Raw genomic sequence first — 72,089 nt, 5'->3', positions numbered from 1 at the left:
GCATTTCTCATTTTGAAATTCATTGTGTGCATTCAGAGATCTGTGATAATCATCCACACTAGAGAGAAAATGAGAAACCAACAGAGCACTATATAGTACCCTTCCCAAGTTTGTGACTAAAACTCACAATACAGAAGAGCTCTTCTGTATGACAGAAGTGTCCCAGCCTATTGTTCTATTTTGCAGGCGTTTAAAACAGAGTGATTCAAGATTACATTTTATTTTTAATAGAATGTTTGGACACCAGATTGTTGATACTTAGGTGGCACGAGCATTCCAGAAAGGACTCTCAAAAATCATTAATTGTTTTACAAATTCTGGAAAAAGTTGTATTCTTTGGCATTTCAAGAAGAGAACTAATTTTCTAACTCCAACTCCCATGTGTGAAGTGCAATACCCTTCTTGCGTTCTGCAGTCATAAAAATAAAAAATATATTTTTCTAAATTCTAGGTATATGTTTACAAATCAATTGTCAGTGACGTTATTTACAGTGGAAGAGACTATATGCATTCTATTATTACCTCTTTGCTAATGTCAGTTACACATTTGGAAAATATTTCAGTGAAAATTAGAAAATAATGGCAAAAAAAGCAGGCTGTTGTTCATTTTTAATACTGTTTTCCTGAATTAGCTACACAGACTGTGTAACATGAGCATGTATTGCCAAAGCTCTTCCAGACTTGCCAGGCTTTTGAAAATACCCTTTGCTTTTCAGACAAGTATGCACTGAATTAGGACATAGCAAAGATTAAATTAAGAAATTCTATCTGGAGAATTCTTTCCTAAGGTTGAGTATGTTGCGAAGTGGTGCAATGCAGTATAGTGCAATGGTAAGCATTAGCTATGCATATTACATTATGCCAAGCAAGCAGAAAAATTGATACCTGTATGCTATTACATGATGCTTTGTTGTAAAGTTGTATTAGTATAGGATAAAATATATATAAACAATGCATCAAAAGAGCTGTTTACATACTTAAAATACCCACCTTCTACTGTAGTATTACAGAATACATTACCTCAAAAAGAAGAATGCCCAGGAGATGCCTCTAGAGAGTGCTAGGAGAACTACCAATACTGGGAACTGTCACAGACTCAAGCATCTCAGTGTAGAGACCAATCAAGAAAAGCTATTAGGTAGGTTAGCTAACATGGCTTGCCTTACCCACTATGAAGCTACAATTTCCAAAGATTTAAATCACATAGCCTAAGTCCCTTTATCATGCAGGTTCCCAAATTTCACTCTGTTAGGGTGATGTTGAGCCCTAAAGTATGGTATAACCAAAGAAGCCAGTTCTCAAAAGACTGAATACCTGCACGCCAAAAAGCCAAAACAGAGGAAGTTCTTACTAGTAGTACATAGAAGTGCTTCATAAGTAAGGTGTTTTAAAAATATCCAGTCAGAATATCTATTTTCCATAACACAGAATAAACTGAAAAAGCAATATGAAAATGCAAGATTAAACGTGTCTTTATTTTTAATTGAGGCAAACAGGCAGCAGCTACATTGCCATCTACTGCCAAACACATATCCCGAACTGGCCAGTACAGAGGCAAAAATAATTCTAACATTTATTTGATTTTGTCTTCACATACACAATCAGTCATGCTAGTGGTCTGTTAAAAAAAAAAAAAAAAAAAAAAAAAAAAAAAAAGATGTTAAGTTGAGACTTATTTTCACCAAATCCATCTCCAGTGTTACTCAAGATGGTAGGTGCGACCACACTGCAGATTCCAGCGTACTCTGCCTCAGACGTGCTCACTCAGGCACAGGCAGCAATCTAGGTTGTTCCAGCTCTTGGCAGGGCAGATCAGGACTATCACACATCCTCACATGCAGACAGGTGACCTCTACGGCAAAAGTTAACACCTTCTTTTGGTAGAATAATGGACACCCCAAAATAGTAAGTATTACTGAAAGGCAGGGTACAACATCACCACATCTGCAATGCATCTGTCTGGACTTCAGACTGAAGCTGGCTTACAGCCCACTGGTTTGGGCCACAGGTAAAGCAAATGTGCAAGGCTGCTCCCCCTACCTAGACACAAGGCAAGAATCTTGAGCCTAAATTATCCAAGTTGGCTGATCTAAAAGTACTTTAACAGCTTTAAACCACCATCCTTTGATACAAATGTTAAACTTTCTACTCCTTGCACAGCATCAGGTAAGTGGATTCGTTTTTTCTGCTTCATTCCAAATACAGACACATTTACTGAATATTTTGCCTTTCATTGAATTGCCATTTATGATCTGTCTATGACAAATAAAGACTCTGTTCCTTACGGTGGCATCTTGTTCACTTTGCCTCATTTGTAATAGCTTTTTTCTAATGTTGGCTTGCTGCCTTTAAGCCTTATTGACCACTGGCATTGCAGCAGCTGCCCTATCAGTCACTTGCATTTCACACGGGCAGCTGCTCTTCCTTGCCATCCCCTTGCCCTTGCAATGTGGTCTCTGGCTGTTTTACTGCACCTCCCACAGTTCTTTTTGCTCTCATGGACTTCTGCCTAGAATAGTTTGCTTTGCAGTACTGGAATTGCGACTTCGTACCACTAGGAAAATATCTCCCAACAACTGCACTCTTCATTAACGTTCCCCCCTATAAGTTTCATGTTCTTAGTTTATTAAGCGAGCAGATGATTCAAGCTTTAAATGGTTAATTTTCCAAAGTTTCAAGTACTTGTTGGTGCTATTCTCTATTTGCACAAAATCACAATCTCCAGCACCTAGTTGAATGTTAAAGCTTAACTGGACATTTTTTTAAACTTCAAGAGAAGGTCCAAAACTGCATTTTAAAATACTACCAGTGAAGAAATAAAAACTCTTTTTATACACTTCTAGGAGTTCTTACTTCTACTATAGGATATGACCAGAATGATTGGTAAATTGAATGTATTCAATTACATTCACTTAATTATAACATATTTCTTCCCACAGAGAATATTCTTTTTATACTATTTCCTACCTGCATCCCTCAGGTAAGAGAAAAGCAAAAATGTCTGATTTCCTGACCTGTGCCATATACTCATCAGTGATCCAATAACTTCAGTTTAAGTATGCAGTAATTTAATTTCTAAGCATTTGATACGTTCTGTTTCTGAATCATCCATTTCTCAAGAGTGTATATGTCAAAGATACAATTCATCCATTAATTTTACAGTTAAATTAAGATTTTTTCTTCAGTAACTTGATGCATATTTCTTTTAGTATCCAGTTTTCCTGATTCAAAAAAGCCCTACCAAATGGACTAAATTGTAGAAATCTCATCATACATGCATTTACTATGTATATTCTTTAGAAAGAGTATATGAATTGGTAGGTAGCTGAAACTACAACTAGATATGCAGTATCTACGCTGTAGATTAATGGCCAAGTTCAGTCTTAAGGGAATTCAATCCAATATATTATTTATTTATTTATTTTCCCCCTAAAGACTCTGTATATACTGACAGTTAGCTTTTTGGCTACCACAGTGATATTTTCTCATTTTATCTTTCACATAGATATCTGTAATGGTCAGGTTGTATTTTTTAATACTAAAAAAAATCCTTATGGAAAAAATGCACATACTTCACTTTTCCGTTAAAAATGCAGCCTGTGAGGCTAACATTAAGGACTTGAAGCCCTAAGGGACACGTGGCATTACTAATGACTAAATCAATTAACTGCCTCATGAAAACAACATTTATTTCATCTAATTAAATAACATCTGTAATTAAGAAGAGAACTCTTTCAGTCTTATTAGTACCCAAAATAACAGCAAACACAAAGAATGTTAGAAGTGCTTATTGTGCAGAAATTCTCCTAAAGATCCTCTGTCAGGCAAGACCTTTGTCTTGCTAAAGTGAAGATGTCTGCATCCTCCATTCAGTTAGGGTAATGCCCTCCTTGCCTTGTGAAAAAAAAAAAAATCTCTGCAAAAAAGACATAATAAACTGCTTTGAAAAAACCCAAGGAACACAAAATCCGGAGTCCTATTAATCACATCACAGCCATGTTCCACACTAGACAGACTGTAGCGCCATCTAGACCAAGATAAAGATTCAGATCACTCAGAGCCAGACCACAATACTGTTCTGCGGGCACTAACTTGGGAAGGGGGACAGTGCTATTCTGTGACTACTCTTACTGGCACACGAGCAGGCTCAAAAGCACTTCTAGGGCCCCATTTTTAAGTTTACTTATTAAATAGACCCACTTTTCAGTGTAAATACCAAGACTTATTAAAATGGAAATGATATTAAAATGGATGATATTTGTTGCACAAAGTGAAGGCTGGTCATAGATCCAGTAAAACTTGAGCCTTGTGTAGCAGCATTTAGCACCATAGCTACCTCTCAGTGCTCCTAAAGGCTTGTGGATAACATACAGAAATGGATTTTAAAGACTTCAGGTCTGAGCTTATACACAATGCCAAATACACAAAGACGAACCAAGAGTTGCACAATGAAAGTTGATAGAAGAATCAATGACTTGTAGCATTCTGAACAACAGAAAACTGTCCTTAATCCCAGATGCCAGTTTGTCCCTAATAAAGTGAATTTTAGCTTTTGTTCTCACACATTTGTTTGCACACATTAAAACAGAGATGCAATATTGTTGCTTATAGGCTGTATACAAATGACCAACATGCAATGAATATGCATTTAATTCTGCAATTAGTCTTTTCCTGAGAATTAATCCTGCAGTTCTAGGTAATGCTGCAGAACTAAGCAACTTTTCCTTTACCAACTGCCATGCAGCTCCCTGCTAACTTGCAGTGACTGATGAGATCCAGCATGTGACAAAGACTTCTTAGAGCAAGATACAATGAAAAGCCTGTTAATTAGACGGTTTTCTTTAGCCTCCTTTAGCAACCTTTGTACCAATCTCAAGTCACCTGCCTGAACATTAGGCCCACGTAGACAGCTAAGTGTGTCTTGAGACATGCTGTGGGTGTATAGAGCTATTTTAAAAATCTATAATTTTATAATTTTCCTAAATTACAGGGGAAAAAGTTGAGATCATTACTAAAGCACTTAAAAACTCTAAAGGTTAACTATCTGAAAAAAATTCCACTGCTCTTTCAAAATCTGTGATTTAAAGAGAAAATGATATCCTTTCAGGAAACATAATTAAGCACACTGTACAGAACTATCCAAGAGTCATCCATATTCATCTTTGCAACTGACTTGGATTTCAGTATTACTGTGAAAAGATATTTTCTTTCTTGAATAAAGTCTTATAACATATTAAGAATAGTATCTTTTATTAGTGTTTTTAATTTATGAACTAACAGAACTGCCCATGCAGAATATAATTTTTATTTCTCAATAAAAAACACAAATGCATTCACATACTATGCATTTTTTGTCACTTCTCATAATCACCCACTGCACTTTTTTATCATAGAAGGTTGGAACATTCTTCCAACAAGTGTTATTTCCTCAGTGTCTGTGGTTAAAAAAAAAAAAAAATTTTTGCAACAGGGTCAACAGAGGCTGCAGAACACACACCTTAGCAGAAAAAAGAGAAATTAGATCTGGAAATGAAAGGCATTTCTCGAAAATTTCCTTCCACTACATACACACACACATTCAGAGTATAAAGATAGAATCAATCTTGATAGACAGACCCTCTCACCTCATGTACAAAGCAATTGCTCCAGGGGTCAATGGAATCTACACTCCTAAAGGTCTCAGGGAGACATCACTGGTAAAGCTCTGTGGAAAACCTGAATATCTGAACTCCCAGATGATTCCTAAAAATTTCGCATATTAAGCTGGTAACAGAAATATTTATAGTTGCCAAACAATACAGATTTGGAGATTTTTCTCAGAAAAGACTAAAAATGAACATTTAGTCTAACCTCTTGCTTTGCACAGGTCATAACCTTTTACCCACATTAATTTGCCTCCTTATTCCTCATGTACATCCAGCTATTCAACAGCTGCAAGAATGAATGTCACTTTAATAGCACTTGAAAAAATATTCTATTGTACAAAAGCTTTTCGGTCATTCAGGTGCCATTTATAATGTTACTGCTATGACATCATTTTCCCTTTAAAAGGAAATTAAAGGTGCTTCCATGGGTACTCATAGATGCTATCACTTGGGAGAATAACATGCCTAGATTAAGAGATAAATAAACTCACTGCAACTTTACTAATCAATGACATTTTCCCCTGCAAGTGCAAAAGTACACATGCAGTCAATAATGTCTGTAACACACTGTATGACTGTCTTGAAGTCTAAGGGTGGCAATCACTATGGTCCACAGGGAGGAGCATCTGTGTCCCTGTATGTGCTATTGCCATGAACTCAGCTACGACAGATAGGATAACTGAAGAAGTTTCAAAAGTAATGTTTTCTACAATTAGTAGGCTAAAGAGGATGTACTTCATAGACTTTGTATTACAAAAAAATAAAACTGTGGCCACTGAAATGTATACATTTAAACTTAGGGTATAGTTTCTTGTATCAAATATGATGTTTAAATAAGGAATCATCTCACCATCTAACTTAAAAGACATGGAGAACATTCTCTTTTTTTTTATTTGAAGGTAAAAAATACAATAAGACTAATCACAAATATATATTTTTTAAGTAGATTGCAGGACCCCACAAGAATCATTAACAGAGGTTCTGTTTAATCATCTCTTTAATACAGAATCATACAGCAACTAGACATAAGAACATTCAAAATTTATCTCAGAATTTTTTTCAAAATGTGGTCTTTTTAGCTTCCTGAATAAAATAATTTACTATTTCTTTCAACTTGGTGACAGCCTTCTTTTATCTCAACATACAGCAATTCAATATAAGAAAAAAAATCAAATTTTCCTTTTATCATCAAATTCTATCTGTGAAAAACTGAAGAAAAAAATGAAGATGTAAGGTCTCATGAAAATCTCATGACTTTTTCCATATTACTCTTGCGGTTTGTTTGTTTGTTTTTTTAATAACTTTTATTATAACTGTCTCATTTAGCTCTAGCATGCACTTTGAGAGATGGAGACTGTGGCATTTTCCACTATAAGTGACAACTTCAAGCTTGATAAAACTTACTAAATATAAACAATGAAGTATAGCGTTACCACTCTCAGTGAAAAGAAATACTCAAATTCTTTTCCTTTTCTTTTTCAAATACACCTAGGGACATAGGGTGAGGCAGTTAGAAGCTCAGAGGATCAGATAAAGGACAGGTCAAAACAAGCAATACTGTGTTGAGTGTCTGCTTCAGTCTGCTTGAGTAAGAAGTAGTAGAAGATGAGGCCTTCTTCATACAGGTGGAAGAAGTGTCACATTCACACGCCCTACTCTACATGAGAGACTTAACCACCCAATACCTGCTGGAAGGTTAACACAGCAGGCCACAAGCAATCCAGGAGGTTTCTTGAAGCTCATTGATAACAACTTCCTAACACAGGTGATCAAGCTGCTGAAGAAGGGATGTGCTCTTCTGGACCTTAAAGTTACAAGCAAGGGAGAGCTGGCTGAGAATGTGTCAAATGGGGCAGCCTTGGCTGCAGTGAGCATGGGATGGTGGAGCTGAGGACCCTCAGAGGAAGGGAAAGCAGCAAAGCAGCAAATAGCAGGATTACAACCCTGAAGGGCAGGAGAACAGACTTTGGCTTTTTCAGGGATCGCTTGGAAGAATCCCATGGGAGACCATCCTGGAGAAAAGGAAGAGGTCCAGGATGACATCATAAAAAATTAGTTACCTTGGATGAAGGTCATGGAGCCATCCTTTGTCAAAAATACTTTAACAAAACCTTATGGAAAACATTAAATTAATGTCCTGGCAAAAAATGTATATATAATCAACTATAGGCTTAGAATTACAAACAACAGACAGAATAAGGTTCACTTGAAAGATAATCTTCCTGGACAAGTCAAAGTATTTTTCTTTTGGTATGCAGCAACATAGAAATGGAACCTCTTGCATGAGGAAGAGGGAGTTTTATATTCTAAAAAAAATATGTAGAGAAGATTTCTCCGCAGAAGAACACCACCCAAATTTAAGAATCTTTGTTGAAAATTCTGCAATGTCTCTGATAACTGAAAATGTCAGACAAGCAAGAAACTCCTTTTATAAACAAATTAAAAAAAATCTTAATCTATTTAAAAATTTCTTTGACACATATTCCCAGAACTTATATTTCAAACTATATCCACAAATTTTGCCAAGAGTGTGAGGAAATTTGAGACAACAATCCATTTTTTTCTATTTATGTGCTCTAACAAAAAAGTGCTATAAATTAATAGAAAAAAATCCTCTCACATTTAAAATAGTAACAATAGTTTTCTAAATGTAAGTGGAATATAATTGTCTGGGACGTAGTGAATGTTCAGAATGGTGAAGGAAAAGAGTCAAATACTTAATGACAGTTTGATGGTTTACATTGTAAAGGATAAAGAGTTTCAATTAACTTACACTGCTTGAATAGTTTAATTTATACTGCATGAATAGTAGAAGGCAAAGGAAATCTTTATCATAATTTTAATAGTGTGTACATCTCTTCTTTTATGTGGCAACTAATTAAAAATTGGTCAGCAATTGGTTTTAAGGAATTATGTTTTTATGCCCAACACGTTTATGTGAGTTTTCCTTGTCTAACAGATAACAAAGATAAAAGAGGGGAAAAAAGATGCTATTACGGATGGAAAAAGAGCAGAGAGGTGTAGGAAGAATAAATCCTATGCATTGTTTTAAAATGCGTTTTAGTGGTCAAATGCCATAAACCACAGAAAAATCTATTTCTTAAAAAAAAAGCTTGTTGTGAGTTCATTCAGTAGAAACATTCCTGTGATATAGTAAAATTTCTGTAAAACTTCTGTGTTTGTCATTGGCTGTGACTCAAAGTTCTGCATGTGCACTCACTTTTCTGCTTTTATATTCCTTCAGGTAAAATAGGAAAAGAAATAAGAATACATTCTAGATCAGAATGTGAAATCTCAACATTATTCTCTGTCATATTTTTTCCTCACTGAACATTAGAGCAATTGTTTTGCCTTATTATATGAAATTTGACCAGTGCTTACAATAGTCAAAATGACTTCCAAAGAGAACTACATTTCCACTTCCATCATAAGAAAATCCCAAGCTTCCCAAATGCACCAACTTCACCAAATGAATTTTCAGTCCTGCTAGTGAATTAAAATGATAATGCTATATTTGATCAACTAATTAGTTTCCATTTGAGATAAATGTCAAAAATAATCTTACTTGGTATTGTCAGGGAAGCCAAAAGACTATTCCAACTGTCTATCTCAGAATCTTACAGCCTTTGATATTCCAAATGATGTGTCCAGAGACTAACAGAATCATATTCTGCTGATGGAAAATCTTTGCATATTATCATTAGAAACACTTTCTCAGTACAGCTGTTTGTTTTGATTACATTCTTGCTGGACTAAATACTGAAGCACAAATAAATACCAATGACAATGGAAATAAAAATATATTTACCCAAAAAATAAAAAGGAATATTTTGTTAAAAAAAAGAAAATCAGCTACTTCCTTATAAGATTCCTACAAAATTCTATTGAAGTAGATGCAAAAGAACTGCTTTTTCTGTCCTAATCTCTGATGATGTCATACAGAACAAGCTACTGCTTAATAGTATGGAAATATATATGAAATATGAGCTACATGAACAGCTACCGTGAAATCCAGCTACCCTAAAAAACATAATGGTTCAACTGATTGAAAGTTTACTTTTTTCTGACAAACCTGAAAAATGAGAATTATTTTTTGTCTGAAATGGAAACATTTTGAAAGAATCCTTGGATTTTTAAATTTAGAGAAAAAGAACTTCTAAAATGAAAACTTTAGAAAAAAATCTCATTAAAAGTAATATAGAAAACATACATGTTTCAACATACTTCGAAGGAAAAATACCACAAAACTGAAAATGTTAAACTTTGTATATTCCAGGCAAGACAGTCAATTTAGGCCAGTGTAATTCTTATTTCAAAAAGAAAATCTGAATATTTTATGCAGCAAAATAACTAGACAAATCGAAATATCTGCAGCCATTTTTACATTAAGTTTTTTTTGAAGCTGAATTTAGAACCTTGCATTTCTAAACTCTTTCAAATTAGATGCTAACAGATATTATAACAAAAATAAGAATTACATCAATAAAATCAAGGTACAAGAACAGAATTTTAATTTCCTCCTGATTGCCCACTCAAAAGAAACTCTATAGAATGTCTCTGCTAGTCTAAAGTTTAAACTTCTTTGGAGCTTATTCTTTTCGCTAGAAAGCGATGGTTGAATTAAAAACTGTTTGCAATCCCTTCTATTTTGATATTATCAGAGACTGTGAGAAGTAATGCCAGAAAAGGTCACATTAAAAAATTTTTCTTCTTCTTCTAGAGCCTTCCAGTGCTGTGTAAAGGACTGAATTGTCACTGAACTCAGATTACTAAACTAACTTCTGAATGCTCATTAAATGGAACTTCAAATTGAATGTAAAATATTTCTCGGTTCTTTCTTGAATCTTATAACAATAGCTATTACTTCAGTGATTTGAAAAGTTACTTCATACATTAAATGCTGGATTTATTCCACAAATTGAGTCAAGCAAAGGCATCTTAAAAATTCTGATATGACTGAAAAATAAACATGATCTCACATTGATCTTTAGAATTAAAATTCTCTTTAACATTCAGTGATGCCAAACATTTTACTGAATAAGCTATTCAGAGTCAGTACTAACATTATTCAGCAAAAGCAATTTGTGTGCAAAATTTTCTTTCAAACACAACTGATAAAAGGATAATTATAATTCTGGATTTAGCTAGGAATTTTTAAAGGTGTGTCTTGTAGACACTAGTGGAATGGTTTACTTGTACTGTAAACCTTTTAACCCTTTAATTTATTAAATAATTAAAAAAAAATCTATCAAGATCAGTAAAAAGGGCTTCGCAAAAAATAAGGTCAGATTTGCCTGGAAAATAGTAGCACGTAATATTGCCTTGCAGCTAAAGACATCTATATCCTGCTGACGTGCTCACCAACGTAAGCAGGAAAGGTCACAAATACGTATTTTGTATCTCTCAAGACTCATCAGCTGCTATCGTTAGAAGAGATGACGACTTCTCTTCAGTGCACTCAGTTGCCTTCAATAATTTATAAAGCTTTACCTGTAGAATCTGTGTACTTCCATATTTCAGTCTAGGAGAGGGGATCACTTGCCATAAGAATTCAGTTTAAGTACTCAAATTATGGTAAGAGTCAGCAAATTGTTAGAGCTAAACTGATGGGAAGTCTCTGATTAGTGTGATAAAAAAATGAAGGGGTGGTTTGGCATTTGGATAGGGAGAGAGGTTTTTTTTTTTTTTCTTTTTTAGTGCTGGGGTACATTAATTGACTACATTTTTCATGCCAACTTTTGAAGCCCTTTTAATTCAGTATAGTGGGTTAAAAATAAAAATAGCAGAGTTCACTTATAGTTGGTGACTTGCCCTTCCATGGGTCATCAATGCCTGTGAGGACTCCTTACTATATACAGAACTACAAATTAGAAGCCATTCAGTATCTGTAGCTTGGAAATCAAAATCTTCTGTATGATCCTTTTAAAATACTTTACAAGCTTCCTGCTTCTTAAAACAAATGTTAGCCACCCCAGTGGCCAAATCATTCTTGTCAAATGATACAGCTATATATAATTATTTTGAATAGCTCCATTTTTTGGCTCTTTCTGTTGATCAAAGACTTAGTACTGGCAATGGATACCAGCTATAACTGTTGCCAGCACACCTGTCAAAATCTTGCAGACAAATCATTTCATCTCATTTGTTCTTAAGATGGCTCATATGGCAAATCTCCTCTATGTGCTTTGGGAATTCTTACCAGCTTATACAAATGCCATGATTAGAGAGTCCTATGTGCAATGCCATTCTGCTCATTTAACAAGTTTTTTTTGGCTTTTTCATCCCTCCTTCCAACTATGCTCAATGTTTATGACTAATTTACTATAACCTTTTTCCAAAGAATACTGTATCTCCTGATCCTACTGGTTCTCATTGTAATAAACGTATCTAAATTGGCTTTTTGGATAGGAGATCTGTCTTAAAAGAAAGTAAATTCAGAAGGTCCTGAAGTAGGGCCTTATGAAGAGAAGAACAATTAAGTAATAGCTTGAAGGCTTTGTGGCTGCTTGTTTTGACATTTTTTATAGAATCTGGCTCAGCAGTAAAGCTGAGATCTCTGGTTTATAATGCTGTTTGGGATCCATCTATCAATGGTAAGGAAACTATCTACTTTCTAGTAAGGAACCATCTCCAGTCTGATAATCATGGCACTATGAAGAAATTAGAATTGTTATAGCCACAGTGGTGCTGCTTCTTCAGTTGCTTCATATCACAATTTTGACAGTTTTCTTTAAATCTGAAGCTTCTGTAGTTAGTAAATTGGAGTTAGTAAACTCCAAAAGCTTTTCCTTAGGGGGAGGGGGGCGGAACTTGCACAAAAAGTTAAACACACACAGTAACTACAGCAGAGTGAATACAAAAGATTTCTTTTTATTTAAAGTAGAATTGATGAAGGTTCAAAATATGGTAACATAAGGGGCAATGGGAAGTCAAAAGATTTGGATTAAGAACATTCTGATTTTTGTAGACTAATAGAGAGATGAAAAAATATGAAAATCAAAAGAGGTAAAGTAGTACAGATGTCTTTTGCCGTTATTACATTTACTTTTAAAGAGTTTCCTGAAAGGAACTTAACTTCACTAGTCAGACCTCCAGTAAATTCAAGGCAGTTGTGACTGAAAGTTACACCTACATAAAGCTTTATTCTCTGTAAGGTCAATACTGCAACATCATATAGCAGGTGATCCCACTGAATTATATCTTATCTTCTTATCTTCACAAGATTTGTTAGATTTTATTATTCAAGTATCTCAATGTAGATAGTGAGTGTTTGTGAGTATTTAGGCACATTTATTTTAAATGTAAGTATGCAATTATTTCCATGTGATAGTTCAGGGATAGTTTCTTATGTGAAAGTACCCCCTCAAATGGTAAAGGCTTTGTAAAGCTGAAGAAATGGAAATCTTATATTCTTCCACTCTAATCTCAAGATCTAAGTGATCAACTGAAGAACCCTGTGCAAAAACCATCTGCAAACTTCAGATGTACTTGTTTACCAAGGAAGAAAGACAACACTAAACTTCAAACTGTGGGCTTCCCACTATTACAGACATTACAAATACTATTTGTGGACTGTTGAGTTCACAACACATTCATTTAGCACATATAACCATAAAAATGTAAAACAGCTCTATTCTGTAGAGAGTTATCACAGATTTTCTGGTACAGCCCTCAAGATCACACTTTTTCCTAAGTTGAAACACACACACAAACTCATCCTCAGCATTATTTCATCAAAGATTTCTAAAGCAGATCTGCATTAGAGATGTTCAAGGTGGAGAAAATGGGAGAGAGAAGATCATGGATCAATAATTTCTTGATTAAAATAACTTATCATCAGTTTTAGCATTTTATTAAAAATGTTATTGTCCTACTATCACAAGTAATGTGTTTTCCTGCATTGGGAAAAGTTATTTCTACAGATATAACTAGCAGGATTCATCTCTCTTTCTAAGTATAGGTTCTTGGATGGAAACTAACAATATTTGTCTCTGCTCCTATAATATAATGTAATAAAATACCTTTTAGAGATGCCCACATTGTTAGATTATTAAAGAAAAAATAGTCAGTATCTTCAGATTGTTTTGGCCAATATTAATGAATTATTTTTAACTTGGGGTTAGGCTTTTACTTATTTACCTTTTCTTGTGAAAAATGAAAATTAAGAAGTGTATAGTATAGTATATATACACTAAGAGAAAAATAATAATAATTTCCTCTTCGTTCTCAGATTTTTGTGAAGTGTTTCTCTCCTACTTTAGGAATGCAATAATTACAATATTACATTTATTACAATTACAATAAAACCTAAAGCCATCCCTATTCATCAAGACTTCATGGAAATTCAGAGATAACTGAAGTCAAACACGTTTAACTTCTCTGGGTTCAGTAGTTTTGTATCTTATACCAATAAGTGCTACGCCATTGTAAAACTTAGACAAAGAACAGGCAATCCACCACCAGTACCCTAGAGCTATTCTGTGCTGTGGATAGATGCTTGCGCACTTCACATCAGACAAATTAGTTTGATTCACTTCTTCACACACTAGGACCACATAAACAGTTATGATTTTATTAGGATCTGGGATGCCTGTTCTTCTGAGGGAAAGAAAAAGTGAAGTCTCATTAGCAACACGTAATGAACTGTCCGTCCACGTACATCTAGAAGATCACCTGCCCTGTAACATTCAATATCATTTGTGAGAAAGCTTGCAATAGTAATGCAGATTTGCATCTGCTTTCTGAATAGCTTTAATAAACATTTTTAAAAATTACAAAGCTAATAACTTCAGAAATATTATGGAGCATAAAATATCTTTAGTCAATAGTTCTATCAATTGATAAGCTAGAAATTTTTAAAGATGACTACAACACAAATATTTAGCAAGCACAAAACAAAATTTTAACAGAATCAGTGACAAAAACTGTATGTTTACAAAAGAGAGATTATTACAAAGAAAAAGGAACCCATGAAATGGAAGGAGAAACAGCATGAGGGAGAAAGCACAGAAACAAAACCACAAAATACGCTCTTTCTAATAAGCAGGAATAATAATAATACGACATTATCACCTAAAACCCAAAATGAGTAAAATGAGAGAAGTAGCCACAAAATGTGTTAAATAAATATTGTTCCCCTCCCTTCTAATCCTCCCCTGCCATTCCCTAAAAATAATGAATTTCAAATGAAATGAGGAAAAAAAGAACAGCAAAACTAATGAAGCTAAAAGAGCCTAAAGTAAACTAAAAAGCCTGAAGGCTAGAAACCCCCTAAAGCACATTCTTCCTTAAAGTACATATTTTGGAAGATAGTCTAGATGAAGTCTATGAAATGTTTCTCGTTTAATGCTCTGGACAAAGCTGCTACTGCTACTAGCTTGAATTCACCTGTCACGATTTGCTTCCTCATGGCAGGTAAAGTCTCACATACTTTACATAAGAGTGGAGTGTTTTAAGAGGTTGGCATCTTCTGGCTGATAGCTACTTTCTTTCTCTGAGATACAGACATATACGGAACATATAAAATGCACATGTACATTGGGCAGCTTAACAAATGTGCTGCAAATGAACTAAGATCTCCTTACCACGTAAAAATGGGCTGCTTCCACTCTCACTGTCACTCCATAACCCCAGATGAGTGCAGACAAGGAAACAGCTGCCCATATTCAACAGCAAGAGATTGTAGCCAAAGATCCTTCCTCTTTTCCAGCAGTTTATGCCCTGCCTGTCTCTGTAAAAGTCATGAAAGGGTTCCGAGAAGCGCAAAGTAATGCATTCCTCTGACATGCTCTTCTTAATACTTGTAGTCTTCTGCATACAGTGTTGAAAAATTGAAGGGGAACCTCGAAAACCTTTTGTTTTCCAGGGATGGAAAGCAGGGATGGAAAAGGAGGAAGAGTCTAGCTTGATCTCTTATAAAAAAATAAACTATATGAATACTTTGGTCAAAAGGAATGATTTATGAAAGATATAAAAACAAAAATTTGCATGGGGAAATTTAGCAACAAAACCTTTTAGAGTATGGGCTGTTTTCTAAGAATGGTCAAGTAGCCTGTCACTTCCATCATATCAAATCTCTCGCATTTCAGGCATCAATAGCAGCAAAAGAAGGGAAGAACCAAGAAAAAAATGGTGATTTTATTCTATCTGGTGATATGTGGTATTTTTCTTAACATTGACAAGATTATAAATTTATATTATCTGAGCAGTCAGAGACCAAAAGAGTTTTTTTTTTTTTTTTCCTCTCCAATCTGTAGTGTAAAGCTTGAAGGTATATATCCCACTGATCCTAAAATATAAAAAAAAAAACAAAAAAAAAAAACAAAAAATAATTGTAAAAAAGATTATTCCCTTTGCAAATGGAATATCAACTTGGTTTTCATTGCTACATATTATGGTGGTGTAAAAGATTTTGAATTCTATATGCTCCAATACTATTTCTTCTAAATAATGTATTCATTATTAGCAGTCTCAGTTTAATTAGTTCCCCTTCCACAAAGATCAGAGAGGAAAAGTTATAGTTGGTGACTTTGCAATTTCATTCACAGCTGTACGTACCTTACTTAAACTTTTAAGATACCCTTTTCACATCATTTCCCAGTTGACCAGAGGCTGACTGAGGTATCTTTGGAATACTTCTGTAATTATTCATTCTTTTCAGATACCTAATCATGAACTGACCAATGGAACCAGTCAGAAATACTCAGCACAGTGATTCCAAACCAAACCCAAATTTTGTTGGGAGCAGAACTTTCTTGAAATTTGACCAACTCTTCCAGCCAGATCCCTTAATGCAGCTTTCAAAAGAGCTTGTAAAAATACTCTAGCAAAAAAAATCATGATTGGCAGTAGAATCTAGCAAATGATGCAGATGATTATCACAACCAGAAAGAAAATTAAAATCATTATATTCTAATTATTCTGCCTCTGCATAGGATTCTGAGCTAATTTCTTAAAATTCATTTCCTCTGGGAGCCTCAGTGTGAACAGGAAATGTTCACAGTGAGAAGCTGGAAAATAAGAAAAGTATTTCTTCTTACATAATTTTTTTTTCAGTAGATTTAAAAAAGAATTCACTGTTTCAGTGCCTTAGTTTTGTTCCCATTAAAGTACTCTAAACAGTAAAACCTTTTTTTCCTCTTTAATTAATTTGTGGACAAGCATCACAGTGCCATTTCTCTTATTATCTTTCTTATCTAATAATTTTCATACTCTTGAACTAATGTTCTATAAGCTAAACAATACAAAATAAACACACCACAGACTCTAGAGTATCTGAAATACATCTTGAGTGCTCTCACTCAAGTGAGAAGTTACATGGCATATAGAGTATGCCTGCCTGGAAGATAATAAAAGAACTGAACAAAAAAAGAACAGTCACATAAAAAAAACATTCCAGACTGCTCAGTGTATTATAAAGACGATTGTCCAACACACTCATCATATATTTGCAATATGAAAACTGGTAAGTAGACCGCACAAATTGGTCTTAATACTCATCTTTAAAACATCCAGTTTCCAGAAGCTGTTCTCTCTTTTCCCAGATTCTCTTTTTCCTCAAATCTTACATAGCATTTTGTCAACAAGTCATGTCCCCAACATTCTTACTGATTATACTTATCATTAGGCATTTGTTCTTTTTCCTTTTACTAGCAAACTTTCAGAGTAGTCAAAGACAATCCTGAAAGTTTAAGTATTTAAAACAAATGCTGGACTAGAGTGCTGATTGTTACCCTCACACAGAATACAGCACTGATAAAAACGCTGTTCTAAGTTGAAGGAAGATTTGTTTGGGGAACTTTTGCCGCTTTTTTTCCCCCTCCCTTAAACTGAAAAAAAATAAAAAGATAAAAAAAACCCATCTATTCCTTAAAGTGCCTTTTTTCCATTTCAGCTCATTACGAAATTTGGGTTCCTTCTGCAGAGACGAACGTCTCAGAGCAAATACCTATGAATGGCCACTAGATCATTCAAACAAATTATTTTTAACTAGGTGATGGCTCTATTAGGTAACAAGCACAGTTCCTGTCTTCTGTGCTTTTAGGTGAGCTAGCAGTTCATCCTAATAACAGAGGTGATGCAAGACTTAAGGGAGGACAGGATGGAGGATATTTACTCAAGAAACTAATTTGTGAGAAACGTAACAGAGTAAGAAAGCTTTAGGAAAATCCCATGTGATCTGAAGAAAAGCTTTTGTTTCTAAATCTTCCCAGGTGTGTTCCTTAAGTCTAATGAAAGGTAAACATTAAAAGACAGCGCACCTCCCTACAAATATTGCCATATACATATCCCCTGATAATGATGATTACTACAGTATTGCTACTGTTGGATGCCAGACATATTCCCAACCACCAATTCCCAAATACCTCAGAAACAAGATGTGCAGCCTATCACACTACTCACTCCAGAACAAAGCAGCTTAGAATGGAACACAGAGTTACAGGCAGAGATATCAGAGAAGCAAGCTATGAGACAACAGGTAAATCCAAGCTCTAGTAAAGACACACAGCATTGTTTTCTTCTGAAGAAAATCCTTCCATCAACATACAGGCACTTATAGACCTCAATTTCAAAACACTGTATTCCCCAGACAACTCCTCTTTATCCCCCAAAACAATCTGTATGAATATTTAAAATACCACACAAGTTCACTAAGGTTTCACAACACTGTAAGGGACAGTGCTACTGATTCCTTGTGAAAAGTGCTCAGATAATATTAATGAGAAGTAGTACAATTCTTTTCAAAGAAACTACATTTTTGCTTTTGAATACAAAGCAATTATCAGTACATTTCAGCTTAAGATAAAGCAGACTCCTTTTCACTGAGATTAAAAAGAACAGTTAATTCCAGTGTTACAAAACAGATGAATAAAATTCTTTACACAAACTTAAGCATAACATGTGCTAATGGCAACTTGCTGATGAGAACAAGCTACTGTAATAATTAGCACTTCTGAATTCATCATGTATTTTAGTGTAATGACATCAATAAATATTTAAGAACTACAGTTGATGCCTGGGCTGGCTCAGAAATGAAAGCACTCTGCCCAGCTTGGTGAAGCACCCCTCTGGGATTAAGCTGTTTGCTGAGAAGAAGCAAGCATGATAAATTGGTGTGTAGGACCATGCTGGGGCATGGTTTTCTCCAAGGGACACTGCACAACGATATGCAGAAGATGTGGGCAGGGTTAGACCAAGCTCAGGTAATTCCACATGGCATTTCACTGAACAGTATAATGTATTTGATGTTCTAATGAAAACACCACCACATCTATTTCAGCATGAATTGAAGTGCTTCTCTTATCGATGTCCATACTGGTGGCATAATCAAATGTTTGGTTATTGTTGTTGTCAAAACGCATTACAATCTTTTAGCTTCTTTCAACAGCTTTCTCAGTATGATTTCACAGCAATTTTTTTCTGCATTAAAGTCATTGCTCTTCACTTAGCAAATCCCAGTACCTCAAAAATCAAGCTTCCTCAAATACTAGAGGTATTTTTTCCCCTAAGTTCTGATTCAACTAAAATTTCATTTTACAAACTACAGAAAAAAAAAATATAGAACCTGAGTGTTAAAAATTTTACTTTTAAGTATTGTCTAATTATATTAGTATATTACATTTCAAGTTTTCACTCAGAACGGCAGTATATGCTGACAATGAAAAGCAGACCACTGTAAAAGCTATATTAATGCATTAAAATCTCCAGTTATTTTACAATAACTGTTTTAAGTATAACTCATGCTTCATTTTAAAAAGGAAATATATTACTAATTAAAAATATTATAACTAAAATATCAATGAATTCTAAGGTTAAAAATTAGCTGACTGTTATAAGACATCTGTAACATTTTGCTGAATCTCTATATTTTTTATATAAAATATTGAAAGTTATTTTATTTCTTTTCTAGCTTAATTCCCATCTGTGAACTTCTATCTTAATTGTTCCAATTTACACTGCTTGCATTCCTCTCCAATGACTGGAAGTAACACAACAGCTCTGCAAAGGTTTCCCAGAAACGAACAGCAGCTACGTGCTGCTCCCTACATTGATTAACTAAGCATTGGACACTACCATTATTTACTGCAAAGTTCTACTGAATAGAGGTCAATCTCACGCTTATTTCTAGCACTCCTACAATATAAGCTAAGAGAAAGTTGAAAAAGTTCCTTTGCTGCAGCAGAAAATAATACAATGTTGGGATGGTCCCTACCAGCACGTTATATTTATTTCAGAATAATATCCCAAATTGTAGTTCCTGTAACATCAGCCATTAAAAAAGTTCCTATAGTCCAGGAGATGAAGATCAGGGAACTTGCTCTTCACGTGAGGTGAAAATTTGAAGCATCATTCTTATCTCTTTAACCTCTTCTTACCTTTATTGTTCTGATAGCCTATCAATACTTTTCTTTACAATTCTTCTTCATCTATTATTGAAATTTGATAATGAGTTACAGGTTAAATTATTTCTTATTTATATCTAAATCCCATAAGCAAATCTAACCAAATTCTCAGGTATATCTACTTAAATATCACTGCTATCAACACAAGTATGTTGGTTTCTGTGCAAGCTATATCCATAAGATTTTTATGCAAATTCAAGGATGATCAAGACAGTTACCAAATCAATCACCATGAAACACTTCCAAGTCCAACTAAGTTGCAACAAGGATAACAGTAATTAGAAGAGTTTTCTTATGATAGCCTGTTTTTCACTCAGTTTTTCCATTTTATTTAGATGCTGGATTTCTAAAACAGCAACTTCAAAGTAGTGCATTTCTGAAAACTGTGAATTATTAATAGCAACATGGTTCAGCTCCTGTGCATTATTCATTTATGCCTGTGGACTATTTGTGGTAGTGAAAATCCTCCTCCACCTCTTTTAATGACTTCTATATGCCTAGGTACCTCACAATGGCTGGATCACTGCATTAGAGGTTGCCAGATAGACAACAGTACCTATTTATAATACTGGAATATAAGCACTTTGGAAAGTATTTTAACTGAAAAAAAATCTCTTTCGCACATTAAAAAAAGCTTTTGTAATTATTACAGTTGCTACTACAGTAAAATAACATTATACCTTTGTTTTAATGTTTTTTTTCACTTATTCACAAAGAAAGCTATTAGAGGTTGACCAATCTGGTACTCCATTAGAGTTATTTAACCTAATCACTGCCTAGTCTAGATATTCACTAGCAATCACCCTCAGTCGCTCCAGTGTCTGGCACCACAGACATGTGGGCCCTTTGATCTGTGGTCTCACTCCAGTTGTGGATGTTTAGATCTCTGAACACACGCATGCACACAGAAAAGAGCGCCCCTCACTTAGGAAAATAGTTACAAATGAAATCCAGTAGAGAGAGAGGACTGCATTGATCAGGTACAGGGCATGGCCAGACAAGTGTACTGACCAGGCCTATTTGCATGTGATGGGTCCTTCTTATTCCCTTAATCCTCTACATTCCCACTTTTTTCCCTCCCCAAAACACCATGACCCTTCCCTTTTCCTAACTTTGGTTCCTCCCCTACACATCTTATAATGAATCTTGTGCAATCCCAAAATGTTCTTCCCTTGCATCCTTATGTGCATGCAGGTGAGCGTTTTTTTCACATAACCTAACAAAAAGGTGTACCTTTCCATCCAGCTTCAACCTATTTGACAAGAATGCTCACACAGACAGAGCTTTAAGCCACCTAACACTCCTAGTGTTGTAAGCATACTGTCACAGAGTTTAGCACAAAGTAACTTAATCAGGGTTATTCTACTAGGTCATGCCAGCTTCATATCATCTTTGGTTTGTAATTACTTCAATGATATATAAGTGAGAATTCCAGATTAACTCTGAGTGTATACATACCTACGTAATAATGAAAGAATCTATACAAGAGTTAAACCTGAATAGCTATTCTTGATTAAATTCATATTTTAAGAAAGAACTGACTTCCTTGATGAAGATAGACTCCATGTTTTAAAATTTTTTTTTAGATATTTAAAGATCTAAGTACTGGAGTGCATGAGATTCCAAAACCCTGTAAACACCACTAAGTCTGTAACGCCTCTGTATTAGTGTGGGTTAGGCAGTCAAGCAGTTTTACAAACCCTGATGAAATACTTGTCTACATCTTTGAAAAACCTTTAAAAAAATCTGAATCCGAATGATCCAAAGCCCTTTGTGTTACAGGACTCAGTGGAATCCCACCTATATAGCTTTGGAATGACAGACAAAGAATAGTTTACTGCAGTTTCTCTGCAGGAAGATGGCTGGTTTTCTGCAGCTTCACTGCATACGTACTATCAGCCTTCAGAGATACACAAGCATTTACTGAATACTTAATATGAATTAAAATTCAATTTATATGTATATACATAAATATTTATGTATATATATATAAATTAAATTTTAATGGAACATGGATTGGTCTCATAGCTGTCTTTAAATATATCAGCAAAATGAAGGGTTTCTGCAGAACACAGAAATTTAGGCCCTCAAACCTCCTCACTTACGCTATTTAGACTCTGGCAATACATTTTACCATACACTTCAATTTTAAAGATAGTGCCAAGAAAAAGCCCACACATTTTATGTGCAATTAAACAGTACATAGGTTTTTACCTTTTTCTTTCAGGTGAAAGATCCAGTTCTATATCCCATAAAATGTATTCAGACATGCACAATTTACAATCAGGTAGTATCTGTTTATCTCTCTGAATTATTTGGCTCTCTGTACATTCAAATATGTGTTTTTCACATACTCCCTGTATCATCATCTTAGAAATCTGAAAACAGATACTTGTCCCCTTTCTTTTGCAACTCAATCAATACTCATTGCTGAAGCTGCTGCTGCTGACATGGCTTTATGTGAAGAGAGTTGTGCTGAGATACTTGCAAATCCCCGGCGTACAGCCCTACTTAAGTATATATGTTAAGTAGTACTGCTTACACGTAAACTTTTCAATATGCTCAGTCTGCTTTCAATATCTGTATTGTTTTATCTACCCATCTAGCTTTTCTGCATCTCTACATCATTAGTCACCTATGTTAGTTTTTTAATTATTTTGCGCTTTAAAAACCCTCTGTATACTCTCTTAACACATTCATAAATTTCAGAAATTCTTAGAATCTCTTGTTTTTCCTAGCATTCTCCCTCCTTAATTCCCTTTGCCCCCCCCTTTTTTTTGCTATTTTCCTACACTATTGAATTACTTGTAGAACAACCACACAGAAAAAAATGCTAATGACTGCCTCACTACAGCCTAAAGATAGAAAGGCATTAGCCTTTCTAATAGAACTAAAAATTTCACAGAATCACAGAATGGGTAAGGTTGGAAGGGACCTCTGGAGATCATCTACTCCAACCTCCCTGCTCAAGCAGGGTCACCTAGAACACAGTAGACAGGGTTGCATCCAGACAGGCCTTGAAGATCTCCACAGAAGAGGACTCCACCACCTCTCTGGGCAACCTGTGCCAGTGCTCTGTCACTCTCACAGGGAAGAAATTCCCCCTCACGGTCAGGCGGAACTTCCTGTGCTTCAACTTCTGCCCATTGTCTCTTGTCCTGTCACATGGGACAACTGAAAAGAGCTCTTCCCTGTCCCCTTGACACCCTCCCTTCAGGTACTTGTACACATTGATAACATCCCCCCTCAGTCTTCTCTTCCCCAGGCTGAAGAGGCCCAGCTCTCGCAGCCATTCCTCCTGGGAATTTGATTAAGAGTTTGGGAAGTATACTTCATTAGAAATATTGAACTTCCCTATTTAATGAAGTGAAAAGGAAAACAGAACACAAATGTTCTATACATCAGCCCTTCTGACTTAGCAAGGGATACTATTGAGGAAGTTACTAAACAAACAAACAAATTGCTAAGGATTAAAAAGACCTATTGACAAAGAGTAAGTCTAATACATCAGAAAAGTAGTAAATAGAATAAGACATTTCAAACATTTTCTAACTCAGAAAGCTTGCCATCATCACAGCAGTTATCTGGATCATACATGACTAGTTACAGCTCTTCAGTAACTGTGATGTACTTCAGAAATTTTGAACGTAGAGTTGAGAGATCTGCAGTTTCTCTCAATTGTGTTAGCTTGAACTACCAATGCTATGAAGAAACACAGTAAGAACTACAGCCAAGAAGCAAAAAAAAAAAAAAAAAAAAAAAAACTTATGTGCCTTATTGTTCCACTTTGTAAAGAAATAAGCAGTCCCCTCTGCAAACAGTGACATTCCGTTGTTCAAAAGTGACTTCTGCAGATGCTCTTTAAACTATACATCCTTTTCCAAAATTGCAGAGATGGAATTGCAGATGGAATCTAATTCAGAATGTTTTCATGATTTCCTTTTCCCTCAATTGTTCCCACCTTCAAGTAGGTTAAATAGCTGTATCATAATTATCACTATTTCCCTGATGTTTGTACACTGAAGATGACCCAAAAAGACAGCTAAGAGGTCACCTGCTTCAAAATCACATTTAAAATCGTTAAAGGAATTGCAAATTAATCTGTGACCTCATCAGTTAGTTGAATAAATAATTCCTTATTTAAATGAGGAATGGCTTCACACTGGCTTCAAGCCTTCACAAGCCTAATGCTAACCCAAATAGGGGCAGACTCAGAATCTCATTGAGCAAAAAACATAATGAATTGACATTCATAGAGGCTCTGAGATGTTAAGACCTGTTGTACGCTTTTGCTTAGTTTTTGAGTTAAATTCATCTTAAATAAGTAATCTCCATAACATACATTTCAGAACATATAAAACTGTACTAGTTACAGAACAAGTTGGATAAAGGAAATTTCACATTTTTATCCCGCATAATCCCACGTATCATGCTTTCTGAAAGCTTCCACTCAAGACAACACAGACAGCCTCATCGGCTTAGATGGGCCCAAGCTGAGATCTTCATGTTGTTCAGCAAACATAAGGCTTTATCGCACTTAGCTTCTGCTATCATAGTATCTTTGAAATACAAGTGGCCATTTTTTTTTTTTTTTTTTATGGATTGCAGTGAAAAATCATTACTTTTTCAGTTGTTATGTAGCTGGCTATATTGCTTGGAAGGCAGGGTTTCTGGTACTATTAGTTAAGATGACATTTTACCTTCTCTTGCTTGTTGAAGTTGTAAAATACACTTAATTGTAAAATATACTGGCTGCTGCTAACTTTGTTGCAAAAATTTGTATCAAATCAGGTGTCCTGAAACCATGGAAAATATTTAACAGAGCTGACGCTGGCAGATTTTTTCATTTATCTTTCATATTTAACAGATTTCAAAAATAACAAGAAAACCAAATATACTAATTAAAATATGAAGGTAGAATTGGAACTTATAATTTTACATTGATAATCGATGAAATATAAACCTACTTGTAAAATGAGCACTCTGAAGAAAATCAGTGTTTCAAGGGAGAGAGGGGGCATGTTCTAACAGATCATTACCTGGGAAGCTTTGAAAAGCTTAGAAATAGGTACAAGGTTTTTCCACAGACAATACTATCTCAAGCTATACTTAAATCAAACCATAGCAAGCTAATGCCAAGACATCACAACATTGTTGTTTGTAGCCAGACAGTAGAGTTACATGACAAAAGTTATGTGACAAAATTTCAAATTTCTTTAGGTTTCTGATTTTAAATATTTGTTCAGTGAAGAAAACACAAACACAACATTTAACTTACATACCACAACACTCAGACATGCATATGTAAGGTACTTAAATAGATCATATTTATTTAATGATTATTTTTACATTAAGTATTATATGTATTTTATTGAAGTTACAACCTATAACAGTACAATCTAGAATAAAAAGACATATTATGGGCTCTTCCAAAATGTCAGACTGAGTATGATAGAGTGCACCTTATGCTGTGTAGCAGCACCAGACAACAAAAACAGGCGCAAATATACTCAAGTGTAAAAACTTGGCTCTTGCTTTTCAATACACTGAAAGAGCATCATAAATGACACTGAATATAATATTTTACGGGTGTGTACCAATAGCTATGTTACTCTCACTTTTCAGAGTCAAGATGAGGGATAGCTATGAAATTTTCTGTAAATGTTCATTTGGTCCTTGGAAAGCAAATGAAAAAACTAAGCCCTTGAAAATCTTGCCCTGAAGGGAAAATCTGTTCTTTCTGCTCTTGAGGAAAATTGGCAAAATTCACAATTTCTTATCAACTTGCATATGATAGAACTGTGAATTCCAGTGATTTCAGCTGTTGCTTCTTATCAGCTAAGCTTACTTGGTCCACTGGTGCCACTGAAATATCAAACAGCCTTGGGGATTTCTCTGTGAAAATTCTAAAAGGCTTAATTAAAGCTCCAAGTTTCTGAACACTCCCAACTCTGGATCATATAAAAAAAGCGATCTTTGTAAACTCCCACTTAAATTCACAACTTACACATAAACTCACAAGTTATTTTATAAAGAAAGTAGGTCTTTAAGATCTTATTATTAAAAACAGCAACAAAAGTCTACAACAGTGATTTTTCACTAAGCAGACGAAAGCAGTTTACAAAGATCAGTTAATGAAGTAATAAGTACATCTAGGGAGAATGACTATACCGTTTTCAGAGATTCTCAACTCAACCTTCAATCCATCTAAACGACACAACAACTTCAGGTCGCCAATGTAACAAATTAAACAAAATATTTGGTAGTAATCAGATGTTCACAGCTAGGATAACATCTTTTATGGAGGTATCTGACTTGCTCAAACTCAATATAAATCCCTTGAGCAGCTAAATCAGCCCTCTCATAAGAGGCATAGCATGTATTAAAGAAGATCTCAACAGCAACAACCATTGTTTCCCTTGAGAAGTTAGGATGGCCTCATAACAGCCTTAGCTTATTTCTATCCAGGAGCCAATGGTGATAACAGTCACCCGTAAATCTGTAACATAACTTGAGGGTCAGTTCTAAACTCCATGGGATGCCTAAGGATGTTCACATTCAGATAATTTACTGTTTAGAAAAGAATTCAGAATTCAAGGGTCCAAAGACAGGGAGCATAAGTAGGTTTCCATCTGTGCCCTAATTAAACACCCTTTATTTAAGGCACAGAAATAGCCCCTGAAAGCAGTAGTTGAAACCCAGGAGTCTGATTACTGCCTCACACTGCACCTCCTCAATCCCAAGCTCTCCCCATTACTAGAAGATTTTCTCTTCTAGAGGATGTTTGGGAAAAAAAGCTAGAAAAATAAGAACAAAAATCTTTCTTTTCCTTGTGATATAATTCCTAGGTGGCCATAGGTTGAGTCATCTCTGTTACCCTTAAAGAAGTTTAAAAAAAATATATATATATAATGGCAAAACGCAGTATATTAAATAGTAAAATGCATATCTTTGAGAACATTACTGAGGAAAGTAATTTCAGAAAAAGCTTTCACAGTTTCTGCCACAACACAGGTTAAAAATAGTGTCAAAAGAACTATACAGATGGCTCAACAGATCTAATGCACTACTGTGCAGAGACATACACATGGGGATTAGTCCACCTTTAGGACAGGCATTGTTCTTTTTGATAGGCATACCTTCAGACGTATTAAGTACAACAAAAAGTGTAAAAGTGAAGAAGAATGAGATTTTTTTTCAAACCTCTCAATGTCTTGTAACACTACTTTGTGTTACAATGTAGCTTTTGAAAACTGAGGATTTCAATCTGCATATACAATCTGAACAAAGAGCAAGACAAAACCACAGTTGCATATTATAATATCAGCCTCCTACTGCAAACACCTCCTCACTCCATCAAGCAGCAAAAAAGAAAGAAAGAAAGAAAACAACTTCTAACTAGAAACAAAGCCTTAGGATATAAATACATTTTTCTCTTTTTTGTCTCTGTTGAGAAATCCTAGATATTGAAGAATAGAGAACTTAGTCCTATTCTTTAAAGGCAGCTTTGGTACAGAAACCACTACTTGTGTTCAGTGTAGGTAAGGAAAATGTTCTTTAACCCATTCTATCTTGGATTTTAACAGTTACCTCTCTTTACCAAGTTAGTTTGAATATTACATTGCCTAGTACACAGCATAAAATTAGGGTTAAAATTAATTTATATTTGTTGCCATAAAATGTTACTTGTGTTGATTGTTTTCCTATATGACCGAGAACACACATAAGAACATCCTTTAAATCCTCCCAAAGAAATGAAGCTTGGTCTTAATGTTAGTGAAGCATAGAAGGCACAGCTGTGATGGGCAGTTGGCCATTTCATGAGGATTACCACTGATTCTGTAAAAAGGGGAATTTAGGGCACTGTTTTGTGAGCAGCTAGAAAACAAACAGCGCATTTAGCCAAAATATTAACAACAGTAAGTTAGAAATGACAGTAACTGAACTCGTAATTTAAAATAGAATGATATAATATACCAAATCTGGGAAAAACAGAGTAATATCACATTATCATATTCTGCTGCTGAGAGATCAACATCTTTAAACTCCAGAGTACCAGATTTTCAGCTTCTTTTAAACACCTCATTAGATTATGATTTTGATTTATGTTTGCTTAGTTTTCAGATCGCCCTTAGCTCAAGACTTCACGCTGTCCTCCCCCATACCTAAAGGCAATAGGTTCCAAAAAACTCTGACCAAACCCATTCAGAAGACTTAGCCTGTACCATGAGATGTTTGGGAAAGCGATGGACATACTAGTCAATGTCGTACACGCTCTGTAGCTCCTTGAGAGCATTCTCTCTCTTTCAGAGCTTTATGATTGGTCAGCCACCTTCATCATTGAGGTACGAGAGTCATCTACTCAGTATGTAACATTAAAAAAGTTCATGGATGTAGGATATTATGAAGTTCTAACACTGTCAAGATATACATATATTTTTTAAATCACATAGTGCAGCTTGGTTTCAAGCAATTAAAAAAAGCCCATAACTACATGATTTTATTTTTATTTTTTTAAAAAAGATTATTACAGACTACCTCCTGGAGGACCTTACCAGGCCAATCACTGTTGTAATGTAAAAGATGTTTTCTTAGGAAAAAATAAGGAAAAATATTGTGACTCCAAGTTGCTTGATGCTTTTATAAACACATTTCTTATATTTGAAGAAGAAAAGCGAGTTGATTGCACAATTTAATTAACTTTGAACATAACTGAACTAGGCATTTCACAATTTTAACAGCACTGCTCATCACTGTACATAAGATAGGCATCAAGTGCAATATCTCTATAGCAAGGAATTAAATCCATTGTGGAATTACTGGAATTGGGTAAGTGCTTTGAATTATTTAGTTTTCACTAACCATTCAAACAGCAGAACTTGAATGAGGCAAAATTCCAGTAAGTGAATCCATAATTTATGCACAAAGTACACCACATTAAATCACAGTTTACAATACCCTGAACTCTAAGAAAAAAGAGAGTTTGGTAACTATTAATGGAAACAGCGCAAAGGGATACTGGTAGCAAAAGAAATGAGGATTTCATCTTACCAGTTAAGGTAGAATTAAACAAAACAAAAAAGCTAAAATAAAAATGAGTTTCAGGATCAGGGAAAAAAAAATCAAAGTGCCTGGAGAAAATTACCTTTTCTTCCTATCAAAAACACAGTAAAGGTTTTATAATGACTGTAACCACTGCTGAAGATTTACCTTCGTATTTATTGGTCAACAAAGCTTCCAGTTTTTCATCTGCAAAGACTGAACTGCCTACTACCAAAAGAAGTATTTTCACTTTTAACACTACAGTCCCCACATAAATACCCTATTCTTCTTCTCCTAGATGTATATTTGGGCAATAACACGCTATGAAGACTATTAGAACAAGACAAAACCAAAAAAAAAAAAAAAAATGGCAGCAGCCAACTCCAGGGAGTTAAAGCACCTGTGAACATCACGCATATGGCAATCAGATAAGTCACCCGTACGATAACCGGAAAAAAAATGGAGAAATATCGTGTCACACGGAGAGAAACTTTCTCCGTAATGCAGGGGCGGGTGGGACTTCTGCGGGCTTGAGGAAACACCGCGGGCAGCTCTAGCGCGGCGCAGTGCTAACGCCGTTGTTAGGGCGCGCTCCAACGCCCGTTAACGGTCACGGATTTAAACCGCACGCCGGCGGCGGCGCCGGCACACGTCCGCAGCCGTGCCCGCCGCGCCGGGGGCACGGGGGGCTGCCGGCCACCAGCACCTTCCCCTTGGCACCGCAGGGCTATCAGTCAAACACCCTACAGGACCCAAATCCCTCCACAATGCAACCCAAATTTCGGCACACCCCGTGAAACGCGCGAGCGCCCACGCCGCCGCAGCGCTTCCCGCCGCAGCCGCCGCCCCGCAGCTCCGCGGAGAGGCGGCAGCGGCTGCGGCTCGCACTGACCTTTCTGCTGCCGGAAGGACTGGATGGAGCCCGAGTGGTGAACCATGGTGCCGCGCCGCAGCCCGCCAGCTCCCACCCGCCGGCGGCAGCGGCGGCGGCAGGGGGAGGGAGTCGAGCGGCGCCGACCGGCCCCGCCCCGCCCCCCCCGCCGTCGCCTCGGCAACCGCCGGCCGCGGCCTGGCCCCACCCCGTCCCGCCCCGCCGGAGCAGCGCGGGGAGCGGCCGGGACAGCGGGCCGCGCCGGGCGGGCGCGGGCACCGGCAGGGTTTTCCCCGAGGGAAGACAAATTCAGTCACTTGCCCCAGTCCCGACCGTCCCCCAGTGCAGTGCCTCCCCCCGGCTCCCCTCGGCAGGCGGTTTAGGTCCCCGCCCTCAGTGCGCTGTCTGAAAGGAAGCGCCTTCTGCGGGCTCAGCCTGAGATCGAGCTGCCGGCTGTCCCCACCGTTCCCCTGTAAACCTTCTCCAGAGAAACCGGGTTCTAGCGGGGCATTTAAGGAACGATAAGTACAAACTGCACCTCCTTTACGAATTAATACTGTGCCTTTACATGCGTACGTTAGGAGTCAAGTTTGTACTTGGCCACTTTTTTCCTTGACTCCCCACTACAGACTTACTTGTGTCACATTGTTTTCATACGTGTTTAAAAGTCTACAGTTTGATCTTACTGGTGATAGTTTACACAAAAAAGACACAAAAGTGCACATTCAAGGCCTGAATGGCCCATTTTATTTTCTTCATGTTCTAACGTGACTTGTCGCAGCGCACACCAAGAGGATCATTCAAGATAATAAAATATTTAAAACTATACACTTTAATTTCTTTCCCTGTCTCTCTCCACTCCTGTTACTCTCTCCAAATTCTGCCATAGTGAGAAAAATTCAACATACGATAATTCAACATGCAGCAAATGTTTTGTTTTCATTTTTTTCTGCGCAGCAGTCTGTTTTCTAATTCTCCCAAGTTCACAGTCAATCCAATGCTCGGTCAAATACTCCAGCCTGTATCTAGCAGTTTCTAGCAAATCTCTTCTTCTCTACTTAGGGATACGCAAAATATTTACCAGACTGAAGTTATTTCACTCAGCTGTTGTAACCTAATGCAGTTTATGGCAAATTTGCTTAATTCCTCCAAAGTTCATGGCTCCAGTTGTACGTTAGAAGATGTAATAGAGATTTCCTCTTCTCATAGTAAAGCAAATCTTAAATTTTGCCATAGTTGCCTGTGGTTGTCAGTCTGCCATCTGCTTAAAAAATTACACGATTGCCACCCCTTAGTACAGGCTGGTCTGTTCTACTTTCGTCTACTATAAAGTGGTACTACTTTTTCTATATAGGTGCAGTTAAACTATCATGATAGATGCATGTATTTTTTAGTATAAGGATGTTTCCCCACTATGAGAACATACTAAAATGTTATATATATGCCAGTGCATTCACACAGAGGCTCTTAGAGGTAAAAAGATAAATAAAAGTTGCATACCAGGGAGCTATTCTCCAACACTTCTTCTAGAGTATACCAGACATCACTGTTATGTAACATGCAGCTGACAGATCCAACTGTTATAATTCAAGAAAAAAAAATCCTTCTTACCTCCTCAGGACAGCCGACCAAATTTTGTTTCTGTTTGGAACATTTGCAAAAGGTTTGTTGTCAGTTAATTTTAGAAAAGGTGCAGAAGCTATGATGAAAACATTATCCTACTCATTTGTCAGTCTCTGGTGGCTTTCTGCATATTGAACATAATAGATGAGGCATTCCTCTGCACTCCTGCAATCTCAGGCAAACTGCCTCCAGAGCTGCTGGGAACAGCTCTTGCCTGCTAAGAGACAGCCCTGTATCTGTTGTTGTTGTTGCACAGCAGAATAAAGCAAGTGGAGAGCAGTCAGGCTGGCTCTCATTGATCAACAAATGCTGGAAAATGAAGAACAGGCCAAAGGAAGAGGAAGAATCAAGTTTTTCCTGTTAATGAAGGATCTTTACTTTCAAGCTTTAATGAAGACTTTAGAATGGGTAAGTAGGGATTAAAACTGAAACCTGTATCCAACTAAGAGTCTCTAAGGAAAAGAACTCAAGTATTAAATGCGGTATAATAGTATGAACTTAGTAGATGATAATTTTATGTGGTCTGCTGGGCTCCGCCAAACATCCAGTCCTACTTCTCCAAGAGACTTTGGCTGAAACCTCTGATTTGCAGGCGAAGGAGCAAGTTCTGACCCCAGAAGAGCAGCATATATTCTGCTCCCTTCCTTACCTGAGGGCGAGAGGAAAAGGCCAGTTACTTGCTCACATATGATAATACCCTACAAAATGAGGAGAAAAAGTGGTGCAGATAAGCAAAATTATAGCCTAATAGAGGCTATCATCTCAGCACCCTCAGAAGAGAGACTGTCAGCTGTCTGGTACTCTGAGGGCCATCTGTCTGATTTTTGCTCCAGATTCCCATATGGAGAGTTAGGGAACTCATGAGTTCAAACAGATTAATCTGACCCCATTCCTACACAGAACAACAAGGAGAGAAAGTCAGAATAAGGTACTGCTCAGAGACCCAGCAGAACCTGAGGACAGAAAAAAAGTTATTTTCTACTTGTTTCTTAATAATAAGACTCTGTTTTTAGCAGTAGATTACACATGTGCCTGAGACTACAAATATGACAGCTGGGGATAAGGTCTGCAAAAAGAAGAAAATGTTTACAAAGATGGTTTAAATTAAGTCCTTGACACTATCAACTGAATAAGCTTGCTAATGTTTAAGTATGATAATATGAGAAACTGGAACCATAATTCCTGGGTAACTAAAGACAGATCCATCTAGTTTTATAGTATTTTTAGAGTGCAGACAATAGAGAACAACTATGAATTGGTGGCCAAGAAATATAGGAAATGCATACATTCTTAAGCGTCACATAAGTTAGCTCTTAAGCTTGTAATAAATTGAAATGAAAACCTACCCTCACACTCAGTATCTAATGAATACTCTATTTATATTAAGCTAAAAGACTCGCATTATCCCTCTGTGTAATGTTTTATAAACCACTTCTAAAATAGATCAAAACTCCGGACTTCATGAACAGATCAGGATCAAACAGAATTTGACTTAAACCTTGTATCTTTATAAACTATCAGAACCAAAATCATGACTCAAAGCTCTAGTTAAAGTACCTACACATCATCCTGAATTTTTTCATATGCTTGAGTTATTCAGTTTTGACATTAATTGTGTTATATAGACAGATTTTCAGACATGCTTTTTTACGTGGCAGAGTCTTTGTCAGGGCAGATTAGAAAACAAGAGTTGCTTCTGTGGTCTCATTTCATCATTATATGTTTAGCTCTGTGCATATCTCTCTCTCTTGGGTTCTATAGAAATTTTACCTGAGAAGAATAGCAAGACTGAGTCCCCAGATTTACTTTCTAATGATCAGGGCATTATTTAGCTAGGAAAACAGGCTAGGAGAGAGAGATGTTTTAAATTAAACTTTGTACTTCCATAGTGCTTGTCATGAAGTCATCTGAAATTAAAGCTCTTAATTACCCTGTGATAACTGACATATACCAGTTATTTCCAAAGAAATGTAGCCATCTAAAAAATGAATTATAGCCAGCCAAACTTACTCCAACTTACTCATGAAATTCAACAAGTTCAAAATTCTGCACTGGGAATAGCACCATACATCAATTCAGGGTGAGCGGCAGGCCTGCTGAGAAAGACCTGAAGGTTATGGTAGACACCACCTTGAATACCAGCCAGCTGTTCACTCTCATCAGAAATAAAGCAAACCTTAGAGAAATGTAGCCAGCAGATAAAAGAGTAATTACCCACCTCTACTTGGCACTACTGTGGCTGCGTTTGCTATACTGCGTCTGGTTTTGTCCTCATACCCTCTCAATTCAAAAAAGCATTAAAAAACTGGGAGAGGTCCAGAAAAGGGTACCAAGATCAGTGCCCTACTATATGTAAATTGTGAGGAGAAGTTGAAGGAACTGGGCTTATTTAATCTGAAAAACAAGACAAAGAGCCTTAACAGCCTACAACTGCTTGACAATCAGTTATAAAGATGACAGTATCAAACTTCTCTTAGTGCTAAATGATGTGATTAATGACAAAGGCCACATACTATGGTGTGTGAGGTTCAGATTGGGCTTTAAGAAAAACATTTTTATGGCATCGATAATGCACTATCAGAACAGATTACCCACGGAAGTATGAAATATCTATTCTTGAAAGTTCCCAGTATTTGGCTTGACCAAGCTATGTCAAGCTATGACTAGATGATCTCCAAAGGTTATAATAAAAGGTAATAATTAAAAAAAATGCATGGGAGTTGAAACCAGAATAATCAGGAAGAATATGAACAATTTTGTATTACTATCAAAAAAAAAAAAAAAAATGAAGCTGTGTAATACTTTTTTTATCATTTCTGCAATGAAGGACTTTCAGGGACACTTGTGCAGCTTATCATTTATTAACCTTAAAATAGCAAGATGATGATCTCTGATCTTATTGAAAACAATCATAATTTTGCCATAGAAACTAACCAGATGAGGATGTCCTTCATTAGCTGGCAAACTAATGAATTTGGCAAAGCTGTCATTCATTATAGAGAAGATCTAGAAAGCAGATTACAGGGCAAGCTAAAGGATGTAGTAAATGAATAAGAAATGATCTAGAAAGCAGATTATGGAGCAAGCTAAAGGTTGTAGTAGATGAATTAAGAAATAGACCATTTCTGTAAAGGTTTTACTTTGTGTTGCTAAGACACTAACCCTTAAAATCTCACTGAATTACATGCATATTCCATTTCTATAGTACTTTAAGAGACCTTTTCTATCTAGCTAGATAGAACTTTCTTATATCCGGAAGGTCCGTCTGTGTTTTCTGTCAGATGTAAAGAGTTTGGGCCTTTATTCTGGAGTTCATTCTAATTGCATGGTTATTTTTAAAAATATAGAAAAATAGAAAAGATACTGAGATGCATGTTTACTAAAAAATACTTCTGTAACAATACAAGCAAGTTATAAAGAAAGAAAGCACTAGTGTCAAGAAACAGGCGAAGAGGGAAAAACAGATTGGTAGTAGCAGCATATAAGTCTATTCAAATTTTCCACATAGGCAACTTCTGCACAGTCATATTTTTCTGTTGTATTATACGGACTGCATCTCACAGGATTTTTATTGCAGATTTTGTCTAAATCAAACAGCAGGAAAGAGCATTGTTATCTAACTCAGCTGTACCAGCTACCAAAGTGCTGCAGTGTAATTCTATTTTTGAATAAATTAGTCAAGTGAAGAAAAGAAAAAAAAAATTAAAAAATCACTAACAGCATCAAAAATAATTGTCTATTGTTTAATTTATGTTCCCTTTGTTTAGATCTATTTTGCAAATGTATGTGTCTCTTCTTTAATGCCACCCTCAGGATAAGAGTTGTGAGAGTGACAGCAGCAGAATCCAGAATTTTTGGAAGCAAGATATTGACGTAGTCCTTAGGTAGTAAGTCTAAACTCACAGCCAGAAAAAAAGACTTATTATTTAGGCATTTGTTCCTATATGTACTACTGTTTTCTGGCTGATGAGCTCCTTAGCTTAGAGGTCAGTCCTCCATTGCTGCTTAGTGCCTTTCTGACAGCCAAGTCCATCAACAAGCTTCCAGCTAGTTCTTTTTAGTACTTGCTGTTTATTATTGGTTGTGTTTTCCTTGGCCACATACCTGCTCTTCTCCCAGCTACAATTTTGACCCATTCACTCTTACAAAAAAGTCAAGACAAGAGCCTTTAGAAGCTATTAAAAGGATCAGGAAGAACAGGAAAAAAGTAGGAGGAATATATTCTGTAAGCATAGCCAGCTACTTTTAAATACATAAAGCCTCTACTTGTGTGCCATTTGGCTGTATCTGTGCCAAGATAGAAGCAGTATGGCGACGGTACACATGGTTTGACAGGGTACCTTGCGCATGTGGGAGAATTGAAGTTAATCGATACGTTCATTCATGGCAGGCAGCCTTTCCTGCTATGCGCTTCTTTACAGAACTCAAGGCAGTAAAGTCCCAATCCACAACGAAAAGTCCTAGTTATTACAGTGATACAGTCAATAAAATATTTAAACCAAAACATCAGTCTATGCTCTTGGCAGCAGCTAGCACAGTAACGCCATATCACTGCACAACAGTGGCAGGCTTTTTCTTTCCAACTTGTATAAAACACTGAATTGTTCAGATATGGTAGTTTTACTTTTAAATTTTTCTCACAGCATGCCTGCATTCCTTGTCAGCCAACTTGCTGTCTTCCAAAGCAAAAGAAACTTCTAAGTATTTCTTCAAAGATGCTGTTTGTTCTTTGCGACATCATCAACAAAATCATAAGAGGATATTTCAATTAGCATCTTCACAGAAATTTTTTTCTTCATCATCATATCCACATGCAGCTAGTAGCTTCATTTCCTGCTACATGACTAGATTCTTTCCTAGTTGCATAATCCTAAGATAGGTGCCATGTCCTAATTCTAGCTCTGTTGCTAGAACTAGGTAATGTATCTGTACTTTCTCTGATAGCAGAATCAGAAAGTGGATCCATGCCAAACATGTGAGCTGCAAGCCTCCACATATATTTACAATGCATCAATCAACCTCCGTCATTTTGAAAGAAACATACTGGAGTGGGTTATCCATCCTACAGACTTCTGGATTCCACCAGGCCAGAACTTGCCTGGCTCGTCTGTCCCACAAGACTCCTGCCTCCTGGAATTAATGCTCTAAACAGTGTTTTATGCAGAAAGTACTATGGTGCTGTCTGATCTAGGTGATAGCCTATATTCTGTCCTGGGAAAGATCTGCAATATTGTAACAGGAAAATAAGCAATATTGCAGATGCTTTTCATAATGTTGATATCTTTTGGTGCTCTTAAATCTATGAAATCTAGTATCCAGTAATCCAATAATGCAATGATGCGGGCTTCTTTTTAACTGTTGGCTGGTTTTCATTTCATTACTGAGCCATTTCAGTACTTTATTCTACAACTGAGTATTCTATTCAAATAGTCTAAAACCTTAGACTGATAGAAATACTGTGTATGATTTTTCAAACATAACATATTTATGATTACAAATTCCTTTAATTTGTCATGATTTGTCACCTGGCTGAAAATTGGAAAAAAAATGTTTACATACTTCCGTTTTAGGAGTCATGAAAGAAAAAATATTTTCAGCCTTTAAATACTGTCATCTTAATGAATTTGCAAGCCAGACAGTCAAAAGAATGCGTTAATGAATGGCAACTGAAGCAAAATTAAACATCAACAAGAGGGTGATGGGAGAGGATTACTTTTCTAATCTACAAACACCATACTAATTTAATGGTACTATCCTAGGCTAAATGTTAGCTAAAAAGACTTGAGTCAAATAAGCTGTAACGGCTTCCAAGGCTGTACTTTAATAGATATCTATCTAGATTAGACTTTGTTCTTATGCACGTACAGATAGTCTAGTCAAATCTGTAAAAATATGACTTACCTTCAGTAAATCTTTTTGTTCCTACCCCTGCAATTTAAATTCTTGCTTTCAGTTTCAGAAAATACTATATTTCTTCAGTTCTCTAATCTTGAATCTTTTATATTTAAGAGATGTCATACATTGGAAAAAAAAATGACTTGTATGGGGCTGCAGAAACATAATATTAGAATTCAGATAGCTTCGTACACCTGTAGGTATAATTTTCTAAGCTATTGCAGTGGAATAAAGGTGTTCATCTCTGAAGAAGACATTTTCAAGTCAGCTTTCTCTTTTTTCATATTCTTTTAAATGGTGATTGGAAAACTTGTGAAAGTGTGCAAATATCGATGTAAGGGATAAAATAATTTTTGTTTTTTCCAGAGAGAAAAATGGCATTTGTCTTTTTGCTTTTACAGTGGATAGATGGATATAGAGTGGTTTTAACATTTCTTTCTTCATGCAAAGTAAATTGTAGCTCCCTTCTTGCTTTTTCCTTATGAGACATCTATGCAAGAAACATGACATACATATAACTTCAGTTTGGGATGAGAAGTTGAAGGAATACCTATAGGTACTGCTTGACGTAAAGTAGGAAGGGAATTCACTGAGACAGCTGTGGCTGGGTAAGATGACCAGCTGCTGCCAGAGCCCACCCTGGTGAGGAGAAACTTCTGCATTCTCTCTGACTGCAGCGAAGAAATAAGGATGAGGGATACTTCTTCCCAAACCTACTTGTACTGTTTGGATTATTAGCTTATTAGGAAGTTTTTATAATATAGTTTTAGTTACTGGTGGGGGAGAGGAAGAAGTAGAAGAGTGCCTAAGGAGTGTGGAGCTCAAGACTGGATGAAAGGCCATGAAATTTTTGCCTTTATTTCTTTAGGAATTTTTAACTATCTTCATTTCACTTAATAACACAAATGACAATGCTAAAATGATACATATAAATTGAATTACTGAATAACTGAGTCTATCATCTGTTTAAATTCAGTCCAACTTTTCAGGTTTCAAAGTGAAATGCACACTGTGAAATTGCATATATTGTTCTTCAAGAAATGATCTTGAGTTAAGCAAATAACTGTATGCACAGATACAGCTTCCTGAGTCTACTTTTTTGTATTAGGTTACATTCTACTCTTTAAAAATCTTCAGAAATACTGATGTTTTTGTAAGGCAAATATTCATGATTATTTTATTAGTATTAAATTACACTGATTAATCATACAGTGCTTCATTGTTTTTAGTGAATTATTCATGATAGTTACACTGAAAATATATTAATATAAATTAAAAACTTTTTTAAAATGCTTATCTGTAAGGGTAGCACTTTTGGTGTCAATTTCTTTGCATGCATTTTATTTCTTAAGAAACATATCTTTTTGGTAGTGTATGAGGAAGTGTGAGTAATCAGTTCTATTTCCATTCACAAAAAAAGAATTAAAAAACTCAGTATGTGTCTGCTTCTTGCTCATATGTAGCAGTTCAATTTCACGGGCTTTAAAATGATATGTCTCAATAACTTGTCCATTTGAGTTCGATAGTTGGTAGTGGTCCTTATGAGCAAGCATCGTTTCTGAGTATTACTGGTATGAAACACTGCTGCAGAAGTCATACGAGCTGATCATCAGTATTGTATCTCATTTCAGCACCATAAAGAACTATACAAAATGGATGAACTCCCAAGGTCATAAAAATATCTTTAAGAAGCACAACAAACCCAAGGCAAAGTCTACAAGTTATTTTGACATACTCATTTTAACTTGCTTTAAAAATCTACCCAACAGTTTTGAACTTGAGATTAATAGATGTCATTTCCCTCTACAAATTGAAAACGAGAGATTTACAGTACTTTTATAGCTTGTCATTGCCCAAATCCAAGTGGTGCTGTTCTTCAACATGAAATTGCGAGTTCACCTCAGTCTTTCTGCCACACACTTCTTGTTTCACTATTTATCTCAAATGCACATATTGGCAGCTGCAGATGTGCACAGAGAGCTTTAATAACTTTGGCATCTTACTTGTTATTTAAAATATGAATATTGAACTATTCTCTCCTTTACACTTAAGAAAGTCATCTCTCTATCAAACTAGCTCAGTTACAAGCATTCATTGTGACACTTGAATCAGATCCTTCACCCTTCAGTACCCCAAAATTCTCTAAGCAGAAAGCACAAGAATCCCCAACACTGCCCCTAATACTATAGAAAAGCCAGTAAATCAGAAAAGATTCCGACATTTTACCATCTATTTTAGGTTTCCAAAAAAGCAGCATCATATTTTTAACTACTTAAGGAAAATCACTGATAAAACCTAATTTTCTAGCTAAGTTGTGTAAACTGATGTGACTGAAGCAAGACATGCTGAAACCTAAGAAGAAAAAATGGTGCTTATCGTGAGGTACCATGAGCACTAAAGCAATATTCAAAATTAACATGAGAGGTAGTTCACATCATTAGCATAGTTTTAGCATTTAAATGCAAATGCAAAGTGCTGTGTGTTCCTGCTGTTAATGGTTTTACAAGTCAAACACAGCTTAATTCAATATCAGCTAAAAATTTTACCTGGAAAATTTTCTGGCTGCAAGACTGTAGCCAACAAATGCTGGGCATTGAAGAATTCCTCAGGGAATCCACAGGGTCCTGAAAACTTGTTACAGATTAGGTAGCTCAGGCTACATCTGCAAACTGTCATGAAGTTGAGATCCATGTGTGTTTTTATGTGCCTGCATATGTATACAAACACATATGTATAAGTATTCCTCGCTACTTTTTCCAGAAAACATTTACACCAACACAGAAAGCTTTAAAATACTGAACTATAAAGTACAGCAGGGAATTGCATAGGATTTAAGGTTCTTCTGGGAAAGGCAGTTGAACGTGGGGAAAGGAGATGATGAGACAGCACTCTTCAGAGCCACCTGCAAACCATTACATTTTTTCTCAGCACTCTTTGCCAGCTCTGAATCTCTAAATATAACATCCTTTGAGTTATGCAATGGTATCTAGAGAAATATATATATATATATATATATATATATATATATATATATGAGATATTTGGCATAATTCTAAGTAATCATTCTGTTTACACTAACTCACATTGTAGCAGCAATGAGAGCCATGAATTTTGCAGTTTCTAGTTGCTCGACAAAAGGCAGCAAAAAAGATGTCAAGAAACTATCCTAACCTGATACCCACGTTGATTCTGATTTTCAGTCCACTGTATCCCAACAGACAAACACAAATCCGTTGTCTAGTGAAGTGCTTCTGGAATATAGTTCACAACAGTATCTGATGCCATTGTTTTCAAATGTGAATTTTGCTTCCGAATGTAAAACAGTTCCAATCATAGGGCTGGCTGCAAAAACGCATCTGGTCGCACGACGATGTTGGAGCTATGAGGCGGAGGCTGCCAGAATTGCTCCTTCAGCTATAGCCAGCCTCCAGTTCGCATTGAAAGGAGCCAGGGCAGCAAGGTGCAGGTGGTTTAGTGTTGTGCACCAAAGATCGTCACACCTGACATAGTAATCCCATCACAGCAGTTGGTGGAATAGATTAATTGCACATATTTTTTTCTCATCCTCAACTTTAATGATTCACAGCTATGACAGCTTACTGAGTAATGTGAGCCTTATATTTTGATTCATTGATATCTCTATTCAAAAAGTGACCGATGTTCGTTTTTAGTGATATTTGTACTGTTACAGTGACATCCACTGGCCAGTTTAAATAACATCAGGTTATTTTCCACCTGAATATGACTTTGTTGTTAAACTGAGTGACTTCAATACCTAGGTAGATTTATTTAGAATTAAATAGGTAAATCTGACTGTCCATTTTCCAGTGAAATATGAAATATTTCAGGAGTTATGATACCTTAGTACCACACGTTTTACATTAAAGCCAGTTCTCCTGAAGTAAGTTAAAAACTAAAACAAAATCAAGCATAGCAGCAAAAGAAAACTAATCCAAATTTGTTTAATGGTCTATTACAGCTTATATCTCATGGAATCAGAAATAAGCTTTATAAAAACGTTAATGATAAGCAGGTATTTATTTATCCTGAAGAAATTGATTTTTTAGTCATTCATTCTTCAAGAAAATAATAATGTAGAATTTCTTGTCATTTTAGAATTGAGGTCTAATCTGGATATTTCCAGTCTGAAAATTCCTTTTTACTGCAGTAAATTTATATGAGATATAAAGATAGTATCATAACAATACAGTAACAGTAGCCTGCTAAACAGTAGCAAGAACATGTAATATATCTGTAGTTGGGAGAGCAAGGAGCAGAAAAAAATCCACCCTGTTAAAGATCTGTGGAGACTTTAAATTTGGTAGTTTGCAGGATATTTACTTGCCTCTCAGAAAGCCATTTGTATGAGAAATGAGGTGAAAGTAATACTTGGAAAAAAGAATTTGCAGTTTGTTGATGGTTCATGAAAGAATCAATGGAAAAGGAAATAGAAGAAAACATTTGTGCATAAAACCGATCATCTTCTGCATCTTCTGCTATTCTTAACAAAATGGTACAAAACCAGAATAAACCTAAAAGAATTACTGTGACTTTATAGTTAGCATTTTTGAAAATACTTAAAGGGAATTAAAAACTCTTTACTGTTCCATTAAAAACTAGTGCCCTGGGATCAAAAAAAAAAAAAAAAAAAAAAAAAAAAAAAAAAAAAAGATAAATCACAGTGTACTCTCTGTAAGCCGTGTATCCTGTTAGGAATGTACACAAATAAAGATAATCTCTATTACTACAAAAATTGGGTATCTGATCTGCTTCCCCGTACTTAAATGCGAGGACCACCCTGGTGACATGTAGTGGGGACAGGAAGAGCCAAGGAGAATGGTAATAATATAAATCAGTCAGTCTTGGTGTTGATGGATCATTCTGTAGGACGGGAGTCACAGTGGAGAAACTCTTTACACTGCAGAAAGGGATCTATGTTCACAGAAAAGAACAGCGGATGAGAACGGGAAGTAAGTGAGGAATGTAGGCTAGGACAGCTGAGCTTTATTCTGACATTTATTTTTATTCTTTTGTCACTACTGGAGAAATAAAATGTGCAAAGCAGTGGTAAAGTATGGTAGGAAGAAAATGCTCTTTGATCTCTGGCTGCAACAAGCTGTTTATCTGAATGCGAGGCACTTGCCATTTTTATGCTATTGCTTTGTCTGAGATGCAGATTTCAGAAGAGGCGTCAGGAAGAGTAAGTGTGCTGCAGTTTCCCAGAGTACCTTGGATTTATTTTAGATAGTTCCAGTTATTTCAGTTATTTATTTGAGCAGGTTTGTGCCATGGAGTCCTCTCTCAGTGTAAACAGACTTGAGTGATTAAAAAAAAGAAAAAAAAAAGAAAAAAAAGCCTGCTCAGAGCAGCGCTGACTGTGACTGTTCTTCCTTCTTTGTAGGATTGGCACAAGCTCTCTGTATGCTGATACAACTTTATTGATCTAGCATCTAAGCATTTCACACACACACATGTATTTATTCTTCTCAAAAATAGGTAAGGGAGATCTTTAAGGAGCCCATGAAGAGTAACCAGTACAGATAACATTAATGTCTACAGATTGTGCCATCCCACGTGAGCTAGAAATGGACTATTGCTTGCAAAGTGAAGGAGCTGATAGGAATTATGTCACCGTCACAGGAAACTTTACTTCTGTATCTTTATCTGGCCTCATTCAAAAAAAAAACTTTTTTTAACTGTTCATTGCTGCTAATTTTTGTGTTTCATCCACAACTTCACATTTTGAAAGAGACACCACTAGGCAAAAATCTGTTTTTATTTTCTTTGAAAGCAGAAGCTGCCAAAATCTGAAATCACAGCCAAGAGTGATATATATCAAAATACAAGCAATTACAGAGAACACTAACTTAAAAAATGTATAACGAGCCATGAGTTTTGTCTTCTGGGGATTAGCAATGCTAAGTGTTACACTTGTTCTAACAAGCAGTAGATTGAGAGAAAGAAATATATTAAGAGCCAAATTTTCAAAGCAGCTAGGATGTTTCCTTCCTATGCCTTCCTTGCGTTGGCTCCCTCTGTCTGGACATGGTTAGGCATTTACTTGTAGTTTTTTCTTCTCATTAGTTATTAATGGCACTCTATCTACCAGCACTGAACAGCCATGAATCACATGATTAATGTTCTCATAGAAAGAATAAGAAATAATTCAAATCTATGCTCTCTCTGATTCCATTTCACACCAATTAAATATTTATGAGACCACAGGATAAAATGTTTGATGACCTGTGATTCCAACTGGGTGAAAATTGCTGCTATGATAAATACTTAATAATTTATACAAGCAGTACCTCTTAGAATAGCTCCAGCAAGAGAAAAGGAAACATCTCGCAGATAGGAGACACCTAGAATTTGGGAGGTTTACACTCAACTGTATGTTCTGAGGCATAGCACTCAATGCATCTTTTAGGATCACCGTGTTGTCCCCCTGCTATCTCAGACAGCTATGACAGCGTCTACATTTTTCTTTTCACGGCCAGTGACCTACCTGGCTGCTCTGCTGAAGTGGGAATGCTGATGTGCTGTTGCATACAAGCAAAAAGTGCTAAAAAGTGTCTTGAGTAGCTGTACTCTGTATGAGTTATATTCGACTGAGTCTTGTGTAAACATGCTGACAGCACCAGGCTCTATCAGTGGAATAAGCAGGGGGTTGCCTACTTCCGAGGCTCAGGGTAACCTGAGTAGATCTGCTCATAGAAATGAAAACTAGGGCAGAAACTTAGCTGGACACAAGCCATATCTTGCATTTAGAAGGCCAGCAAAGTCTAAAAGGAGGTTAGGCTCCCTTTTTGATCTCGTTCTGAATAATTTGTGGAATATCTTTGCAAAAATCTCTCTCATTTGGATCTCTCAAATGCCATCTTTCCTGTTAGCATATACCAAGAGAAAGATGCATTTGAAGAGGGAAATAAATTATCAAAATGGAATTTGTAATTGCTAAATTGATTAAACATACACAGACAAGTAAACACATGCAAATCCCTTATGATCTTTTAACTCTAAGGAATAGAGGAATACTCCAAATATACACAGGCTATAATCTACAAAGATGAAAGATGAAACAAAAATAGAATGTAGAAACTATACGAAAGTGTATTAGAAAGTATAAAGAAGAAACTAAATACTTAGAAAAACAGATATGAAAACAAAATTTTATATGGAAATAGAATATAGACAAGATTTGCTTAAAGACTTTATTGCTGTGTATGTATTTCTAAATACTCTGAATCTTTGAAAAACACAAGGTTTCCAGCTCTGGAAACAAAGCCATTGGCCAGCAGCTTCTGCCTTTGTGAAGACAGCATTAAGGTTAAACCTTTTTGAAAGATCAGAACAACAACAACAAAAGAAAAGACAAATGATTTTTTCATAAAATGAGATTTCATAAACTCAGACTTAACTTACGAGGAGGACAATAAGGAAAAGTTGGAATCAAGGCAAATGCTTACACTAAGGTTATATGTAATTACTTGAGTATTACCTGCTATTACTAACATCTAAGTAACAAATTTGTTCTCAGAGCTAAGGTAAGAAAGGATCATACAGAATTTGGGTAACAAAAATTCCTGAACTAGACTCATGAAATTCTTAGGCCTGATCTATTCTAAAAATAAATGAAGATAGTATGGTAACATAGATTTGTCTTCCTTTTATTTTATTGCAGAAATTGATGAATCTTAAATGAAGGACAGAGTGGGAGAAATAAAAAGGATATTATGCATCTAAATACAAATTATGGGACATTAATTGTCTTAATAATGTACATGGTTTACAGCTGTCTAAACAGCTGGTGAACAACTGTCTAAATAGTCTTACCCAGTGTGATGAGGAAAGCAGTCAAGTATCTACAGTATCGGACAATCTCCCTTCTTGTGCCTTACAATCCATTTGTGATGCTAGGTCAGTCATTTAAGTCGGCCTTCTTCTATGCAGTTCCTAATAGTAATATAAGCTCTATTTTCCAATTTCCAAAATTATTTATTTCATTTTTTTTTAATCTCAGCGTGGACATTTTCAGATACAGTTTTCCAGCAGTCAGGTTTTCCTCATTCAGAAATAACAGATAGTTCTTTGAAAAGTAGTAATGCCAGAGAAACATGATGGAGGGAGACGATACACAATAAATCTGTTAAGCAGAGTGCAGGACTGAGAGGCCAGGTTATACAGGTGAACGGTCCTGACACATTGTAGTGTCATTTTTTGCATTTTTGGTGGTGGTTTTTGAAACACCACAGAAAGAAACTCCCTACATAGTGTCAAAATGTAAACAAACAGAATAGCAGTTGAAAAGCCTTTTTTTTTTCTTTAAACACACCATTCAAAGAAATAACCTCTAAAGACTCATGTGAAAGAGAAACTTCTCTAAGAGCATTTCATGGTTTTATGAACATTTCTGTAGGAAATATTCTGAATCAATCCAGCCAAACTGATCAGACTCAGCATGACTAAGTGTATCAGATGTTCAAAGCTGAGCTGGCTAGTGATTCTGGGAACCTCTAGCAAAGGTAGAATGGAAATAAAGTGCAGCTTTAATCTGTTTCATATTGAAAATATGACTGTAGGATTAGAGAATTCAGGATCCTATGTCATAACTTTTTGACTATTTCAGGTACTGCAGCCAAAATTATCCATTATTTTTATCTATTCTCACAGCGATAAATTGAAAAGGTTCCATAATCCATAGCTTGACATTTCAATAGTTCATTTTCTGTAACTTAACATTTACAGTCAACTTTACTTCAAAATTTGTCTCAAAATAAGAAAACATACTGCTCCTGAAAGACTTCTAAACATTGGAGGAAGACAATCTGATGATTCTTTTAAGGAATAGGACCAGTTTCCTTCTTATAAAATGGAAATATTACTGGAATGGAGTACCACTTTCCTTACCCCTAAGACTTATCTGTGTTATTATAAGCTTGTAAGCAATTTGGATCTCTGATTATTTCTCATACAAAATGTATGAACCTTTCCTACTTAGCAAGTGTCTGATTTTATTTAGGCTCTCTGAGCATTGACGCAGTGAAAAAAAAATGACTAGATCTAGGCAGACCGGATACTACTCCTCCCTAATCGACTTGGAACAGAAGTGATTTGGGCCTAAAATAGAGTTTGTTTATATCAGCTGAAGAGCTGAGCTTTCTCCACCATCTGTCCCATTTCTCAAAACACAGCCAAAATTAACCTCATTGAAGGACTCCTTGACCATTCTTCATATTTGCAGTTGTCAACATTTCTTCAAATTCCTACTGAAATCAGACCTTGAAGCACCAAAATATCACAAGAAAGGCATTTCACATACTGATGACTGGAAGCAGGAAGTAATGGAAAACTCACGAGAAAACAGATCTGGCAACTTTACAGGCTTGAATTATTGAGATACTGTACTTCAACAAAGCATAAAAAATTACTTTTGATTCCTAAATTGAAGCTGGACTATGGAACTCATTTATAAACAGTCTGGGAAGTCAAAAAGAAAAGAAAGAGTGAGAGAGAAGGACTGGAAATCAGTTACTAAATATTGGGGCATGAGTAACAGGAAATTGCAGAGGACAGCAGAAATGTTATTTGATTGATTGCCCAAATAATATGAAACAACCGGATGAAACCACCTGTGAATAGTGTTGGCTGGTGTCCTTCTGAGATAAGAGTTTTGATTTACATTAGCAAACGCTAACTATAGTTACAATGCTATAATCCCATATCATAATGAATAATGGTGAAACATATCAAATTTGAGGTAATGTTTTTTAGATGGAGAAGGTGCTACCATAGCAACAAATCTATCCAGGCACGGGCATATGGATGGATACCTTCCCAGGGAATCCCAGCCCTGAGGGGGAATTGCTGACAGGGCCCATTTTGGCCTCCATTACTTTTCTCTCTCTGCAGTAAAAATGAAGGAGGAGGCATGAATGCTTCTATTCACATTGCACTTAATTCCTTCTGAAGATAGGAAAAATGCATAAGGAGAAAATGCAGAGCTTCCTGTTCTTATTTTTCTGTATGGATTGTACTTGACTGGATTAAGCTCTCATGATCTAGCTGGCTTTTACTGAGTACCAGAACAATAGCACTGCTCAAAAATTAGAGAGGTATAACAAAACCATGAGTGGTAGCAAAAGGTACCACAGCATGTGACAATGAATGAAATACTGGTATGCTGGAAGTCCTCACTTAATTTATACTAAGATTTTTTGAAAACATATTATTTCAGGATTATCCAACTGTTCAATTCAAGAAATGCCTAAATGATTTCCTTTTCTCTCTAGTGATGCATGAATCACAACTTATTTAACTTTTAAAAATTTTTCTTACTGTTCTTCAACCAGTTCTATGAACTGTAGTCCTCCTCTCTTTTTCTTTCCAAGCCTAATCCTCTGGCATAGCTTTTAGTACAAGTCAAGTTAGTATTTCTGCTTAGCAAATGTAAATCTTAGCAACATGTCAAATTACTGTACGAGGTGGCCATACTCCCTATTCCACCTTTCCTTTGTTTTCTATTCTCTGAAACTCAATTTAATTCATACTTGAATAGGTTATCATAGAATCATAGAATCAGTAAGGTTGGAAGGGACCTCTGGAGATCATCTACTCCAACCTCCCTGCTCAGCAGGGTCACCTAGAACACATTAGACAGGGTTGCATCCAGACAGGCCTTGAAGATCTCCACAGAAGGAGACTCCACCACCTCTCTGGGCAACCTGTGCCAGGGCTCTGTCACTCTCACAGTGAAGAAATTCCCCCTCACGTTCAGGCGGGACTTCCTGTGGTTCAGTTTCTGCCCATTGCCTCTTGTTCTGTCACATAGGACAACTGAAAAGACCCCAGACACCCTCCCTTCAGGTATTTGTACACATTGATAAGATCCCCCCTCAGTCTTCTCTTCCCCAGGCTGAAGAGGCCCAGCTCTCGCAGCCGTTCCTCATAGGGCAGGTGCTCCAGCCCTCGGATCATCCTCGTAGCCCTACACTGGACTCTCTGCAGTAGCTCCATGTCTCTCTTGTCCTGGGGAGCCCAGAACTGGACATTTGAATTTATTCAAAATGACAATTTAGAAAACAGAACTGATACTTAAAATATGTGTAAGTGTGTAAGCCATGTACAGTAACAAATCTTCTGTCTCAGGCAATAACTCACTGTGTACAAAGTCAAATAGCAGATTTATATATCATATTTTATTTTAAAATGTTCATAAACTTATACTAGCACATCTGAATAACAAGAACTGGTTCCACATTTTTGCACTTCTGAAATAATTTAAAAGTAATTACTTATATTGCTTGATGTGCTACTGAAATCTTTGATTTAACTTTAAAACTTTAACTCAGTGAAAAAAAAATGTTTTTTGAAATTTCACTAGAGGGAGCCCTGAGTTTACTTATCACTAGAAGGTAAGCACATATAGCATCTCACATTATTTGTTTCAGTACAGTTTTAACAGCTTGAATGAATATTTTTCTCCTTACTAATTACTTTAATGAGAAAACAAAATAAAGAAAGAATCCAGATTCAATGCAATGTTTACAGACTGCAGTGAAAGATTACAAGATTGCTATTTCTCTGAATGTTTATTCTCTTTTTCCCATAATACAAAGATAAGGCCCTTTATTTCATTTTTACGTTGCAACAACTAGATGACATGACATTTTATAGTAGCCGTAACTTAGAATTTTATTGTATGAGTGTATTCCAGATTTGTCAAAATCTCAGTGACTCATAGAAACATATTATGTTATGAGATTATATATTTCGTGTTTCCTATTAAGTTTAAATATTCAGAAAAGGCTAAATAATCAAATAATCTGAATTAAAATAAATTTCAATTATAAAAATTACACATATTTTCTCAGAAGATCATCTGCAGAACTCATAGCTAGGAAGTAGAATAAAACTAGTACTGCTTCCCCAGTTCTACCAAGCTGACATCTTTGTCATGGTTTCTGCACAGAATAAACAAATTCCAGAATACACAAAAATATCCACACTTTGTCACCTTCAGATTAGACTACAAGATTGGTCTGACTTCTGACTTCCAAAGCAGATTTAATTCATGAAAAATAAGAGAATAAAAACTATGCAGAACGTTTAGACAGAGGATACCAGGTAGGAAAAGCTACAGTTTCTCTGGACAAATATCATTAATAAAAAAAAAAAAAAAAGAAAAAAAAGAAAAGCCACTTCATATATCACTGTGTCAGATACTTCAGTGAACCAGGGTGGAAATAGAGATAAGGAAACACTGAAATTCTAACTATGGGGATCTATATGTCTTTGACAAACTATATTCACCTGAGTGAAGTTTATGTTCAGGCTTTAAAATTTTGTATTAAGGATTGAGGACATTCACATCTATAGAAGAACAGTCCAACAGTAAATAAAAAAGACAAATTACTCATCGCTATCAATCTTCATCCTCATTTTTACAAAAAGCAAGTTTTGCACTGTAGCCCATGAGAAAGAGAGCCCGAAAGGCGTAATCATGTGGTCAAATAACCATTGAATATCCAAAGATCATTTTGCTTACCATCTAATGCACTCTGGTTCATGCTCTCCAAGCAAGTGACCTTTGCTTGACAGAATATCAAATTAATAAAAACATCCAATCCTTGATTTCTATTAGGAGAGATTAATTTGAATCAAGACTTGAATCAAGGACTTCTTCAAATACATCAGCAGCAAGAGGAGGACTAGGGAAAATGTGGGCCCACTACTGAATGGGGCGGGGGCCCTGGTGACAAGGCAGAGTTACTGAATGCCTTCTTTGCTTCAGTCTTCACTGCTAAAGGCAGCCCCCAGGAATCCTGCAGCCTGGACATGAGGGAGAAAGTCTGGAGAAGAGAAGACTTTCCTTTGGTTGAGGAGGATAGGATTAGAGAGCTTCTAGGCAGGCTAGACATCCACAAATCCATGGGCCCGGATGGGATGCACCCACGGGGACTGAGGGAGCTGGCAGATGTTGTTGCCAGGCCACTCTCCATCATCTTTGAAAAGTCATGGAGAACTGGAGAGGTGTCTGAGGACTGGAAGAAAGCCAATGTCACTCCAGTCTTCAAAAGGGGCAAGAAGTAGGACTCAGGCAACTATAGGCCAGTCAGCCTCACCTCCATCCCTGGAAAGGTGATGGAACAGCTCATTTTGGATGTCATCTCCAGACATATGGAAGAAAATAAGGTGATTAGGAGTAGCCAGCATGGGTTCACCAAGGGCAAATCCTGCTTAACCAAACTGTGGCCTTCTAGGATGGAATGACTGGCTGGGTAGAGGAGGGGAGAGCAGTGGACGTTGTGTACCTTGACTTCAGCAAGGCTTTTGACACTGTCTCCCATAACATCCTCCTAGGCAAGCTCAGGAAGTGCAGGTTAGACGAGTGGACAGTGAGGTGGATTGAGAACTGGCTGAAAGGCAGAGATCAGAGGGTCGTCATCAGGGGCGTGGAGTCTAGTTGGAGGCCTGTGGCTAGTGCAGTCCCCCGGGGCTCAGTACTGGGTCCCATCCTGTTCAACTTCTTCATCAATGACCTGGATGAGGGGACTGAGTGCCTCCTCAGCAAGTTTGCCGATGATACCAAGCTGGGAGGAGTGGCTGACACACCTGAGGGCTGTGCTGCCATTCAGAGAGACCTGGACAGGCTGGAGAGCTGGGCAGAGAGGAACCTCGTGAGGTTCAACAAGGGCAAGTGCAGAGTCCTGCACCTAGGGAAAAATAACCGTAGGCACCAGTACAGCTAGGGCTGACCTGCTGGAAAAAAAGCTCTGCAGAGAAGGACCTGGGAGTGCTGGTGGATGACAGATTGACCATGAGCCAGCAATGTGCCCTTGTGGCCAGGAAGGCCAATGGTCTCCTGGGGTGCATTAGGAAGAGTGTTGCCAGCAGGTGGAGGGAGGTGATCCTGCCCCTCTACTCAGCCCTGGGGAGGCCTCATCTCGAGTACTGTGTCCAGTTCTGGGCTCCCCAGGACAAGAGAGACACGGAGCTACTGGAGAGAGTCCAGCGTAGGGCTACGAGGATGATCAGAGGGCTGGAGCACCTGCCCTATGAGGAACGGCTGCGAGAGCTGGGCCTCTTCAGCCTGGGGAAGAGAAGACTGAGGGGGGATCTTATCAATGTGTACAAGTACCTGAAGGGAGGGTGTCAAGGGGATGGGGACAAACTCTTTTCAGTTGTCCTGTGTGACAGAACAAGAGGCAACGGGCAGAAATTGAAGCACAGGAAGTCCCGCCTGAACGTGAGGGGGAATTTCTTCCCTGTGAGAGTGACAGAGCCCTGGCACAGGTTGCCCAGAGAGGTGGTGGAGTCCTCTTCTGTGGAGATCTTCAAGGCCTGCCTGGATGCAACCCTGTCTAATGTGTTCTAGGTGACCCTGCTGAGCAGGGAGGTTGGACTAGATGATCTCCAGAGGTCCCTTCCGGCCTTACTGATTCTATGATAAGACTGGATACCTTTCTGAAATACAGGCGTCGGTCCAACTTACTTGGCTTCAGGAGAAATTTACTTGTCCTTTTCAGGAGGTGAAACTGCATGAGCATGGATTCTCTAGAAGTTTATGATTACGGCTTTCATGTCTTTGACATTTTTGTTTTTTTTTAAGATATATATATATATAAATAAAAGAGGGACTGAAGTCAGAAAACAAAATATTCACAGAACATTCATGCTAAACAGGAAAATGCCTGTGCTGCAGATAAGCAATTCCCCTTTGCCCCTGGGAAATGATGGCATCATCTTGAAACAATTCTTTGAAGATTCAAAACCAAAGTATTTTAACTATCAAAGAATCAATTTGTAAAAGGCATTTCATTCTTTTATTCTCATACATAACTAAATAAATAGCTACAGCATTATGATCACAATCCAGATCAACATCCTGGAACACTTAGGAAAAAAAAAATCAAATTGATGTTAAAATCAGGCTGTTATTAGGAGTACCACTTTTCCTTTGACATCACATGCTATTTTCGCTCATAGATAATAATATGTTGCCTTGTAGAATCTGTTTTTAACATCTGAAAGCAGGTATTTTTTTTGAGTGTATTATACAAAGTTGTTTTTCCTGTTGACTAACATTTAGTCCAATTTAAAAAAATCCTATCCTGTTGTCATTTTGACTGCAAACAATAACTTGATTTTGTTGTTTGCAGCATACAAGCTACAGAGTGTCTTGAGTAAGCTGATGGCCCATTTGTTCTTTTTATTTCTTCCTTTTTGGCCATGAGCCCTACTAACACTCATTTTTCAGTTCTGTATTCCTGAAGCAGTGTAGATTAATCTAACCACTGATTCTAAAAATCAAGCTTCAACTTATGTTTCTGCTAGGTTTTTGCTACTGGTAAGACCTACAGTTATTTTTATGTTCTCTAGTGACAGTACCATCTGACCACATATAATTGGAGCAAATCAACAGGAAACTCAGTGGCCCTCTGGAACCAACAAGATAAAAATATAAAGAAAAACAGAGAAAACCATAAGTGCTGAATTTCCCCACAGCTCATTTTCTCATTATTTCCCTCCCTCCTGCTTCTTGGCATCAGGCTCTGACAGCATGATCCTATTTCAATGCATAGTTCCTGCAGTTCCCATTATATTTATCACTTTAACTTAAAAGATTTTCATTCTTTCTCTCTCTTTCTCCCTCTCTTCATTTTTAATACAATAGTGCTAAAGGCTTAGCACTGAGAAATTCCTGAGTCCCGGGAATTTCTGAAACTGAAAAATTAAGAAAAATAATTTCACATTTTTTTAAAAATGAAACCACACAGACTGTCTGCCCTGGTGTGGTCCTGGACCATGTTTAAAATTAAAAAGTCAAAAATGTGCAAGTTCCTGAGTTACTTTCCCATCACAAATGAATCAAGGTATTCAAATGAAGTAGCACAAGAGGCAACTGTACTTTTGAAGTCTTGATATAGTTTAGAAAAATGTCTTTGTTAGTCTTTTGATCTTTTTTGTGCAGTTGTATGTCTCGAATATACAACTTACTTTTCTCACAGTGTGTCTGAGATCTCAGTATTTCAGGTAGCTGGTAAAGAATCTACTGCTACAAAATTTGCGAATACATGTTTCAATACTTCAATTAAAAAATAAATATGAACAACTTTATTGTACTTGCATAGGCCAGTATATAAAATTCTGGAAATGGAAAAGTTAAAGCTACTTAGTAGGATCTTAATTAGCAGCTTCTGCACACTTTTGTGATGAAATCTTCAATTACATAGCTTAGACATCTTTTCTCCACAGTCAGTTAAAGTAATTAAAGTTTATATCACAGGGAGAAAAATTTATCTTTGCCACTTTAAGAGCAGAATTTCTTAACTTCTGGGCATTTTGATTTTGCAAGATTCTTTTAACATAAGCTTTTAAAAATGCTTTTTTTAATTCCATCATGTGGACATGTATTGACTCTCTGCCTTGGTAATCACAGTGCTATAGTCATTTGTTTCACAGCTAAAACACTCTCCATTGAAACAAACATCTTGTCTTCACTACAGACCTGAACATTGAGGGTAAATGAGGCACATACATTCTTCCTCAACAAATTACAATACAAAGTGTAAATCAATCCTCAAAGTAAATCTTTTATCCTGTTAAGAAATAAAATAAAAATAATTACTAGGAAAGGATCACAAAAAAAGATCCTAGAGTTGCAAGTGATCGTAGTTGGTCTTTCTAGTACTGACATCTGTTGCAATGAGATTTAACACGTCTAAATCATAATTACGTGGGAAAAATATTTTTATGAAATTATCCTTTTTTTCTACTTTACATCTCTACTATACAGCTTTAGGATTAAGCTGTTATCATGACATCGTAGAGATAATAGTATTCGTTACAAAAGAATAATCCCTAATAGCTATTATTCTAATTTTAATAGAAACTCAACATGAAGCTAACTATTATTATGAAGCTAGTTTTGTTGCTGCCATGAAGAATGATTATATTAATAATAAACCCAGATACAGACTAGATGGTTATTTCTAGGTATAAAATATGTCCAAGTACCACAAAAGTAGAGTAATCAGAATGACATAGAATCTAGATCAATTCAAACTTTTCAGTATGAAACACAATGTCTGAATTTGAGTGTTCAAGGAAGAACATTTTAAAACTCACTTCAAAAATCTGAAATTGTATTTGTAATATATTGACTTTCTTCTGAAAATGAAGAAACTCTACTGTTCCTCAGTAAACAATGAAAATACATGAAATAGTTGTAGCAATTGTCTTCATTATTGGTAAATCTCTGATGAGCACTATTTTTTAAAAAATTTATAGGTCAGTCATCATATTTACTCAGTTGATCTGAAAGACTGAAAATTTGTCCTATCACAATGAACTGTAGTGATATTAACTTTTAAATTCCCAGGTAATTAATGGGTGTAGTATCACAGTAAGATTTATTTAACTTAAAAAAAGTTCATTCTTTATTTATCCAGCAAACATGAAGTAAAGCTTAATGTGATGATGATATCTTAAACAGCATCACCAATGCAAAAAATGACGGCCTGTGAACATATTTAATGTTACAACTGCTATCAGCTGACACAGCAGAAACAGATGTGCAAGCTTGCACTTTAACAAATAAGGAGCCTTTCAGTTCCCCTAAAGGTCAGTTATGGCATTTGTGGGGCTAAGGAATGCATAAATATAATTTACAGTAAACACAGAGAAATTGCTTTGTTCTAACAATGAAAACTTATGTAGTAGAAGATTAAATTGATAGATGTGCTTGACATTACATTTTATTTTCTCACGAAGACTTTTTTTTTATAATGTTTATTTGAATTATAAGTCAGAGACTAGTCCTGTAGTGACTGGAAGATGGGAGGTCTGGGTTCTTTTCTTGGTTCTGCAGTGAACATGTTACACAATAAAGCAAGTTATTTAACCTCTTCCAATCTTTTCATGTTTGTGAATATGAATCATTACTCATCTCATAAGAAGGGAAACAGGCTCATAGGGCAATCTTCATGCAAGGTGTCTTGATTAAATTAAATATCAACAAAGATTTGTTGTATCTAGTTAAAGATCTGTGGTATTTACATTAGTTTAATGTGAAAATTATAATAATGTGAACATTATCATAAAGTCTGTTCTCATAAGAGCTGTACGTTGTTATTTAATAGTGTTCTGTTTTTATTTCTTATCATGTTTAAAGACAGAAGACAAAAAGAAATGGTGTAGGAGGACTTTCTGTGGTTCTCTAAGTATAAACATGAGAAGATTGGATAAGCAACAATTTAAGTCAGAAAGTCTCACTTGGGCCAAGCCCTCTTCGCTTCTCCAAAGGAGATTTTTCCCATGGGAAATGCAGACTCTCAGTCTTTCAAATCGCAAATGTCAGTGATGTCAATTCAAATTAACTTACAGTTCCAGAGATGTCTCAGTCTTATTTTTATAGAGTCAGATGCAGAATGGAGTGATTTATTAAAGTTATAGTCTCAGATAATTTTAAGTGATATTGTATAAGCTCATTTGTTTTGAAAACAGTAATACCAACTAAAATCATAAAGAACTGTACAAAGAAACTCTGAAACAAGACTGATTTATATATATTATTAATTATATCAATGTGCCTTTGAAAAAGAATCCTATTTTTATACAGAAGATATCCAGGATATTGTTTTGGCTACTAGCTGCTGGTGTCTGCCTCACATCACACACAGATCCAGACATCCTGATTCTAGCTAAAGCTTGTTTAAATTCATGTCATTTTTTGCATTGATTTCAACAAAGCATTGGACAAGACCTTTAAGTCTAGGTATCTGTCATACTTGTAAGCAAAAAACTGTTTTCTGTTATACTGAATCCATGCTTACCTTTGCCCTGCGAGTGAGATGAAAGCGCAGAAGCCATTGGGAGAGCTGCTCAGAATCAGCTCTGCAGAACGCTACCCAGGCAACGATGCCTTAGAGAAGAGGGTGCAACTTAAAATGCACAAGCTACTCCTCTTCTCAGGCAGGTTTGTTCTCTTACCCTGAATTCACTGAGAGGCAAGCGTAGAGCTCCATCACACCATTTTTCTCTCAAATGTCCCATAGTGAGGAGCAGCTGGTTGATCTTTCCTGTCCACTGCAGCAGAGCATTGTGTCATTCTAGCTACATTGCAGCTGAACAACTAACTCCCACCAGTGTGGCAGAGCTTTTTGTGAACGAAGGCTTGTGCTAACTTGTTACCTTCACCTGCCTTGAGTTAAGAACAATTTAAGATCATCAGGTAACATTAAGGTACTCCTCACTTAAGTATGGTATATCTCAAAACTGAGCACCCAGGATTCCTTAACAAATGTTCTCATCAACCATCCTGCATTGTATGTAGGAGATACATTTCATCCCCATCAACCTAATGTCTTCCATTGATCACCAGGGACACTGAAAGCTTTTGGGCAGGCAGGAAGATCCTGGGGCTCACTGCTCTTAGGGTTATTTTTCCCCTTCTGTCATTGCTTTGCTTTTGTCAAATGAGGAATTCATAGGCAAATGTTAAGCAATGAGATTGCTAGCACCATAGCAAGAAAACTAATCTACATGTTGCTCCAGGAAGATTCCTTATTACTTTATCCCACACTATTACTCAGCATTTTTAAAAAATAAAGTTTTTCAGTTATAGATTCATTTCAAATTATAGTACCAATAAAATAGCTAGAAACAAATAAATAGAGCAACAAACATGCAGTACTTACTTATTTTTGTAATAGTCATGTCAGCTCAATTAGTAGTCTTAAGTCGTATTATCAAGATCAGCATCAGAAAAAAATAGCTAAAGCAGAATACTTGTTTTAGTCTTTGATATTCCTTTTCTATATCTTAAATAAGTGCAACTATTCTAGCTATTTTCAGCTTCCATAAACTTTTCTATACCACCGAATATAATATCACACATTTAATCCTTAAAAATCTGTTTTCATTTCAGTCCCCTCATATCTTGGATTACTTTTTCTAAAAGTTCATTTGTTTTCTAGTAAGAGATGTCCCAAACCTTAAACAGTACTCCAGATTTCATTGCACTTGACACATATGGAAAGAGATTTAATAATGACATTTTAGGATACAGAGCCAGAGTTACAACCTCAGAGATTTATCTGACCAATCTCAAGGCTACAAATCTTTTTTCTTGTGTTTAATCATGTGTTTAAAATTTTATTTTTCTGTTCCTCAAAGCCTGTGAAGGATAAATGGTATTACAAATATCAAACAACAGAAAACAACCAGGATAATCCTCATCTTTGAAGCTTTGTAATATGAATATTAGTTGCCCATACCAAAAATTCAGTCTTTAATTTACAGAGTTATTGGGAATTGTTTAATCTTGGTATGAGATGGTTGAATGCCTGTATGGACTGCACGTATGTTCTGAGCGGCTCGTGTATTTCCAAGATTTGAGATAATCAGTCATCAAAACTTAAAGTCCTGTCCAATGTATTATTCATTCATATTTCACACTTAGTTTATTTTTATAAAACTATACATACATTTCATGGTAAGAAAAGTATGCCACAGAATCCCCAAATGTTATACAATAATGAAGGCATAGTCTCTCTTGCATCTGTAAATTTGTTGCTTGTGGTATTTGGCTATGGAGTTTGGGGTTTTATTTTTGGCTTATTTAAGCAAATTTATCATTCATTTCACGTAAGCTGAAAACTCAGATAAAAATAAATTACCATTAACTTAGCTTGAATGCACAAATAGGCAAAATGTACATGTGACTACAGTATTATATCATTATATCTTTACTCATGCATAGGACTTCCTCATTCTTCTTCTTCTTTTTTTTTTTTTTTTTTTAAATGTAATAGTATTTTTATGACTATCCTTTCTTACCTTATAGTGGTTCAAATCTGAATGAACATTTTTTGACTCACAACTAAAACACCAGGTTAGCTAAGACAGATTGATTCTATTTTAACAATATCTTTTACTGTGCTCGGAACAAAAGTGACATTTGATCTGTGCTTTGTAAGGCACATTGTACCACTACAACAACAGAATACAAAGTGCTCAGCAAAGCGCCTCCAATGTCTGCCTGATACTTAGTCACATATAGAATTAACTCCCCTACTGCTGTAATTGAATTGTGATATGCAGTGTTTTTCTATGGAATTAGGAAAATCTGAAGATTTATACATTTTAAAAAGGGACTCATTTCTTTTGAGGTATGTGAGCATTCAAGATAGTTTAGTAAGAAAATGTCCTGCATTCTAGGATTATTTTGAGATTTGAGTCTCTGAAAGTTTCCTTATTTTTGAAACAATATTAATTTGCTTGAATACTTTTTCAGTTAGTAGCAGGAGTTTACATAGAGAAATTTTCTAAACAACTTATTTGGTGTTGCCTTTAGGCAAATATCGTATTGGAGTTCCCATCTATGGTAGCATGCTAAATAGATTTTAGTTGCACAGAGCTCTTCAGCTCCGTCTCTTCAGTTCATACTGGGAGGAGTGGATGACATATGATGCATGGTTTACACCATAAAGCAACTGCAAGGGTCTCCACCCTGCAAGGTGTCAGCCTTATCTATCAAAATCCGTAAGCAAAAAATACACAACTTCACAAAGCAAAAACATATATATCTCTAAATGTGCTCATTATTTCACTGAACTTAATTAAAATATTCACATGCTTCATATGAGGAAGTGGCTTGCAGTCTCTTTTATTGGACTAATAATACAAAATATAAATTATAAAAATTAATAGTAAAAAGTAATCCAATATTTATAAGCCTTTCGCAAATTCAGTGGAATAGAACTAAGATTAGTATTCAAGAATGGAGCTGCTAAAACAAGTAGACACTAAAAAAAATTCCTAAGCATATATTTTGGGTTTTTTTTTTAAAAAAACAAATTACTAGTACTATTGTATATTCTTTGGGTTTAGTTCTATAGAAAGTTAAATAGGAAATTGCAGGATTATTAGCAGTGGTGTCTGTTGTATCACTTGAAATATCCACTGTACGATGTACTGAAGAAACTAAAGGTGACTCCGCTACTTAAACAGATCTGCCTGATGCACTCTGGAAATATAGAGCAATAAGTATGATTTCCTAACTAGTTACACTACCAATAAGGATACTAAACCGAGTTTTAGTAGATATATAGATAATTATAACAAAAAATGAACACGGCTTTTGTACATAGAAATTATATATCAGAGAGCTACTAGAAGAAGCAGACAAGCATATGGCCATTCAACTGCTATAGTGCATTTTTGTTTCCAAAAACTTTTCAACAATTTCCCTTGACAAAGTCCTCTCCCTCCCCCAAACAACTGAGATTTCCTGACACACAGCAGTGGTAGGTTTTTAAATAGAGGTTAATGCTCATATAAAGGGGGGCAAGAAAAGATGAGAATAAAAAGAAAGTTTTCATAGTGGGAGGAAATTATTTTTGGATACTGTACTAGGAACTAAGCTTTCAAGATATTTGTCCATGATAAGAAAAAAAAAAAAAAAACAGCGAAGCTACAGTATTTGTTTATGATAATAAATTATTCATGGAATTTAAGCTCAAAGAAAGAATTGCAGAATGAGCTCATGATACTGAGTCACTGGGTAATAAAAATGCAAAATGAAATTCAAAGTTAAATTTCAGCTTTAACAAAAACAAAGCATTATCACATGGAGCACATTCCCTCCCTTCCCCCCCCCCCCAAAAAAAAAAATATAATAGCATTTTATAGTTATTTCTACGGAAGAAAGAGATCTTAGAGGTACTCTGGATTTATGTTCTATGTTAGCGTCAGCAAATAAAAGGTTAGAAATTCTGAAAAGGAATAAAGAAAATGCGACACAATATTGCACCTTGAACCCTGATGATAACTATGATGCTCTATACATTTTCCATGTTTTGATCAACTTAATTTTTGAATACTAATATTATGTGTGTTTCTAGTCCCCTTATCTCAAAAAGGATTAAGCAGCAGAAGAAAATGTGAGCAAAACAAAACGACAACAGGGATTATCAAAATTGTGGAACAGACTGCATGCAAGCAGAGGTTAAACAGACAAGGATTCTTTAGCATGCAAAAAACAGGAGATGAGAAAACCATGCTATACATTTCTGTCATAACTCAGGAGTGGCGTGGAAAATATGAATGTTAATATATTATTCATTATGTCTCATGGTAAAAAAAAAAGCATCAGATCAAGCTCTGAAAGTAGCTTTAAAACAAACTCTTTTTTACACCAAGTCTAATAATTAAACTGGGAAATTGATTGCCACCACTTTGATATCACTATACAGTGAACTTCTCATGTATTTTGCTGAAGTGAGGTTTCTAGGAAGGAGTCGGGTATAAAGTAGATAGATACTGTTCTTCAGACCCATCTCCTGTGGAGATTAAAGCCTAGAGACTAATGATATGAGGCACCTGCTATGCTCCTGACAGGATCTAGGGAGTACCATAAAGAATTTACCAAAATATTTTTTGGAGAGTAGAAGATAAAGGTAGGGGAGAGCAAAAAATGATTCAATTCTTCTGGCAGACAAGTGAGGATTCCTCTTTTCATAAGAAAATGAAATTAAAAATATGATGCAACACAAAACAACGATAGCTAAGGTTATCCAAAGTAATGCTAACTCAGCCATGTTTAATTATTAGATTACTGAATACTTGTTTTTAAACAAGCATGTTTGTTCACGCTGTAAGATTAGCAATTCAGCATTATCATGAGCATCTCAGCTTTGCTTTATCTCTTTGGTTATTCTTTTCATTACAGTTGAGCACGAAACAAATAGGTAGTCAACTAAAATCTTCAAGAGTACTCATCATTGCTGCAAAGCAATCGCAGTGGGAAGGCAATTGCGACGAGGTACTCTCCTCAAGGACATACTATATGTCTTCACAGACGTGTCGTGGGCCCGTGACTACTAAACTATATTTATAAACGAAAGGATTCTTACATGGAAACATATTTAGGGCTCTTCAGCAGGAAATACTTATTTCACCGAGTAAATTGGTCACTTCGGAAAGCACAACCACATTCGTCTTGCACTGAACATTGAGAGGAAAGGAAAGACTGTTTGCAGTAAACATGGGTAAGTTAACCTGTGCTATACAAAACCAGTAAAGTTTGCACCAGCTGCTTGATGCCAGCAAAGAAGTGGTATTTCTGGAAATATTTAAGTTCACCTCATGTCCTTTTATTTCCAACCCACCTTCACCCATGTATGCACTGCAGTATTCTATTGATTTCTTTTCTGGCAGACTCTATTATTTTTTCTGAAGTCCTGTATTTCATTTGGACAGTTCAAAGAAAGAGGTATTACTCTGAAGAAAATTCATTGGCTTTAAAAGGACATGAAAAGCTCTTGTAAGCTGTGTGATTTAAAGAAAAGAAAAGTGCATGTCAGCATCTAAATTCTTATGCCTTTTTCTTCCAACAGAAGTATATTCTAGTTGTGGAATAAACGTATTTTTAGATCTCAGCATCTAAAGCATACAAAGTAGCTCTTTAAAAATATTCAGACATGCACAATAGAGCCTCAAGTCACTTTAAACTCCTAGTTGTTTTTCAAGGGTAAAGGTAAAATTGTTTTCCATTAAAATGCACATTTGATAATGTATTTATACTGACCTTCAATTTTTTGTCAGAAAAGCAAGGATTTTAAAACTCTGCAGTCAAATATAGCTGTTTTTCTTTCACTTGAAACACATTTGAATATAATACATGATTATTAGTTAGGATTTTTGTTTTAGTTTGGCAATTGTCATTGGCAAACTCCTCCAAACGTAGGAGACGGGATGCAGTGGCAGGGTGCCCAGAGAGGGCTGCGCTGTTGCCATCACTGGAGGTTTTCAGGATCCAGCTGGGTTAAGCCCTGAGTGACCTGGTCTGATCTCACAACTGGCCCCCATGTGAGCAGGAGGTTGGGCTAGAGACCCCCCGAAAGCCCTTCCAACCTGAGTTATTCTATGATTCTAAGTCTGAATAAGTGTTCTTAATGAACATGTTCAAAAGTGATGGATGACAGCCAAATGTAATGAAAGGAAGACAACCTACAGGCTTTTTTTTTTTTTTTTTTTTTTTTTTTTTTTTTTTTTTAAGACTAATGCCAGTACACCTTTAAAAGGTTATCGGGGCACCATCTGTGCTCGGAAGCAGACAAGGAACACTGAGGCTGCAAGGGGAAATTGGACTAGGCTCTCGAGAGATGTTACCGTTACTTAGCTAGGAGAACTTTCTTTAAATACCCTATCAGAAAAATGGGGGTCTTACAAATATTACATCCTCACAGCACTTCCAAGAGTCTCGTTCTTTACGATAAGTCAGCTGTGTGCTAATAAATCTCAGGACTTAAGGAAACATTATTGCCCTTTAAAGAAACAATTTAACATTTGATAGTTTATTCATATAAAGAGGCACATATCTGTTGTGGAACAGAAGATTAAAAAAAAAAAAAAAGAGAGGTACCTTTTTACAAAGAGGTGCACATTTAATTCTTATACATTTTAAAACTACAAACTACGAGTATAATGTCTTTTTTTAGCTTGCAGTTTTATTGTTTGTCACATTATGAAAGACAGCACTGGACCAGGTTGCCCAGAGAGGTTGTGGAGTCCTCTTCTGTGGAGATCTTCAAGGTCTGCCTGGATGCAACCCTGTCTAACATGCTCTAGGTGACCCTGCTGAGCAGGGAGGTTGGACTAGATGATCTCCAGAGGTCCCTTCCGGCCTTACTGATTCTGTGAAAGTTCTGAAAACCTGACATCTGAAGGGGTGAGTACCTTTGTTGCCTGATCCCAAATTCAGCAGGGACTGCAGAAGTCCCCCTAGACAAAATTCTTCAATGTTCACTAACTTAGTAGGAATAGAATAAAATCTCAGATTTTTCATTCATGCGGAGCAAGTGTGGTATGTAAGGAGGAGAGAGGCACAAAGTAAGTAGGTATCAGCAGAACTTTTTCTACTTATTAGATTGAGCCACAAAGAGCACTAATAGTCCAGCATAAACCAATCAAATTCTCGGTCTCTGCCAGAGATGGTGATCATTTTGTTAATACCCAAATCATGAGAGTAATGGTCCAGCCTACTTCTTGCAGGCTATCAGGGAGAAAATACTTCATTATGACCTGAAATATGAAGAAACACTGATTAAAAAAAACTTTTACAAAGTATTCAGTTTACAGCAAATTGGTTTTATATGATACTGAATTGACCCTCCATTTATACAAGAGTAACAAGAAAGTATGTCTTCTAGTGTCACTGAAGTCTAAAAAAAAAGAGGAGGGTTGGAGCAGTTGGAGCCTGATAAATGAGTGTATTGTCCTAATTCCTATTGAAGCAGAACAGTTTTAAGAAAAACAATTACTTTGTCATATGAGCTTACGCATTTCTTTGAGAAAACTTCCTTTCCTGTTGCTTTGCCTTTCAGAGTCTGCAGTACCTCCTGAGGCACATCTAATTCTCCCCTATGCTTATGGAAGGAGACAACAAAAGCAGCCAGGCAGAGCCCAGTTTTCAAGTGTTTATCTAGCCTCACGTTCATGTAGAAAACTCTTAAGAAATGAAAATACAGTACAGTGAAGACAAGAAGTGTGTAATGGTCAGGAATATTTTTAATACTGTTTAATGAAGTTGTCCAGAAGCATCCAAAAAGTAAAGAGAACAACAGAGCTCATACTGCACATATTCTAACTTCCAAAGGCAAATCTGACAGCTCTCAGATGTGTTTAGGCTGAGCACCCACTTGAAATGATGTAGGGCAGGATACCCTCTGGAGTTCATAGATGGTATGAAGAAAGTGGGAGGAGAAGACTCCCTCTAACTATTGAATAAGGTCTATTACCTGCACCATGATTTTACTTAAGGATCACAGTAGAGAGACTTTTCAGTTGAATAAAAAAAGTAAATAAAGAAAAATATTCTTTGTGAATTCAAGATGATAGACTTCAAAAATCTATCAACACTGACATCTGACAAGAGGCCAGAAATTGGTGATTCAAGGAGGACAAGCTATATATGCTTCTGGCAGCAATTAGTAGTTCCAGCTGGTCACAAAAGCATTTTTTGCACCTCACTCGCCTTTTCCCTTGCTCTTGCCTTCCTCAGATCCTTCACCGGGCTGTTTCAGTTAGCTAACTTAACAGAAAATTAAATCAGCAGAAAGGAAATGGTTGTCTGCAGGGTTAGCAAGCTCAATCAGCTGCCCGAGGGCTCATGGCAGGCACGAGCTGATGCGCACCGAGGGCCGCGGGTGACAGCGAGCAAAGCCAACGGGAGAGGAGAGCACGAGAGCCCCCGTGGGCGCACACCACTTCTGCTGGCGTTGAGCTACGGCTCAGTGCAGGGGTAGCTGTCAGAATCACAAAATCACAAGTCCCATGGAAAATCCTATGGACCTGTCATCTTAAAACACTGACGTCACTGTAAAATTCCCATTCCTGATGTATTAGATAAGAAAACACAAATACACCATGAAATGGCAAAAAATATTAAAACAAGGGAAATCAATATAATCAAAAGTAAAATTATTTTGCATTTAAATGGAAATGGCTTCCTAAGCTTTTCAGATGCAGTTTAACTTCTGCTGACTGGCTCCCACTAGTGTCAATAGGTTTTTATTTATATGGGCTGTTCTATATTAAAAACTAAATATATTTCAATGTATGGAATTCTGTCATGCTCTTTGACATAGACTATGTATATAAACATACTTAAACGGATAGCTAATATTCTTTCAAAAATTACAAGGTCAATACTGGTTTTACTGCTGTAGTTAAAGAAAATGAAAGTGTAATAGACAGGTGTTAATTATTTTTTCTAGATAGCCCTATAGTTTCTGCTGATTTGGACCTTCAGTTGTGTACTACTGGTAGTAACTTAGTACATTCTTCATTCATTATCTAAATATCTTTCATTGTAAATACAGTTTGTTTTATTTTTTGATGCTGATTGTCTGCTCTTTCAATTTGATTTCCTATTCCATTTTATGAATGTGAGGATAGTGTTAATAGTAATATGCAAATATACTGTAATCAGTTTTTTTTCTAGTGCATTTTCACACTTCAATAGCAGGAGGCACACAGGAATCTTGGATAATGTACAGAAAAGCAGCTTTATGAATGAGTAAACTAAGCTTGAAAGAGCTCAGCTGACCTGCGCAAGATCACCAAACAAGTCTGTAGTATAGTTGGAAACAGAATCTAGAAACTCTGGCTCCCTGGTTTAATAACTAGACCATTTACCTCTCTTCCACAAGGAACACTCAAAGCCATCAACATTGCTATAGTTCAGTAAGCTCGATCAAACTTACTTTCTCCATCAGTATTTACCAATTTTCATAAAATAATTCTGTTGCCACAAACCGTAGCTACATTTTATTTTGAAAATTTAGTTATGGCTGAAGAAGTATCCAAATTATTGAAATAAGCAAAAGCATTACCAGAAGAAAAGACCCAAAAGGCACTGAAAAATGGAGTAATTAATTCCTCTTTCAATTCTTCTATGTTTTTTAATGACCTAAATAAATGTAGCATATAAAACTGATATATTTGAGTAGATCAAAGAGACAAGAAACTAAACCTTAACATGTGCATCAGCACACAACCCTGGTAAAAGGCATGGTTCATGTAAAAAAGAGAGAGAGAGAGAACACAGTGTAAACTAAAATGTAGCCTAGGAAAAGGTTAACATTAATCATGAAACTAGGGCTTGCATCTCTCATCTACCCGTTCCCATGCAGTATGTACACAGTTATGCATTGGGAGCAATGCTGACCTTCCACAGAAGTGAGCCTGTGTTTCCACGTGAGCCCGCAGCTCTCAAGCGCCACTACCAAAAAAAAAAAAGTTATTGTGCCAGGAGCTATCCATAGGTAAAATGCAGTAGTACAATGCAGGACCTACAGTTGCAAGGCTAGCCATGCATTTCGTGTGGGAGACTGGGAAAGATGGGAGGAAGACCCTCGACTGGAAGCTGGAGTAGATGGTGAAGCTAGAAGGTGGTGACTGGAAGCTGGGGAGGAAAATCCTCTGGCAGGGACAACTACAAAACTCAATCAACTGAAACAAAACAATTGGATTTTTTTAGGCAAAACAATACACAATAAAAAAATCAAGGTGCCCAGAGCAGTAGCTTGTGGGGATAAATACTGTAGTGTGCCTATGACAGAAAATCCAAAATACTAAAAATAAAGAACCAGAAGTGAAATACACTCAAATTTTAACAAGTACTAGAGGAAAAAACTGGTTTATTTTTCATTCCTATGTCCTGATAGTTTGCAGAAAGCAAACTGTGGCATACCAGCAAAAGAGAGTCCCAAATGACCTAGAGGTGGGAGTTGAAGCTACCTAACCAGCTAGTTCTGAAACTACGGAAAAATAGTTGTAAGCTAAGTGTATGCCCTCGTGCATTCAAAGACAGAGCTGAATTTTTACAGATAATGAAATAAAATACCTGAAGGTTTTACCTCACTCCAGTACCAGGAGACGGTAGGTATTTTCAAGATAAGATACTTTTTTGGTTATGGTATTTTTCCTAATAAAGTTTTATTAAAAAAAAAAAAATAAAGTGGCTTATAGCCCATCACAGAATACAGCATTGAATAAGATAAAAAGTTAGGAATAGAGCATTTGTCATGAATTAGTCTGCATCAAACATTTTTGTTAATAACATTATTCTTTAAGATTTTGTGCATGTTAATGGGAAATACATGCTTCAGTTGAATTGTGGGAAAAATCTTCTTAATGGACACAGATTTCATTATCTGGTAGCTTTGCAATGATTTAGAAGTATCCCAAATACTTTCTACAATATTTCTGTGTGCACTAAATTTTTCCAATGTATTTGATGATATTCTTTCTTTGAATCAAACTACATGCTTTTACCAATGTCTTCATGGAGGCACCTGGAAAATAACAGCAGTGCAGTTTGGCTCAGCAATCTAAACAGTCCTCAAGGACAGGACACTGCTAAGTATTAAGCAGTGTTACAAGAGAGGGAAATATAACTGAGATACATGGATTAGTCTAGTGATGCTATTTTAAAGAGATAAAAATCAAAATTCTTCATGCCAGAAAATCAGGCCCAGAATGTTTAACAAGGTACTGCACAACTGTCCTATTATGGAGGAGTATTGGTGACTTGCTAGATGAAAGAACAACGAGCTTTCGTTAATTCCACATTTTGGTTAATATTACTACTATTAAACTTGAGTGAAAGAGTAGCAGTCTCATCATCATCTCATTCTGATTTTATGCAAAAACCTAGGCTCTGTATAGTGTATTTAACCACTGTTATCCAGGCATACTCTACGGTTCAATCTGACTAATATTTCTAAACGTTCTTTGGGAATGCTTCAAGTACTTTATGCTTGAATGAAGGATGCAGACTTATTACTTGTCTCTTGAGGAAATCTTTTGCTCTTTTCAGTACCTTCATTTCACAGCAATTTCTTCTACACTATCACACACTGAAGTATTCACCTAAGAATGTCATAATAAAATAAAGTAAATCTTATCATGGAGGTTTCTGCAGTGTTATTTCTACTTCTGTTCATTGTAAATGTATGTGAAATATCTGAGTTGCTAAATTATGCAGTGCCATAAAATAGGCAGAATGCTAGAGAAGGTTGTTAACAGAAAAAAATCTCATTTCTATCATTTCTTATAAAATTTCTAGAAATTGCTTAGATGGTTCTGAAATAACCTATGCAACTTTCACTTCCAGCTGTCACTGAGCAGATGAGGAATGCTTTGCTGTATTGAAATGCATTTGGAATGGATTTTAGTCTGCATATCTTACATAATACTACTGGCCTTAGTTTTCCTTTGTTTCCCTTATACGGGATTGAAGAGAAATGTGAATAGCTCTAGTGGCATTATCCTGAGGTCATAGTATTCTTAGAGGAAATACCAAGTTTAGAGACTTTTTGCTTCCAAGAACAAGAATCTTAGAATATTGCTTCCAAGATTCCAGTCAAAAATCACTGAAGATTTTTTACAGTGCTATTTAAGATAGCAGTCTTTAAGAACCCCATAAAGTTTATTTAATTTTCAATAAATCTGTTCAATCACAAATACCAGCAAATCATTATGGGAGGACATATTGTACTATTTCCCCTACATATTTCTAGATAATCTGAATTGATGTTTCAAGGCCCTTGACATTCTATCCAAGACTATGAGAGTTCACCTAAAAATACTCATAAGGAGATAGCACAGCTGTGTGAACACAGTGGTCATAAAAGAGTTGACTATAACAGCAGTCTGGCATTCAGGAAACTTTTTTTTGATGAATCTTTATCCCTATTCCATAAAGTCCATTTAGAGGAAGTGAACACAATTTTGACCATACAAATGCTAAAAAAACAAGCACATAGATGCTATTTATAGTATCGGTTATTAAAAAAAAATTAGAACAAATTACCAGAATTCCATTCCAGAAAATGCTCAATTTCAAAAAGTGAAAATAGACTGTGATTGTCATGCTAATGACAAGGAAAGTCTGTGTCTTTCAAACTAAGTAATATTCACACAAAATATACTGCTATAAAGCCTGGGATGCTAAATGAAAAATCTTTAGCAAGATTCGCTGAACTTAGGTTGATTCAGAAATAAATATATATCTGTCTGCAAACACCAAAGGTACCAGGCCATGGAGCTGTCAGAGGATCTTCTAATAGAACTATCAGTAACTGGAAAATGTTTATTTGCCCACACTTAAACATTTTACAGAATATACCAATTTTGATAAAAATTTACTGTGTGATGTTTCTCAAGGTCAAGAGAAAATTTCTGTTGAGAAAGGTAGAAAGGTGCTCATCTCAAATCAGAAGATATGCAGGTTGTTATGAGGGCTCACAAGGAATTATTGAATGGGACACAGAAAGAACATGCACTTTGTTCTCCCGTATTCAAGGGCAGTACTATAACATCTAGATTCTATTATGGGTTGAGTTTTGTTTGTTTGGTTTGGGTTTTTTTTGGTCTTGCTTGTTTATTAATAGCTTTCAAGAAGATCACTGGTTTTGACCTGATTTCAGTTTTTTCAGGATGGGAAAACCATTTTCTTCCCAGCTTTGACTATGTTAAAATTACAGCTGTGGTATGAGCTATGCGGGGACTAAGCTATTTCCCCATTCATAACAGACAGCACAAACAGTTGCACATGCATGAACATATGCATACACACACCTATACAGAATTATGTTCTCGTTGAATAATGAAATATCTAAAGTTTGAAATAAAGACAAAATAAACAGATATCAAATATTTCCTATTTTGCTATAATTGCTTCATTTTGTGTAGAGAATATTTTACTGAGAAAGCTTGTTGTCATGAACTTGAGATGATAGACAGCGTGTTCAGTCTGTTTAAGTACATTGGCTATATCTGTTTTCACAAAAGTTAGGGTATATAAGAGGAAATAACTGGTGTTCTTAAATATTTCACTGATAGAGTAAAGTGAATTCAACAAGTATTGTTCACGCATAACAGAAACATCACTCTCAAGGTGTTTTTGGTAAAAGTATAAAAAAAAAGTATGAAAAGGGGCAACATTTAAGTATAAAAAAAAGTTTATACTCCGCTTCGGCATCTCTGCAAAACACATTTTAACTCTCCTAGAAAACACTTCATTGAGAAAAATACACATGCAATATAAATTATATGTATTTTCAAAGCATGTAGTGTGGGGAAATGATTAAAGTTGTCTGTAACTGAATTTGGCACATGCTATTTGTCAAGGCTTTTAATGTTTATTGTATTGATCATTTTAACTTTCTCATGTACATGTAGTACATCTGTACTACAATAATAAGCATTTTAAGGCTGCTATGAGTGGTAATGAAAGCATTCTTGTTGTGAAGTAATTCTAACTTCAGGAGCTGTCATCATGTTATTCCTTATTTAAATTCCTCCGTATGCACAAGTTTTTTGCCAATAAACACTGAGACAAAAGGCTACCCACAAAGCAGCAACTATCCATGTAAAATCATAGTTTTGAGAAGTTTTCAGTTGGATACAATGAAATTGTTCTGTTTTTATTTATTAGTCTTTGTACTAAATAGGAAAATCACAATTAAAGCTAGTCCTAGCAAACAGAAGAGCTGCACGCTGGTCCATAAAACTCAGTCTCCCATTCTTAAGTTACTCAGCTCTGTATAAACAGTTTTACTTGAAGCTGCCAGAGAGAGGTTTTTTTTTTTTTTTTTTTTAATCTCTGGCACTTGCTGGAGATATGGAAAATATAAAGTTCATATCATCTCATTTTGAAAATAGAGATAATACTACTCAGCAAGTATTTTTTAAACAGTTATCTGTCATTATTGTTAACACATAATAGCTATAGGCTCCTTTGAAGTAGACCTTTCTTCCTTTCTCTCTGCAAATAAACTGTTTTGAACTCAAGGATACATCTGTGTACTGATTTCCATGAAACATTTCATTTTTGAAGAGGGGTTAAAATAAAGAATCAAAAACTATACCATCATCAAAATACTTTTGTCTCAAAAATGAAGTTACTGTATGTAATCCATAACTAAAGAAAACTCAGTTGCCCCTAACCACTAGTATTTCAGTAACAATAGATATTTTCCTTCCAGCACAAGATCAAGGCAACTGTTATAGAAATTACATGAGAAAGATAAATAGGACAAAACTGATCTTGGTCAGCTCATTTTTACACTCCACTTCCCAAGCGTGTTTACGTCTTGCAGCGACAGTGGCACAGACCAGCGCGTTCACCTGATCTCGAAGGCAGCACGCGAAGTGGGAGAGGATCCGGCAAGATACACGCCAGCAAACTATCAGCAAAAGCAGTTCTCAAGGGACAGAAGGGGACCTCTTTAACGTTTTCCATCCCATAATCAGCCGTTTCTGGTTGGTATGTATGCACACACGTGTCATAGGTATTGAGCCTGATTCAAAATTCGCTGGAAGGTTTGAATTCACGCAAGCAGTGTTTGCAGCAGACCGTGCTTTCACCCCAAATATCCCGATACCACCAAAAGAGCCCGGGGGGGAACCGGCCATGCAAGAGCAAACCCTCGTGCCGGGATGCGGCCGCTGCGGGGGACAGGGCAGCCCTAGGAGAGGGCTGCGACCGGCAGCCCCAGATCCCGTGCGTCCGCGACCACGGCGCACCTCGGCTCGCTGAGCTCAGGCTTGACACGCGCCAGAAGGGAGCAGCAGCTCCCTTCGCAAAACTGTACCTCTGCACCCTGCGCACTGTGAAAGAAAGCAGATGGTTTTATTGAGAAATGTTCTAAGCTGTTTAAAATGTTCAAACCTTAGGCTGAAAAGGTTAACGTGCAGTTTACATAATGCACAAGCTGTTAATTGTATTCAGTTCTTCCCTTCAGGGATTAAACACAGAAGAGTTTCTGCTTATTTTAAAGGCAGAGACAGCATTTTATCAATAGTTGACACACTTGGCTTTTGAAATACAACATCTCTCAAGCCAACTTCAGTTACATCCTTACAAGAAATCCTTAGTTATTTTATTCTGGCATCTAGGTCAGAAAAAAAAAAAAACTGAGAAGGATTTTTTTCCTCTCTCTCTTATTTTATTTTTATTTTTTTACTGAGTTCTACTGCCCCGGTCTGGTAGGGTAAGAAGTAAGAGCAGGGCTAATACAGAAACTTTAGGTCAATTTT

The sequence above is a fragment of the Rhea pennata genome, chromosome 5 (genome assembly GCF_028389875.1).
Source record: "Rhea pennata isolate bPtePen1 chromosome 5, bPtePen1.pri, whole genome shotgun sequence".
NCBI classification, from domain to species: domain Eukaryota; kingdom Metazoa; phylum Chordata; class Aves; order Rheiformes; family Rheidae; genus Rhea; species Rhea pennata.
This window is presented reverse-complemented; position numbering follows the sequence as displayed.